Source organism: Malus sylvestris, chromosome 9 (assembly GCF_916048215.2).
Source record: "Malus sylvestris chromosome 9, drMalSylv7.2, whole genome shotgun sequence".
NCBI lineage: Eukaryota > Viridiplantae > Streptophyta > Magnoliopsida > Rosales > Rosaceae > Malus > Malus sylvestris.
In genome coordinates this window covers 13,665,188-13,721,834 of record NC_062268.1, presented here as the reverse complement: position 1 = coordinate 13,721,834, position 56,647 = coordinate 13,665,188, and the positions used below count along the sequence as shown (strand labels likewise).

The window sequence follows — 56,647 nt, the reverse complement described above, 5'->3', positions numbered from 1 at the left end:
TTAAGACATAGTATTCATCCTAAGTGAACTTGCACATATTAACCACAAGAAGCCTTCATCAATTTCAGGGACTGGCCTCCGACCAAAATTGCATCAAATTACTTTTCTAAGGATCCTAATGGTAGCTAAGCATTAAGAAAATTAGATAGTTTAAACCGATGATTAATAATTCAAAATCTACATGCATTATATCATAAGCAAATTGAAAAGAAACTACATATTCTTGCTAAGACTTGTGGCCTCACCCTAGCAAACGGAAATTAGTTATTAACAATCATAAACAAAATATTATTAAAAACAAGGATAGAAAACACCTTAAAAATAAACTTCAAAGCTCTCTAAAGTGTGCGTGCGCTGGGTCTTTATTTCATCGCCACGGTCAAACGGCTTGGTAAAAAAATCTGAAACTTTGGTAAAATCATTTTGAAAGACTCACGAACATCCTCCAATTGGAATCAATCCGTTTGATCACTTTTTGCTCCAGAGGAAATCGAATGTCCTACATTGGAAATACATAACAAAGTATCAAAATTCTACCAAAATAACCAATAAACTATAACTAAGATTATGGTAAAATATATGGTATAATATGGACTCATCACCTCCAATCCAGTTTTCCATGCTCAAACCAAGCATGTTGAACTTGATTATCATTATATTCGAAAGTTGGTGCTGGCTAATCTACTCAAAGTCCAATATGTGTGCACTCAGGACCAATTAGCAGATATTCATACTAAATCCTTGTCTAAATCCAGGTTCTTGTACTTGCAATCCAAGCTTTCTCTTACACCCTTGGATGCATCCAAGTTCAGCTTGTAAAGAGTCAAGTATTGAGTCATCAAGTTAGTTAAATGTTTGTTATAATTCTTTTGTAAATTGGTAGATTAGTCAAGGCATAATTGTAATTGTAAGAGTAGTATAATGCCTATGTATATACTGAAGCACCATTGTAATTTTATGAACATTGAATGAAATGAAAGAGGTATATTCAGAAACTGTGTATCCTTAGATTCTACAATACAAATAATGCACGAGACTTAAGAAGTTTATGGTAGTGGGTGTTGTGACTGTTGTTATTGCTTGAGGATTCTCCACCGCCCCGTCATCTGGTTTTTCTTCAAGGAGGGGCTTTTTGGTGCACGCCGGCTTCTCAGAGTCACTACAATCAGTAGCCTTTATGCTGCAGTGATGAGGTGCTGATGAGTCAGAGTCACTGCAATCAGTAGCTTTATGCTTCAGTGACGAGGTGCTGTTGAGTCAGACTCACCCGGTTGTGTGGGTGATGCATCAGGCCACCTGCTGATAATGAAGGCTATTGTTCCTGTTGGAAAACTAGGAGTATATAATATTAACAAGTATCCCAGATTACATATATTCAACTATGTGCAATACCTGGAGCAGCCATGCTTTTGATTGGAAATGCAATTCTTCTACTTGTTTAAGACCTTATGTCCAAAGGTGATAGAACCCTTTATTTACAGAACACATCTTCACAAGCAGGGAATTGGATTATATATAGACACAGGCCTCATCTAATTTCCATCTATCATGGAAATCAGTTACTTGCAGTTGCCGGCAGTTTTCACCGAGTAATGGATAAGCAGTTATCATTTGCTGCATGCTATCCACGTATCCTTGCCTATAGGAAGCAGTTTTTCCACGTATGCAACTTACATCAGATTGTATTGTTACCAAACACATTTCATCCTTCACTAAATGATAGTTTAGTCCAATTAAGTTTCTAACATTCTCCCACTTGGACGTAAACTAATCATTTAATCGAAATGTTATCACAATTACAATATTGACTCCTTAGAGATCACATCCAGTTACACGTAACTTGCTTCTCCACATCTACCAGTATCAGTTCAAATGTCGAACTCTAGAAAACCATGTGCAGCTCATTGGCACATGCACTCTAAAATCACTGTCATTTGAATCTAATCTGTATGATGTCAAACTTTCAATGAACTTAACATTCATTTTTCTATGAATTAATTCAATCAACTTTATGGATCATCTTTGGATAATCACAGTTCCTTTACTGAATTGAAAATCATATACCACTTTGTGTTATATAAGCTATATAACTCAGAATAATCATAAAGATACAGCACATGCATATTTATTACTGCAACTCAGTCTTAAACCATCACTTCTTAATTGTAATGGCATACTGATAATCATGCAAATACATATAAATAAGCATATATACAAGCAATTCATATAAGAGTTTCTTACTCCCACATTTCAGCAGATTCCAGAGATTCGTGCACACCCATCTTCATGACATGTTCTTTGAATACTCCCACTGCTAAGGGTTTTGTCAATGGATCAGCTATCATAGAATTTGTCTCAATATGCTCGATCACAACCTCACCCTTTCTCACATGTTCTTTGACTGACAAATATTTGATGTCCATCAGTCTTGTAGCTTCTGACTTCTTATTATTTTTAGAGAAGAAAACAGCTGCCTTATTGTCACAATACAACACCAGTGGCCTTGAAATTGAATCCACAATTCCCATGAACTTAATCAAATTCTTCAACCATAATCCCCTCTTTGTGGCTTCAAAACAAGCTATAAATTCAGCTTCCATAGTTGATGTAGCCAAGGCCTTTTGTTTTGCACTTCTCCACGATACTGCAGCTCCAGCCAGGAAATACAAATATCCACTGGTTGATCTTCTATCATCTGTACAACCCGCAAAATCTGCATCAGTGTAGCCAAACAGTTCCAAGTTCTCCACTTTCTTATATACCAGCATGAATGACTTAGTCCTCTGCAAGTATCTTAATACTTTCTTCGCTGCAACCCAGTGTTGTTCACCTGGATTAGATTGATACCTTCCCAACACACTTATGGCAAAAGCCAAATCTGGTCTCGTACAAACCTGTGCATACATTAAACTCCCAACCAATGATGCATAAGGTTTGTTAATCATGTTTTGTTTTTCTAAGTCATTTCTCGGGCACTGGGACTTATTCAATCTATCTCCCTTTCCCATTGGCACTTCTCCATTTGAACAACTTTGCATATTAAACCGATGCAATACCTTCTCTATATATGATCTTTGTGAGAGTCCTAACAAACTATTTGATCTGTCTCTAATTATCTCAATCCCCAACACATATGACGCATTTCCCATATCTTTCATCTCAAAGATATTGGACAACAATTTCTTAGTTTCATGTAAGAGGTTGATATCGTTGCTAGCTAATAAAATATCATCCACATACAAAACAAGAAATACGAATTTTGAACCACATACCTTGAGATATATGCAATCATCTATTTTATTCTCATTGAAGCCAAGAGACGTGATTTTCTCATCAAATTTCATAAACCATTGCCTGGAAGCTTGTTTCAAACCATATATTGACTTTCTCAACTTGCATACCATATTTTCTTCTCCTTGCTTAATGAAACCAGCTGGTTGTTCCATGAAAATATCTTCCTCCAAATCACCATTCAAGAAGGCTGTCTTTACATCCATCTGATGAAGTTCCAGGTCATAATGAGCCACCAGTGCAAGAATTACCCGAAGTGAGTCCTTTGTTGAAACTGGTGAAAAGGTTTCTGTATAATCTACCCCTTCAGTTTGTGTGTAACCCTTTGCTACCAACCTCGCCTTATGTCTTTCAACCTTTCCTCGTGAGTCTTTCTTTGTTTTAAAAACCCACTTATTTCCAATTGGTTTAATATTGGCTGGTGCAGGAACTAAAATCCATACGTGATTTGTTTGCATGGATCTCAATTCTTCATGCATTGCTTCCAACCATTTATCAGATTGCGAGCTGTCCATCGCTTCTTGGTAAGTGGCTGGATCATCAGACACACCCTCATTCATTTCAACCTCATGATAATACACCAAATAGTCATCAGGGATGGCTGACCTTCTGACTCTTGGTGGCAATACCCTTCTATCATTTATCACCCTCTGCATTGAAGAACTCACTGGTACTTGAGATGAAGAAGCCACATTTATTGGACCAACATAAGAATTCAATGGCACACCATTTGTATTTGTTTCGATTATTTCAACTTGATCATTAAGATCTTCAAGTTGAAAATCTATTGTGGGAGGTTGCTGCAACTCCATTGAACCTTCAAATTTTTGATCTTCACGAACACTTCTTTGCTTTTCAAAGTCAAAGGATGGCAATGTCTGTGAACTGCTCGATGCTTCCCCATTCTCAACAAACTTGGCACTGTTGGATTCAAAAATTCTGTTCGAAAGGTTTGGTGCATAGAATCTATAGCCTTTAGATTTATCAGGAAATCCTACAAAATGACAAGAAATTGTTCTAGGATCCAATTTCTTCTCATTAGGATTATACATCCTTGCCTCTGCACTGCAGCCCCATATATGTAGATGATTCAAACTCGGCTTCCTACCAGTCCACATCTCGAAAGGAGTCTTGCAAACTGATTTACTAGGAACACGATTTAAAATATAGTTTGCCATTTTTAAAGCTTCTCCCCACAAGTGTTGTGGAAGTGTTGAACAACTCATCATACTTCTCACCATATCCATCAGTGTCCTATTCCTTCTCTCAGCCACACCATTTTGTTGTGGTGTGCCTGGAGTAGTGTACTGAGCCTGAATCCCACACTCTTCCAAGTATTGCGCTAAAGGTCCTTTGGATTGACCCTTCTCTGTGTACCTGCCATAGTATTCCCCTCCCCTATCTGACCTTAGGATCTTTATGGACATTTCTTGTTGTTTTTCAACTTCGGTTTTGAACACTTTAAAACAATTTAATACAGAAGACTTATCCGAGATTAAATAGAGATATGAAAATCTAGAAAAATCATCCGTAAAAGTCACGAAATACACATTTCCACAAAGTGTTTTGGTTGGAAAAGGTCCACAGACATCTGAATGAATAATCTCTAACAACTTTAGACTTCTAGTTGAAGTTTTCTTCTTAGTAATTATTAATTTTCCCTTAAAACACTCAATACAATTTGATAAGTCAGAGAAGTCTAAAGTGGGTAGGATATTATCCTTGACCAAGCGATCCATTCTAGTTTTTGAAATGTGTCCCAATCTTTTATGCCAAAGCATAGAAGATTTTTCATTTAAAAACATTCTTTTACTTGAACCCATTGAATCAACATTAAGGCAAGCAAAATCATTCACCACTGAACACAACAACTGCCACAGGTCATTGACTAGAAAACAAACTCCAAGAACGTCTTTTGGATTATTTTTCAAGTAAATTCTGACACTTTCATTGTCTCCATTGAAAGCCAAACCAGACTTTACAAGTTTTGAAACAGAAACTAAATTCCTTCTAAGTGAAGATACATAGAGTACATCAACTAATTCTAAAATAAAACCGCTAGATAATTCCAGCTTGAGGTTGCCTACTGCTTCCACAGCCACTTTATTGCCATTGCCAACGAAAACTTGAAAAACTTCACTTCTTGTAGTTGCGACTCCTCTTGTGAAACCCTGCAAAGAATTGGTGATATGAACCGAACACCCAGTGTCAAACCACCAAGTATTTGGAGGGACTTCAACAAGATTAGTTTCAAAACAAACAAAATTTTTAACAAAAATACCTTTCTTAATTTTCCAGTTCTTGAGTTTCTCACAATTCTTCCTTATGTGTCCAGTGTTCTTGCAAAAATAGCATTTTATGTTGTCCATAATTTCCTTATGATCCTTCGGTCCCTTAGAGGAAGAAGCAGCTATAGCAGCTCCTAGAGAAGAGTCTAGTTTAGAAGCCTTACCAGAATGAAACATTGGCCTCTTCCCTTTGTTGGCGTGCACCAAGTTCACAGCACCAAAGTTAATGTTTCTTTTGAGCCTGCCTTCCTCCTGAGCACATATGGAAATTAGTTCATCCAGTGACCATTTTTCCTTCTGTGTGTTGTAAGTGATCTTCAGTTGATCAAAGGATTGAGGTAAAGAAGTCAATGCCATATGAACAACAAAAGCATCATCAACCGGGACCTCCAAGTCCTTCAATTTTGTTGCAGTGTCAACAAGCTTTAGTATGTGCTCCCTTACACCTTTGCCTTCATCAAACTTCAAACTGGTCAGCGTCGTCATCAATTCACCCATCTCGGCTTTCTCGGACTCTTTGAACTTTGCTCCAATTGAATCCAGAAAGTCCTTAGCTTTGTCACATGCAGGTATCCCACCTCTCACAGTCTCACTCATAGTTCTTTTCATCACCATGAGCGACATCCGGTTGGCTTTCTGCCACTTTTCATGCTTTAAACGTTGCTCAGCAGTCGAAGCGTCTGTCAGCGGTGCAGGTTCATCCTCTCTCAGTGCTAAATCAAGATCCATCAGACCCAGCAAAATCTCAATGTCTTGTTTCCACCTTTTGAAGTTTCCTCCATTGAGAGGCTCGATCGATGAAAGGCTAAGTGCAGATGATGTTGCTGGAGCAGCCAAATAAAACATTAAACACAATTTTAATTTCATGCATCACTTACAAATGTTTATATATCCCCTTTAGGTTAGAGATATAAACACCCCTTCAAAGTCATCATGTACATTCTGACCACTTCAATCATCTTTTATCACAAATATATCAAGTCTTTGGACAAGATAATTACAAGATTATACAAGGACTGATTCATTGAAAACTTATGCATTTTATATATTCTTTCCTTTGGAAAAGAGTATGAACATGCAATGAATCTTTAAACCCTCCTTTGCTAGAATACACATCCAAATCATTCACTTTGGTGAATTCAAATAGTATCGTAAGTGCTGCATGACATTAAAAAACTTCTGAGGCAAGATTCCCTCATGTATTTTATTGAAAGTATCGGTGCGGTGCGGTCATGTGTTGTCGGATGGAAGAATGGAAAACATGAATGCATTGAAAGTATCGGTTCGGTGCTGTCATGTACTGAAGACATATGCAATTCGACACATACATTCGAATCTGGAATTTGTTAATTTGGCTCTGATACCAAATGTTGGAAAACTAGGAGTATATAATATTAACAAGTATCCCAGATTACATATATTCAACTATGTGCAATACCTGGACCAGCCATGCTTTTGATTGGAAATGCAATTCTTCTACTTGTTTAAGACCTTATGTCCAAAGGTGATAGAACCCTTTATTTACAGAACACATCTTCACAAGCAGGGAATTGGATTATATATAGACACAGGCCTCATCTAATTTCCATCTATCATGGAAATCAGTTACTTGCAGTTGCCGGCAGTTTTCACCGAGTAATGGATAAGCAGTTATCATTTGCTGCATGCTATCCACGTATCCTTGCCTATAGGAAGCAGTTTTTCCACGTATGCAACTTACATCAGATTGTATTGTTACCAAACACATTTTATCCTTCACTAAATGATAGTTTAGTCCAATTAAGTTTCTAACAGTTCCGACTCATGAATGTAATTGGTCCTCGGAGATGACAAGGCTTGTGGAGAAAGTAAGATACTGCCGGCCTTCTATTGTTCCTTCAAGATCTTCTGCAAGTATTTCTCGTGATCATGTATGTTTTTTCGTGATCATGTTTATTTTTTGCTCTCATGCATTAACGAGGAGGAATGAACTCCCTTCTGTTGTGCTAGGATAGCACCAAACCAATTGGAACTAACTCAATATAACTCACAGGAAATATATCAAATGGAATGCAAGAACAAAATATAAAAGACACCAAGATTTTAACGAGGTTCCTCAACAATCAGTGTAACTGGAGTACGTTCTCGGAGCAATAGGAGCTCACCCAATAATCCACTATCAACCAAATGGGAGTTTACAAAGTGTTGGCAATCTCACAACCCAAAACCCCAATACACCCAATAACTCTCACTCACCAAAGAAAAAAATAGAGAAAGAAATATTGTGAATAATTTCCTCTTTATACAAAGCTCAAAACTAATACAACAAATACAACTTTGATGGAGTGATAGCTAACCAATGAAAGGAGCAACAACTCCTCCTTCTCTGAAATGGGGCTGCGGCAGTGGCTCTTTTTCTTCTGTGTGCTGCTCTCTGTTTTCTGCTGCAACTCAGACAAAATGGGCAGCAGTTGCTGCCAATTAAAAACCCTACTAGCCACATCACATGGCTTCCGCATGGGTTAATTAAAAGGCCCACTTAATGGGCTATTGGGTCAAGAAGTGGCCCACTACAATTTGGCCACCAATTCAACAATCTTCACCTTTGCCAAATTCCGAAAGCGCAATGATTAGCCAAACAAACATAATCAACAATCAACACAAACCACTCCCGAAAGTAGCAAGAGAACAACTCATGCCGAGCCAAAATGCTCCAAAGCTCCTACTGTTCAACATCTTCTTTATATAGGCAAAATGTGAGCCAAGTTCAAGCAATGAACAAACTTGGCTACACCAACAACTTTCGTAAACATATAAGCGGGGTTGTCTTTAGTTGAAATCTTCTGGAGAATGATATCCCCTTCACCAACAACTTCACAAACAAAGTGATAACGCACATCTATGTGCTTAGTCCTCGCATGATGAACCTGATACTTAGCTAAATAAATAGCACTCTGACTATCACAATGCAACTCCACCTGCTTCTGATCAACCCCTAAATCTCTAATCAGTCTATGTATCCAAATGTCCTCCTTTATAGCTTCAGCAATTGCCATATATTCAGCCTCTGTGGTAGACAAGGCAACAGATGACTGCAAAATGAACCTCCAACAAACTGGCCCTTTAGCCATAGTAAACACATAGCCTGTAGTAGACTTCCTTTTATCCAAATCACCTGCATAGGAGGACATCCTATTCTTAAGGAGCACCCACACCTATTTCTCCAACACTCCAAAGCAAATTCGTGAGCAGGGTCTCAACATTTTATGCAACAAATGGATTTTTAATCAAATAGCTGATTGTCAGAATGATTGAACTAAAAAGTTGATTTTCTCTTCCTCTTATTACTACTTTCTGTCAAGAGACAAATCAGGCAATATTAATTCAATTGCTAATTTTAGCTACAAAAAGTTCAGAAGTTCTATACATGATACAAACAATGGAATTGAGACTAGAGGAATGGTGTTGATGAAGCAGTTATAACTGAGGATTTTCGACTGCACCCTCATCTGGTTTCTCTTCAAGACGGGGCCTTTTGGTGCCCGCCGACAGCTCAGAGTCACTACAGTCAGTAGCTTTATGCTTCAGTGATAGACGCGATGATGAGTCAGACTCAGCCAGTTGTGGGGGTGATACACAGGATGATGAAGAAGGCTGTTGCTCGGACACTTGAATGGAATTTGTTGTGAGAGATGACAAAACTTGCGGAGAAAGTAAAGCACTGCCGGCTTTCTGTTGATTCTCCAAGATCTTCTGCAAGTATTTTGCGTGATCCTCTATGCGTAGCTGAAGGGCCCTCTGAACCTATGTTTACGATGCAGGATATACAAGATCAAAACCGAAACTTTTTTAAATGACTCAAGGTCTGACCTACGTATACCATGAAACAGATATGCAGCCAGAAGAAAAAAAGGATACATCAACTGTGATCAACTTCAAATGAACTCTCACCTCAAGCTGCTCATGCAGTTGCTTTTGAACTTCCATTTGCAGGCGCAGAGCCTCCGTGATGGGAATGCTCCTGAGACAAGAAAGATGAAGTTTCACAGAACAAAATAATATCCAAACATCTGTTGAGAAAACTAGATATATATGAGAAGCAATACTGACCCTTTTCTACGTCCATCACTTTCGTTAATGGTTGAAGTAGCTTTCTTTTCTTCAGAGTTAGAGGCCTTCTTATCTAAGGAGTGAAGAGAAAAGTGCAGGTCAACAATTTGTATGAACATTCAGCTACATGCATTATCGGAAATCAGATCTGATCTTCTATTTAGCTGAAAAACCATCCTGTCAAACTATCTAGTGACATTTGATAAACATGATCAATCGACACCCCAAACTGAAACTACCAACCAATATCACATTCTAACTCGCTGAAGCCAAGGTAAACCTAAAACTAAGCCCTTCGAGAAACAAAGATTTCAAACCAATTACTGCATAATCATATTGGGGCCCGGTTAGTTCAGTTCTCATGTTGCAGCCAACTAGCAAATAAATTTTACTTCTAAAACACAGCTCAATTGCTGAGATTACGACTTGACAAAAGCTATGATTTGCTTTCGAAATCTGTTCCTTACCTTCCTTTTTCTCTGGCATGTACCTGGCAAGCCGGTATTTCTGCAGATAATTAGAAATTAACAATATACTGTCAAATAGCTAAAATAAGTACAACATTTTACTCTTACATCACCAAAAACTTAAAGACGAGTACCTGTAAGTGACTTTTCACATGATAAATGGTTAAGCCCTCAACATTCATAGCCTTTAATACACCTTTCGGAGTGGCCTCTGCATTTTAAATTACACTAGTGAGTGCTCCATAAAAATCGAAATAATGTTGGTAACTTCTGTAACCGAGAAATTTGTAATTTGATTAATAGAGTAACATATACAACTAGGGCTCCCATTGAAATGGAACGAAACCCGAGTTGAAAGTAGAATAGATGGTGCAGTACTTACTTTCAGCCCCATCAAGCCTGTTAACAGCCTCTATAAAACGCTCATGGAGCTCAGGTGTCCATCGCATTCTTGGCCTATGTGCAGAGGCTGGCCCAGGAGAGGGGTGACTTGAAAGAGCATCAACGAGTGGTGCTGTCACGCAAGAACCCTTACTACATGTCAGTCCTATAGCTGTGTTTGGTGAGGCTTGAGGAATCTCATATATTTCCTATAAAAACAACATAATGGAAGGCAAAAGTACTAGTAAATATATGACAAGATAAATATTAAATATCACCAAGAAATTCGAAACTGATTAAAAAACAAGCCATTTATAGTTCATCCATATCCAAAACTTATGTGATTAAAACTACAAGCCAGTAATATCTCTAAGTTTTTAGCAAATCCTATTTGATCAAAATGTAACTAAAGATGACTACATTTTACTTACATCAAGCCCGGGATTTTCTCCATTGTCCGTGATAGCTATGTCAAGTTGATCTGACAAAAATTGTAACTCTAATTGTTCTGTAAGTGCTAGAGCGTCAGTTCCACAACTAATATCATGGAAGCTTCCATGAGAGGCATCTCCATGCAAATTAAGAAAGTCTTTCATGAGATCCTCGGATTGTTCGTCATCATATTGATTGCTCGTATCCTCACTAAAAAGCAATGGTGATTTTGAATCAACAGCAGAATTGGACTGGCCGTATGTTGGAGGATGTGGAAGAAATGGAAATTTCCCAAGCTGCCGAGAGGTTTCAGAGCTCGATGAAGAAGACTGATACAAACTGGTACAGAAAACAGAAGAACGTGAAAATGGGCTCTTGGAATGTTGAACAGGAGATCCTCGCATATTAGTAGGAGAGCCAAGAGATTCTGCCCGTTTGAAAGGAGACACTCGTGGAGATGAACATTTACTGGCCGTGAAACTCCTGCCTTCTGATTCACTACCCAAAAAATCATGTATCGGGGAAGGAGAAGTACAGTATGATGATGTGACTCCTTTGGTAGTCTCACTTTGTGGTACAGAGATGACACCATGGTGACTCATGATTGCAGATGGAAGCCCAACCTTCATCAATCTATCAAATATGCGGTGCAATATGCCGACTTCTATTGGTGGAAATCTCTATATCTAGATTGAGAATAGATACACTGAATTAGAATTAAAGCTTCAACTTGATTAGCAAGATTGAGATATGGTAAGCAAAGGGTTTTAAGTTCAAATTCCACCCTAGGAGCCAGCAGAACCAAGAATCTACATTTCCACAAATAAGAAGTTTTCTTCAACTCAATCTACAGGGTAATAAAGTACTCCCACACCAGATGCTAGTTTCACTAATAAAAGAATCACGAACGAGTGATTGGGGTACATTTAATTGTATGGAGAAACTAGACCACCAACACGGACACGAAAGGAACTAGCTCAAATCTAAAGCACCAGTAAGTTGTATAAATAGAGCATGGTCTTCTCAGTTGGAAGACCATCTTCTAAGGTAGAAGATCTGCAGGAAAGATCACCAAAACAGGTGATCAGCATTATGGCATGGCATCTAATAACAAGACGAAAAAGATGACAAAAACATACAATCATTTTGGTCACTGATGGCACACTAACCTAACAAAATCAGAAAACCGTTCACGAACACCCTTGCAAATGCAATTTTTTTGTTTTTATAGCATCTGATAGGTAATGCACCAAGTATAGAGCAGAAAACTAATTGCGTATTGATCACCACATCTGAGTTAAATTTTCCTAAAATACCAGTTAAAGACTCCCGTTTACAATGTTCCTTGATTCAAATAGTTCTTAAAGATTATATCCCCCATTTCTCACTCGCAATTTAAACATTTCAAAATATTCGTGCCATCCCTCCACATGATTCTTAAGGGCACACAACTATCAAATTAAATTAACTTTGTGCCTCTTACTAATGGCCCTCTGCCATATCAAACCCTTATGTTGTTCCCTCCTTATTTGCAGAATTTAACCAAAAACTTTTGTTGCAATACCATAAGGACAAAAAAATTGCATTCATTTCGTTACTTCAATTAAAAAATTATGCCGTAGAGTTCATTTAAGCCTCAGTTAGAATTTCTCTAACCTTGGCCGAAGATTCAAACAACGACTTAAACCAGCAAAAATTCAAAACAGCACATGGAATCCTCGACCGGGGATCACTAATATCTTATGAAAAAATGTTTAGCCTTGGTCACTTGTAGAAGGTTAAAACTGTCAAATAGGATGAATACCCTTTTTCCCTAAACGAATAGGATCAACCATTAAAGATTGAACTCAACAGCCTATCCACAATCCATAGGATGATTCAGATTTACCCAACTATCAAGTCAGAATGCGAAAGTTTTCGCTCTAATTCATACTTTTTTGAAGATCTTAAAACTGAGTTTTCATCATGAAAAAAAAAAACTATGAAAAAATTTTCAAAAATCAGAAGAAATTAAAACATTATAGCATGGCAATAGGCTGTCAGTAATTTGAAAATATTCTCTCATATACTAATTAAACAGAAAGCCATATGACTCACCAGAGAAAAAGAAGAACAGTCACTGATTCGGAGAAAAGCGAGCAACTTGATGAAAATTTTCCAAATTTACAAAAACCCAACTTAGAAAAGATTCACACAAAGAAAATCTTACAGAAAATAAAAAAAAAAAAAAAAAAAAGCAGATAAATACAGATATAAACAAACAGATACATACATAGACATAGGAAACAGAAAAGAGATAAAGTTAGCACAACCAAGAGAGAGAGAGATTGATTGGATAAGAATATATACGGACCTGCGGGAGGGGAGAGATCTTTGTACTTCCAAAGTTTCTGAAACAGAGCAAATGAAATGCTGACTCACAGAGACACACATATAAATGTCTCACAATGTAAAACCAACAACGTTAACTTGTAAAGAAACTTGGGTTTTGAAACCTTTCTCTCTCTCTCTCTCTCTCTCTCTAAATTAAAAGATGAAAGCTTTAAGCTTGCAGTTGGCTGAAAAAAAATAATGTCCTCAATTGCTGTTTGCTGTTTGGGTTCGGCTGCGTAAATGATTGAGTTCGACCATGTGAGGACAAGATGGTGAACTTGGTCACGCGCTTTTTGAGGGGGAGGGCAGTCCACGCGCCAATTGGAGGTCGTACAAATTTACAAATTAGTTTCTCACAATTAACAAGGGATAAGGATTGTCTGCCCTCCTAGTTGTGGTGTCCTTCCATGCCCTCTTATTTTGTGCGGTCACGGTTAAGCCACGTCAATATTTTATATTAATTTTTTAATGAGATAATAAGACAAAAAATAATAAAAATATAAAATATTGACGTGGCTTAACCGTGACCGCACAAAATAGGAGGGCATGGAAGGACACCACAACTAGGAGGGTAGACAATCCTTGTCCATTAGCAAGTGGTTGTCTGTTCCTTGTTGCAATTTGATGTAGTCACCTTTGATTTATTCCATTTTTGTAATTATCACAGCAGCACTAATAAATCTAAATATGTGATATCCGAGCACTCTTTTTTTACTTTTTGGGTATCTTTTTTAATTTTTGTCCGATCAAATAAGTTGAAGAAAATCAAAAAGATATAAATTAACAAAATTTCTATACAAAGTAAAAATAAGTATATAAATAGCATATCGGTAAATTTAATACGACAATCATAATCCTAATGGAAGACATGATTAATCATTTCCATCAACTTTTTAAAACTCTTTCCTTTCTTTGACAAATTTTTGCAACCTGCTTTACATAAACTCCTTTAAATTAGTCCTATCTTATTGGCAATGCACACCAGACTTCTCTCCGACATATCCTGTCATTGTTTGGTGTTTGTCTTCAGTATTTTAGCCTACCAAGTAGATCGACACTTCTACTTTTTAAATAATATTCATCATTCAATTTTTAGAGCTAATTTTCACCGTTAACTTGTTCGAACTACTCAATAGCTAGTTTGGGACTATTCAAGAAAAATTGATCTTTTTTAAATCAAAGACATTGCGGAGAAATCAAACTCAAGATTTCACATATATCCTATATATAATTTCTTTGGGAAAACTATTGAAACACTTAATATATATATATATATATATGTCGAAAGATAATTCAAATTTGAAATTGGTGGATGCGTCTGCTGTTGTGTACGTGTGTATGCATGCATTAGTTTTTGGTTCTCAAATCATGCAAAAGAAATATCTACGAATATAGATGAGTTGAGTTGAGGTGATCGGGGGTAGTTGTTTGAGTCCAAAGCTGGCCAAAGACTTCAACATTCCTTTGCTCTTATCAGCTTACAATAAAAGGGGGTTTGCACATGTAACACTTTCAACATAATTAGATCAGCCTACTTTTTCTAGGCGGGGCAATGGAATTTTGACACATAAGTTAGTTAGTATAGGTATTATTCTGGGGTGCGTAATTGGGATTAATAATATATTTGTGTGAGTCAAAAATTTTGTACACTTGAGCAATTTATTTACGGGTAGAGATGCATTCTGACAATTATTATTTACTAAGTTTATAATTGTCTTTGCCCAATTGACAGAGTAATTATTGCCTTAATGGGGTGGAAGTGCTTTAATAGGGATGAATTCATCTTACCCTTGTGGATAGATTTTCAAACAACTTAAAACTGCCCTCGTTTAACAAAAGTATCTCTTAACAAAATTCAGAACAGGACTACATTTCAAAGAAATAAATCTGTAAGTAAAACCAAGGATTATTACAATCTAAATAATTAAAAACAAAAAACAAAAGAAAAGGAAATAAGAGTCACATTCCATAAAATTATCGTAAACAATGGATTGTTCTGGTGGTTATATGATCTTATCTACGTTTCGAGATTAAATTTTCCTCACCCTTTAGTGTACATTTGTGTTGAAGATCACTAAAATAAGCTAAAAATAAGAAAAAAAGATAAATTATATAACTCTTCCGTTTGGTTCATGAAGAATAAAATATAACCTGGAAAACGAAAAGAAATACTTGTGTGATCGAGCTTGAAAATACCCCTGTCGATCTCTCATTCCATTTCTATTAGCATCTAAAAGAAACCTTCACCTAAAGATTCCATAAAAATGTTACCCACTAGATCCTCTAAGCCAATTAGACGGCAAATTTAAAAATAATTGTAGTTTGAACTTAACAAGAAGATCAATTAATTAATCAGTGATACAATTAAAGATTAGGAAGTGGGGCTTCTCATACGCACCTTGGTCTACTAGCTATTTCAATCATTCTCTCACCTTTTATATTATCATCAAAAAATTGTGTCCATTAGTTTTTATTTCGGTTTAAAAGTGATATTTTATCTTAAACTACGCTAAAGAAAACAGAAAGAAATGACTTAAAATGCAGTGAATTAAATAAATACGTCCTAAATATCAGGAGAATCAACCACGTGCTCACTCACAATCTGCAACTGCTTTTTTTTTTTTTAGGATTTTATTGTCTTTAATATGCATATATATGCACTAGCCTCAGACAGTTTATTTGAGAAAATATATGTATAGCCACCAAGGAAGAAAATATCGGTAATATCGGTAATATCGGAAATATCGGTAGTCCGAAAACACGGAAATATCGATGGAAATATCGGGATAATATCGATATCGATAAATATTACATGGAAACCACGGAAATTGTAAGAAAAACTTGGAAATTTTTATTGAAACTTTGTAGGATGTTTATTTAGTCAATTATCTATTAGTTTATCACAAAAAATTGGAAGGAAATACATTGCATGATGGATTTAAAATTATCAAGTTGATTATATAGCGAGCTGACAAACATTGTAAGTGCAGAAAATATGTAGTAATTGTAAAAGTGGTCTGAAAAGAATACAAATTATAATTGTAAAAATGGTCTGAAATTATCAAAATAATTGTAAAACTTGTCGGGAATACTGAGTGAGTCATGTGTCATCCTGACAGGAGGAACCCACACACACACACACAACGCACGCAACCACACACGCACACAACGCACGCACACAAACATCACACACGCAGACACGACCTCAGTCTCTCTCTCTCTCTCTATCCTTCTCGATCTCTCTTCTCCCTTCTCCCACACACACACACACACACACACACACACAGATCTCTGATCTCTCTTCTCCCTTCTCCGATCTCTCTTCTCCCTTCTCTCCCACACACACACACACAGATCTCGATCTCTCTTCTCCCTTCTCCGATCTCTTTTCTCCCTTCTCCCACGCACACACACACACAGAGATCTCTCGATCTCTCTTCTCCCTTCCCCTACACACACACCACGGCCTTCTGCTCCTCAGTCCGACAATCTCGAATCCCTCTTCCTTTTCAGAAACCAGCTTTCTGGGTGTCGCCGCCGTTGATCGTGGCTCTGGCGAAGTCGGAGTTGGCTCAGTCGTCTGTGGTGGTGCGCCGCTGAGCAAGGAGTTGGCTCAGTCATCTGGTTCGTCTTTGACTCGAAGAAAACAAGTTTTCAAGTGAGATTCCATTGAAACCCTAAACCCTAAACCGACATCACATATGTTGAATCATTTATTACCTCTTGCATGCGTGAAATTTGAAGTTTATATGTGAAATTGAAGTTAAAAATCGTGTTTTTGCAAGGTTTTTGGGACGAAATCGGCTCGGGAATAGGCATACCATCTCCGACGTTCGGCTCGGAGTCCAATTGCACCGTTCAAAAAAATATCGCGATATTTTGACGAAAACCATTCGGATACCTATTTAAATATCCATTGCGCGAAAAACCGATAATATCGGCGATATTTCGCCGATATTATCGGCATTTTCTTCCATGATAGCCACAAAAGAATCACACCGAAAATCGAGGCAAGTTATAATTTTTCAAGTTGACTATGTAGTAATAGCGTCAACAAAGTCCTATTTAGCAAGAGATTTTTCAATGTGATTGGAACATCGAATAGTACTTCACGTGTCATTACACGAATAGTGAGATATGTGTGTTAAAAAGTTAATAACATAAAAAATAATATTTCTCAGCACTTATATAAAACCACATGTTGTACCACTCGTGTTCCGGTCACAATAAAAAATTTCTCCTATTTAGCCACTCTGTCTCTTATGAATTGGTTCTTTTGTATCATGCATGCGTAACCGAACAAAGTGCATAATTTTTGTACTTCACGTATTACTTTTTGTCACAGCCCGTTCCAAATTATTATATTCGTGGCTGTGAATGGACGAAATTGCCCTTAAGAAATACTAAATTTGTGAAGCTCAGGTTGCTAATTATCTAGGTTCCTAAGTTTGAAAATAAAATGGAATTTAATAAGGATGGAACTTAGATTTTTAGGTTAAAATGTTAAAGTTTGGTGTTTGGAGATTGGAATAAGGACCACGTGGGATCCCCACATCCCTCAAAACCCTCCTCATTTCCCGTTCACTGTCTTTCTCTCTCCTCCTTCACGATTTCTCACTCTCTCTGTCTCTCTCCTTCGAACTCACACGGACCACCACCAAAACCACCCTAAATCTATACCAACGTCAAGTTTGAGACAACCATTGGAATCCTGAGGACTTCACGATCACGTTGGTATCCATTTCAGGTAAGTTTTACTTCGGAAAACCTAGATTCTAAACTCCCCATGAAAGTGTACTGTTCATGAGCTTTGAATTGGTTGATTTTTAGGACAATCCAAGCTCATAGTGAGCTTAGTGAGGTCCCAAGGAAGCTCGGAGTGCTTCGTTGGAAGTTTTTGGACGTAAGAACACGGAGATTGACAAGTTCAAAGTTTGGCCGGAGCTTTCGAGGAATTTTCCGGCGAATATCCGGCGAGTTAGGAGTCGAGGTAGGTATCAATCTCTTCGTCTCATCAAGTACTACAACTTTCCTTTTTGTTTCACTCAATTTCGTTGAGTATTGAAGAAGTTATACTCATTTGAAAAATACCCAGTTTCCGGCGACCTCCGAAGCTTTCGAGGAATTTTCCGGCCAAAATACGGCGAAATAGGTGTTGTACAAGGTACCATTATATTTGTCTCTTCAAGGGCTACAACTTTAGTTTTTGAATCACTTGATTTCGTTGAGAAATGACAAAGTTATGGCAATTTGAAAAACTGCCCGGAAAACGGCCGCCGGAAAAACCAGTCCGGCGACCCAAGGAAGAAGAAGGTGCTACAGTAAAAATAAAAAATAAAAATAAAATTATTTTAAAAATATGTCGACGTCCGTGACGTCGAGTAGATCACTGTGGTATATTCATATACCTAAATTGAACACCGTATGAGAAAGTTATTGAGGATTGTTGGTTAGGTGTTCAAATAACGTTTTATAGTTTTCACATTAGGTGAAAATGTGAATTGATGATCCGACCGTTGGATCATCACCAAACTTTGATACGTTGTAATACGTAATATTTGAGGATTATTGGAACTTACGGATTGGGAATCCGAGTTACGGATCTTCCGGAATTGGAATTGTAAGTCCATAATATAAAATGTTAACCGTCACTTAGTTTTGGAAATTGACGGAAATCCAACCGTTGGATGGTAATGAAATTTTAGGATGTTGTCCTAGAGGTATAATGTGGACCTCTGGAAGTTATGGATTTAAAATCTGAGTGGCAGATCTTCCGGATCGATCAACGTAGTGACGTATTTTATATAAGTTATGTATTCTATCGATATGAATTCTGAGCCTGGATTTGATTACTATTCTAGGCGGCGATCGTCATGACGCCTTGATGTGTGGTGCTAGGGAGTTGTTGGACGAACTCCAGGTGAGTGGACAGTTTTGTTTTCCGTATATATATATATACTTGACGTTTCCCAGAAATTGAATTGAAATGAAAATATGTTTAAAATGAAATGCATATGAGTTATGTGGAAAAACGGGAAGTGAAATACCATGCATAGAATTGATATGAAAAGTATATAGAAATGTGAGTTGAAATGCCATGCATGAATTAATATATGATGCATATGTATGAATTGGTGCGGTGGACGCACAGGTAAGAATTGATTTATGATGCATATGTATGAATTGGTGCGGTGGACGCACAGGTAAGAATTGATTTATGATGCATATGTATGAATTGGTGCGGTGGACGCACAGGTAAGAATTAATATATGATGCATATGTATGAATTGGTGCGTCATATGTATGAATTGGTGCGGTGGACGCACAGGTAAGAATTGATTTATGATGCATATGTATGAAATGGTGCGGTGGACGCACAGATGAGTATTTAATTACTGTTATGATGATGATGATATATATTGAGCTCAAATCCTGCACCATGGTTTAGTGCTTATAGTATTCACCGCATCGCACGCTCGCCTTGGATCCAAGTAGATGCTAGTCGTACAGTCCACGCGGAGTGGGTACGACAGACCAGTCGCGAGAGTGTTAGTGAGATTCCGACTGGTGGGTGACCTTAGATTATGTGCACAGATGATTTATGAGAAGCACTAGAGCGTAACTTGTGTGCAGAAGGCCGGACGGGTCACAGAGGTGACTCCGGTAGAGTGATAATGATAGATTTTGAGCTCTAGGTTCAACCGTATAGGGCTATTAGAGGGCCTACGGTTGATTACTTTCTTGCACCTGATATGATTATGTTGATGCATTCATACCTTATTACTGTTGAGATGATGTGGCATGGCATAATTAATATGAGAAATGTTGAGATGACATGGCATGGCATGATTGATAAAGAGATAATGTTGAGATAGTAAAAATGAAGTTTTGAGAATATATATGTATATTTATATTTTACATTTCTGGGAAAGTATACAGGTTTTACGGAGAGGGGTTACAACGTTTTGAGAAATGTTTGGATTTGGAAAAGAATTGTTTTACTGACCCACTCAATTTTGGTTTTGCGCCCCTCCAGGTTCAGGAATCACAAAGGTGTGGTGACTACGAGGAATACAGCGGGGTTCTGACAGATTGGACAAAATTAGGACTCACCTTCGGGTGTATCAACTTATAAATTGTATAATTAAAGCTTCCGTACTGTGCAAATGGTTACGTCACTCTCACGTGACGGCCAGCATGCCCTCCTTCGGGACGGGGTGTGTCAGTTGGTATCAGAGCATGGTTGCAATCTTGGACATCTTGAGAAGTTTATAGTAAATTCTGTCAGAACTACACCGCCTCATAGCAAACCACGTAGTTAGAGGAATTTAGTCTCCCTGATTTAGCGGTTTGGGGGAAACTATTATTATGGTGATTCAGTATATTATCAAAATGGACATTTTAAGACGGGTTATGAGTTGAATTTGAATCACCTTATGAAATGATGAACCTGAGGGAGCGGAGTGACGGTTTAACCAATTGGAAAAGATGTTTCAGAATATGCAAGTTAAAGGAAATTTCCTTCTGACAGGTGGGTCGAGACGACTACCTGGTTTTGGGTATGAATTTGCATCCTGGTGGAAACAGGAATGTTAATTGTTGTCACCAGAGGAATCAGCCGATTTAAAATTTTTTAAGGAAAAGTTTATCCCTCCGGCATTTATTGATGGTAGTAAACAAGAGTTTACAAATATGAGACAAGGAAGGTGATGATCGAGGGATATTGTAGAAAGTTTTCAGACTTGCCTCGTTCCATCCAGATATTGTTGTTAATTTGGTGGAGGTGTTATGTTGTTTTAAGCTGGGTGGCAAAAAGGGAAGTGGTATTTTGGGTGACCACTATCCATTGTAGTTCTTATCAGGAGTATGCTAGATGTTGTTGAGCCTTGAGGACTCTGAGAACATGAGCAACGAGAATAAAGAAGAATAAGAAAAGAATGGGAATTAAAAGAAGACAATAAAGTTAATGATTCGTCATATCAAGAATATCGAAGGATTCAGAGCTTCGAAAGAAGTGAAGCTAGAGTTAATTCTTCCAGCTGAGGTTTTAATGTCGCTGGTCAGAGTAAAAGTGATGGATATACTGGTAATCCCAGATATTTGAGACAAGGTGTCTCGAGTAAAGGAAATGTACCTTGTGCAGCAGGTACAAAATTAACACTTTGGGAAATGTGAAATTAATGAATGTGTTTATGTGAACAAAAGGGACACAGAGTTGTGAATCGTCCCTAGAATCAGTTGTACTCAACAATTTTCCATGATATCATAGTGTCGATTCAGCAGAGTTATGGACTTAGTAGTTTGGTCGGATTGACCGTGAGTACAAAGAGATTTGATGAGTTATATGTTCAGCCGTACGGACCATGAGAAATGGATTTGACTGACACATGAGAAATTGGTGAGTTATAGGCTCGGCCGTGCCAACCACGCGGAGTGGATCCGGCCGACGTATTATTGAGATAAGAGTTGAATCAGCCGTATTGGTCATTCTAGTTGACTTCGGCTGATATATTTCTTATTATGTATGTTATTACCTAGAGAGTAGTAAATAAATGTAGTTGAGACGAGTGTATGTATTTTGCATTGAGTAACAAAATAGTAATGTTATATCTTTGAGAGTGGTTGCCTACTTATCGAGACAACGATGATTTATCAGTATTGCGGGCTGCAGACCGTAATATTAATAACTCATTCGTGGATTCGTTAAGCAAGCAACCCGGTAGATTATTTTATGTTAGTATTGTACTTATTTGGAATGCTTAATAATAATAGAATATATATTGTATCAGTTAATTCTGTTCCATTAGATTGGTTGGTTATAATTGTGACAAGACGAAATGTTATGGGAAACCAGTACTTTCCATCGATCTGGATGAACAGAGATTACTTTTGTAAGTATGCAAAATGGATTGAGTCAGGCTGTTATTTATGCTGTGAGAGCAAAGAGATTGTTTTCGAAAGGCTGTCAAAAATACTTAGCTCATGTGGTGCTAAATGATGTTGTTTGGAGTAGTGTGAATAATGTCGAAAGAGTTAGACTTTTCTTGATGTCTTCTCTGAAAGTATACCTGGATTGTCTTCAGGCAGAGATATGAGGTTCATTATTGATTTGTTGCCAGGTATAAATTTATATTGGAGATTGGTTCAGGATGAGTTAAGGGAATTGGAAATTCAGTTGAGAGAATTGGTTGATAAAAGTTTTATTCAACCTAGTACAACACTGTTGAGGAGCACCAGTTTGTTGGTGAGAAAGAAAATGGACTTTAAAGACTATTCCTTGATTATAGATAATGGAGTCGGGTAACGATTGAGAACCGTTATCCATGGTGATGTACTGATGTTTATTTAACCAGCTCAAAAGTAATTGCGAAGATTCAAAGATTGAATTGAGATCTGGTTACTACCAATTGAATATTATAAGTGACGTTGATCATAAGATGGTTTTCTGGACTTGTTATAGTTTTTATGAAGTTTGGTGATGCTATATGGATACTCATGCTGTTTTATGAGTTATTGGATGAAGTATTCCAATAATGCCTTGATAAATTGATATCATTTCCATTGAAGATATTCTGGCATATTCTGAGCCAGAGCAGAGTATGTAAACGTATTAAGTCATTGAAGCAAAGATTGAGAGAACGTTAGTTGTATGCTAAGTTTAGCAAAAGCTAAAGTTAAATGGATCAAGTGGCATTCTAAAATTTGTTATGTCTGCTTAAGGTATTCAAGTGAATCCTTAAAGGATTGCAGGAATTGAGAAATTGGAACAACCACAAGCCATAATTGAGATTCGGAAATTCTTAACTTATCAGGCTATTTTGGATGGTTGTGAAAGAATTTTTAGTCATTGTTTTGTCATTGATGAGACTGTTGAGAAAGGAGGTTATGTATGAGTGGGAAGGAAATTGTGAGCAAAGGATTCAACAACTGAAGTATTTCCTCACTCATGCACGTATTTTAATATTCCCAGAAGATAGCGATAATTATCGGTATATGGTGATGTTACATTAAATGTTCTTGGATATGTACTAATGCAAATGTTAGGGTGATTGCATACGTTTCACGACAAATGGAATCTCATGAGATGAATTACCCTACTAGTGATTTGGAAGTCACGATTATCATCCTTGCTGTGAAGTTATGGAGACATTATATGTTGATAAGAATGCAAGATTTTACAAATCAAAAGAGTCTCCAATATTTGTTTACTCGAAAGGATTTTGATATGAGGCAACAAAGGTGGATTGAATTACTTAGTGATTATGATTGTACGATCAGGGTGATCGTGAATTGTTGTAGCTGAAGCACTTGATGAGAAGACTGCAGTAAGAATTAATATCTGGTACGCTTGCCAAGATTATCTTCTTGTGGATTGGAAATCAACTAAAGTAAAGTTAAGAATGAAAGATCGAGAAGAAGTTATACTTGCTAAGTTTCAAGTTAGGCCTTTTGGTAAGGTCGTACTCGAGACTCAAATGGTATGTGGATACAAGAAAACAAAAAGTATGTGCCTAATGCTGAGGATTTGAAGCAAGCAAATATTGGACGAAGTTCACTGTTCAACTTCTGCAATATTCCGAAAGTAATAAGGTTTATCATACCATTCGACATTTTTATTGGTCAGCAGATTGAGGCAGAAAGAAATAAACCTTTGGATTGAGACAGCTATTTTCTGTTTCGAAACGGAAATGGAAAGAGAATTGGATTACGGAACTGCTAAGTTTCTTAAGTATGTTGGTTGCGCAGTTTCCGAAGTGAAGCCATAAGGTTCATGAAGTGTGTCATGTGTGTGTTTTGTTGACTTGTGAATGGAATATTTCTGGGTAGAGAAAGATTCGATCGAGAAAGAGTTTTAGTAGACCCTGAGACTATGGATGAGTCTCCTCAAAGTATTCAGGTGATTAAGTTAACCTAAAAGTAACCAGGAATGACAAAAGACATCAACAGATGGATATGCCACTAATCGAGTATATAAGGTAAATGGTTTTATATTTTAGAAGTGTTCACCTTAGAAAAGTAGAATTTGGATTGGAAAAAGAAGGTCCTGAGAGTTAAGATAGAGTAAATGGTAAAAGTTTTGTGAAGGAATCATTCAGCGGAAGAAAATTACGTGGGAGAAAAAGAATCGGATGAAAAAAAAACTTACCGAGGTTGGTATAAGTGTTGATGAATTGGTTGGTTGCTGGAATTTCGGGGACGAAATTCTATAAGGAGGAAAGATTGTCACAGCCCGTTCCAAATTATTATATTCGTGGCTGTGAATGGACGAAATTGCCCTTAAGAAATACTAAATTTGTGAAGCTCAGGTTGCTAATTATCTAGGTTCCTAAGTTTGAAAATAAAATGGAATTTAATAAGGATGGAACTTAGATTTTTAGGTTAAAATGTTAAAGTTTGGTGTTTGGAGATTGGAATAAGGACCACGTGGGATCCCCACATCCCTCAAAACCCTCCTCATTTCCCGTTCACTGTCTTTCTCTCTCCTCCTTCACGATTTCTCACTATCTCTGTCTCTCTCCTTCGAACTCACACGGACCACCACCAAAACCACCCTAAATCTATACCAACGTCAAGTTTGAGACCACCATTGGAATCCTGAGGACTTCACGATCACGTTGGTATCCATTTCAGGTAAGTTTTACTTCGGAAAACCTAGATTCTAAACTCCCCATGAAAGTGTACTGTTCATGAGCTTTGAATTGGTTGATTTTTAGGACAATCCAAGCTCATAGTGAGCTTAGTGAGGTCCCAAGGAAGCTCGGAGTGCTTCGTTGGAAGTTTTTGGACGTAAGAACACGGAGATTGACAAGTTCAAAGTTTGGCCGGAGCTTTCGAGGAATTTTCCGGCGAATATCCGGCGAGTTAGGAGTCGAGGTAGGTATCAATCTCTTCGTCTCATCAAGTACTACAACTTTCCTTTTTGTTTCACTCAATTTCGTTGAGTATTGAAGAAGTTATACTCATTTGAAAAATACCCAGTTTCCGGCGACCTCCGAAGCTTTCGAGGAATTTTCCGGCCAAAATACGGCGAAATAGGTGTTGTACAAGGTACCATTCTATTTGTCTCTTCAAGGGCTACAACTTTAGTTTTTGAATCACTTGATTTCGTTGAGAAATGACAAAGTTATGGCAATTTGAAAAACTGCCCGGAAAACGGCCGCCGGAAAAACCAGTCCGGCGACCCAAGGAAGAAGAAGGTGCTACAGTAAAAATAAAAAATAAAAATAAAATTATTTTAAAAATATGTCGACGTCCGTGACGTCGAGTAGATCACTGTGGTATATTCATATACCTAAATTGAACACCGTATGAGAAAGTTATTGAGGATTGTTGGTTAGGTGTTCAAATAACGTTTTATAGTTTTCACATTAGGTGAAAATGTGAATTGATGATCCGACCGTTGGATCATCACCAAACTTTGATACGTTGTAATACGTAATATTTGAGGATTATTGGAACTTACAGATTGGGAATCCGAGTTACGGATCTTCCGGAATTGGAATTGTAAGTCCATAATATAAAATGTTAACCGTCACTTAGTTTTGGAAATTGACGGAAATCCAACCGTTGGATGGTAATGAAATTTTAGGATGTTGTCCTAGAGGTATAATGTGGACCTCTGGAAGTTATGGATTTAAAATCTGAGTGGCAGATCTTCCGGATCGATCAACGTAGTGACGTATTTTATATAAGTTATGTATTCTATCGATATGAATTCTGAGCCTGGATTTGATTACTATTCTAGGCAGCGATCGTCATGACGCCTTGATGTGTGGTGCTAGGGAGTTGTTGGACGAACTCCAGGTGAGTGGACAGTTTTGTTTTCCGTATATATATATATACTTGACGTTTCCCAGAAATTGAATTGAAATGAAAATATGTTTAAAATGAAATGCATATGAGTTATGTGGAAAAACGGGAAGTGAAATACCATGCATAGAATTGATATGAAAAGTATATAGAAATGTGAGTTGAAATGCCATGCATGAATTAATATATGATGCATATGTATGAATTGGTGCGGTGGACGCACAGGTAAGAATTGATTTATGATGCATATGTATGAATTGGTGCGGTGGACGCACAGGTAAGAATTAATATATGATGCATATGTATGAATTGGTGCGTCATATGTATGAATTGGTGCGGTGGACGCACAGGTAAGAATTGATTTATGATGCATATGTATGAAATGGTGCGGTGGACGCACAGATGAGTATTTAATTACTGTTATGATGATGATGATATATATTGAGCTCTAGGTTCAACCGTATAGGGCTATTAGAGGGCCTACGGTTGATTACTTTCTTGCACCTGATATGATTATGTTGATGCATTCATACCTTATTACTGTTGAGATGATGTGGCATGGCATAATTAATATGAGAAATGTTGAGATGACATGGCATGGCATGATTGATAAAGAGATAATGTTGAGATAGTAAAAATGAAGTTTTGAGAATATATATGTATATTTATATTTTACATTTCTGGGAAAGTATACAGGTTTTACGGAGAGGGGTTACAACGTTTTGAGAAATGTTTGGATTTGGAAAAGAATTGTTTTACTGACCCACTCAATTTTGGTTTTGCGCCCCTCCAGGTTCAGGAATCACAAAGGTGTGGTGACTACGAGGAATACAGCGGGGTTCTGACAGATTGGACAAAATTAGGACTCACCTTCGGGTGTATCAACTTATAAATTGTATAATTAAAGCTTCCGTACTGTGCAAATGGTTACGTCACTCTCACGTGACGGCCAGCATGCCCTCCTTCGGGACGGGGTGTGTCACTTTTAGCATCAGGAAATTTTTAAATAAAAGTATAGGGAGGTTAAAATATACCAAATGATCATTACTTTGTGTTTGTTCAAATGCCAAATTTGATATCGTGTGGCCCAATCAATGTGTAATTTACTATGGGATGTGCTATCCACACACCCCTTTTTACTTTTCCCACACCTCTTGTTAATTTTTGTCCTTTGATCTTCTTCAATTCATCCGATCCAATGGCCGAAAATTAAAAAGGTGTGAGAGAAGTAAAAAAGGATGTGTGGATATCACATTCCTTTATTATTAGCTCTATGTTTCTGACTAATAAAAATAAGCGCACACAAAAGCAGAAGACTCCACATATGTTTTTGGCAGTATCTTCTACCCTTGACCAAAAAACAGAGACTGTATCTTCTACCTGACGTAGCCAACGTTAATTGATTTGTTGTTAATGATTAAATTCATACATAGTACTTTAAGATTTTTGTTCTGCAACTAGTTTTTATTTTATACCATGGATTCTAATGACCCTTGCTTACGTAAACATATTTTATTGTAATTAGCTGTGCTTCTGATCCTTATCAAAATAACGTTAATTTCATGTTCGGAAAATATCTATACCCGAGATCTTGTGTTTGAAAGTTATATTCATTCTTAATATAATTAATTTGTGTAGAAGTAAAAGCAAAACATTTTGTATTTAGGGTTTCTGGCATATGAGGCTATGAGCAGTACAAAAACATGCATCAGTGCTAATTTTTGTATTTAGTGTTTCTTATTTAAATAGGTGGTGCTGCATATAATAAATTCGTGCATCAAATAATGTGATACCAATTAATTTTATACTTTACTTAAATTTGAAATTTGATTAATAATTGTATAAAAATTTAGAGTTTTTATCACAAATGATTCCTAGAATTGACTTAACTTCTCATTTTGATCCCTCAATTTCAAAGTCAATAAATGTCATCCCTAAAATAAGTTATCGCAAATCAATTTAGTCATTATGTTACTATTCCGTCAATTATTCCATTAATGTTGCACAGAAGGATCCAATTGATTTGCGACGACCAATTTCAAGAGGCGGCATGAAATTGAGGGACTAAAATGAGGAGTTAGGTCATTCCAGGAACCATTTGTGATAAAAATCCTATAAATTTATATGGTGCAAAATGTGTCACATCATTTAGTGCACAAATCAAATACACAGATTTAGTGTGTAGCACCCCCTATTTATTTAATAACTCTTGAGTAATCGTTAATACTTGATTGATTAATTATAGGGAACTTTAACGAAAAGCACCCGGTACTGTTCACTTTAACGAAAAACCATATTTTTACACTAAAAAGTCAATCCTGGTACTATTCACTTTACCCTTTATTTTGTCCTTATCATTAAAACTCAAAATTTTCAAACCCTTTTCATTAGTTTTTCTTTAATTATAAGCACAAATGATCAATTGGTTCGAAGGAAGCTTTGGTTTTTCGCCATCAATCAACATGCATGTTCTCTACGCAAGTTGCATAATGCTTGATCTTTTATAGTTTGGTTTGTTATTGCAGACATTAATTCCTATACCATCAAGTAATCTAATATGATCCAATCTAATCCCTAATTTAATCAAGATACAGATTACACTCTACCACTTCAACAATTAATGGCCAAAATCTCTATTCTCAACAAGTGCCATATTTTTAAACAACAATTAGTCCCTTTCTCTTTAAGACTTTATCTACTATAATATGAGTACAATTTGATTTTTTTTTAAGAGACAAAACATAATCATGTTTTAAGTTTAAACCAATCTTATCTGGTGTAATGTCTGTATTTTCATAAAATGATTCAGTTTCAATAATAATAATGAAAAATAAAAAAGATGTGTTGATCGTTCAAAGAGTTTTATAACACCAAAGGAGACAATTCACATCAATTTCTCCAAAACTATTGTTTTAGTCATAACCATTTACGGCAGATTAATGCCTAATCCATCACTTGAAGATTGTCCAATGTGTCAGAAATACGGGACAATACGGCATATGTTATTATAACAAAAAGCATACGTGCTCGTGTTTCAAACACACTGAAAAACATCTTCATAATTTGATTCAATCTGTATGATGTTTCTACAAGAAGAGTGGCAAGTGACAAGCTGCTCACTGTCAACCTGCCAACCAATAAAAAACCACCAAAAAATTACACAAGTTACATGATCACTGGTTGATTTAGATTCCACTTTCAGATGATTGGCTCCCTCCCCAACATTCTGTAATTAGTGGTCTAATAACCAAATGCATGAATAGACATGAGATTTTGGCTGTTGCAATTATTTTAGTTTTACGTCACTGATAGTCCCACTATGTGCTGCACTCGGTGGTACTAGCGTTATGGATTGTCAAACATCACCAAACTACAAAATTCCCTCAACTTGTATAATAAACCGTGTATGTGATGCAGGACGGTTGAATTTTGACAATTTTAATTAAGTCATTTAAACATCGATGTATTGGTTATTGAAAAAAAAAAAACCTAAAAATTGATTTAGAGTGTATTGTCAATTTCAATGATATTTCTCTCGATTTGATGTAAAAAACCGACATTCTCTAGATCGAAAAGAATGATTTGAGAAGTGCTAATAGCACTCTTTGTACATATAAATGACCGATACGAGTCGTGTATGTGACATTGCGTCCCAAACGAAAATCAGTATTACTTGCGAGTTGAGATATTCTTTGTCTTGTACTCTCCTGGCATCATTAACCTTGAACCAATGCCATGGGTATTGCAAATTGAGAGAGCTACTACATCCACTAGATTTGGGAATAGTGAAAGAACAAAAGGTTAGGGGGATGAGGAAGTTCGTATAGCTTGATAATAGTGTTGCCTCATGGAGCTTGGGATTGGCCATTCATCTCAATTATAAATAGGGAGTTTTAACAAAATACTCCCGGTACTGTTCACTTTTAACGAAAAATCACATTTATAACTTTTCCTGATACTATTCACTATACATTTAAAAATAGCTTTTCATTAAAAATGAAGTTTTTTTGGACTTTTCGTTAGTTTTCCTTTATAAATAAGGAAAAATAATTAAAATGGTTTGAAAACTTTAAGTTTTAATCAAAAGGACAAAAAAATGTTGTAAGTGAATAGTATCAGGAATGAATTTTTAAAGTAAAAATATCATTTTTATTAAAAATAAATAATACCAGATGTGTTTCGTTAAAACTTCTTTATAAATAGAACCAGTAGGTCCTTTTCTCCTAACTTTTTCTGTGGTTGGATGTGTGGTCACTCAGATGGGTATCAGTCTATAACTTTTTTCTGGTATTGCTTTGCTTCCCGGGTTCATAGACCTACGTTTAGGCAGACCAAATATCTTTGGGCCTAGATGGGCACAAAGTTGATTACTGATTTAAGAAGCAAACATGATATTTTTTGTTGAAATAATTTACAGAACAACGATCCAAAACCAACACAGATTGATAACATATCAAATCCGCTTGTTCAATTTTTCTTGAGTACCTATAGGCACTCAAGCCAACATGTATTAGATTGTTGAATTTAATTATGCTTAAGTTACTGGGGACCGTTAAATAAAAAATAACGGTCAAATACGTGTAAGCAATGAGTACCTATAAGTGCTCAAATAAAATCACTATTTGTTGAGTTGCGCTTCCAAATTTGATCATTGGAGAAAAGGAAGGATGGGAAGTGTAACAGAAATTGTCCAAGTGGAGAGTGAGCTGCGATTTCAATTAGTTCAGAAGAGTTGTAACCAAACAGAACAATAATATTGCAGGCATATCAAACACATATTAGTCGTCAAGATAATACTACAGGCATAGATGTTGGCTTTACTATACGTGTGTATTTGATGTAGAAAGGTGCACCACAAGATTGGTGTGTACTAATATACACAATCAAGGGTGTGATAAGAGGTAATGCTTTTAACATATGGTTATAATCTTTCCATAAGTGACGTGTCTTGTCATGAAATGATAAGACAATTCAGAAAAGTCTCACAACTCTCTAGAAGGGTATGATGAAGTCTATAAAAGGATGATTCATTTCTCTAGACAAATCTTCCAACGTAAAATCAATTCTCTTATTCCCTTTGGTGCCATTTCTCCTTTAGCACTACCGCAGTCATCAATCGTCTAACGACATTACAGTTCAATCCTCGAGATACTGTGATTTCCTACAAGAAACACAAGAAGGGCATATCCCCTAATGAACCCCAAGGTGAACGACACAATAACAAGCCAAATAGTGAATCACTTTAGTACTCTCCTTAAAAATTTGATAAATCTTTACCCATATGGAGGATAACAAAGCTTGACAGTTCAGCTAAGAAAACCGAAAGTCTCCAAGGCAATGATGTCATTAAATTTAAAACACGAATTGAATTTTATTTTTATTTTTTTATGCATAAGCATTAGCTGTATGTATGGATCATCACATTTTACACAAACAAAACTTAATAAAAAATTTGCATATGTGAATTAAACCAGTCAATTAGATTTTGTTTTTGAATTGTTGGCCTAATCATTCTCTTTTAGCCTTTAACTGTAACAAACAAGTGATTAAAAGAAAGAAAAATTAGGTTTCAATCCTTGATGACAACATTTTCTTGACTGAAACCTTGTGCCTTCCAAAGTTTTTATTAAAGTCCTTTCACTTATTTCCACATCATCATTTTGTATTACTTTATTATAAATAAGAATTCAATCGAGTGTTTAACAGTTTAACATTAAAATAATGCAAAAGACAAAAAGGGTCATATCATAGGTCGGAGAGAGAGAGAGAGGTGAGTTAGAATGTTAGATGGAAGCGGGAAGCCGAACAAGTCACCAAACTCCCACAACACCAGAAAATCAATATCCTTTTGTCATTCTTCCTGTCTATTTTTCGTTCTGCACAATTTCCCAATTCATTAAGTTCTCAGAATTTCACACAAAAATGAAAACTTGAGGGAATCTAGAATTTGAGCTGATTATTCAGAACAGAACTGGAAGATCTTTCTTTCAACATTGCAGGTTAGTTTTTAATTTTCCAAGTTTTCCTTTACATATGCTTTTGTTTAATATTGTTTCCATATTTTTTGGGATTATTTGGAGAAAGTTAAGAGTTAGAGTGGACCTGCAGAAACTTGTCTAAGATAAAAAATTCAATTGGATAATTTTAATTCCTTATTTTTATGGCTCAGAGACTTCAATTGGGTGGAATGAATAGATTTTCTGTGTTCCCGGATAAGTGGTTATATTCGCAATGAGAGAGACTAACATGCATCCGGGATGTCAAGTTGGCTGTATCTCAAACCTATCACGTGTCGTCATGTATTTTAACATTCTCACACGTCATCCCATGATTGGTTTGGGATATCGCCACTTTAGCTTCCTAGTGGCATATAAGTTCTTCTCCTTCACAGTCGGTTTTTCCATGTGAACATTGTTTATGAGTAGTGCCTGCAACTATTTATGGTTTATGAATAAGTTACTTCGAAGTTGTAAAATTTCTGGTAGTCGTTCGTAGAAAAATATCGTTTCTGATATGACCGTATGGCACGAGGAATTATGTGTGTAATCTGATCAGGTGAAATAGTTTTGTCGTCTCAAACCTGTAGATGGCAGATGGAAGCCCGAAGTACACTGTTGACGAGGCTCTTGTGGCCATGGGGTTTGGAAAGTTCCAAATTCTTGTGCTTGCATATGCCGGCATGGGTTGGGTCTCAGAAGCCATGGAGATGATGCTACTCTCTTTTGTTGGACCAGCGGTTCAGTCTGCTTGGGGTCTTTCGTCTGAACAAGAAAGTTTAATAACCAGTGTGGTTTTTGTTGGAACGCTAGTCGGAGCTTACTCGTGGGGCATAGTTTCTGACAAATATGGACGTAGGTGGGCACTTTCTTGTTTCCTTTTTTTTTCTTCTCTTTGGCTAATTCAGATAGTCTGGATCATGTATAAATACATTGTGCAAGAATGATGACAAATTTTTTTTTTTGTAACTCGGACTTTTGTACAATCTTTTCTTATGATTCTTTCCTCTAAATATTCTGACGGATGTACATCATTGAGATGCCTTGTACTGCGCACGCACAACCTGCATCTTTTAGTAGTGAAAGCAATGCTATTTCTCTGGTGCCTGCACATTTTATCAACTGTAGTTTTCTTTCTCTATCTTCATTGATGCAGATTTGGCTCTTTTTGCCTTTCCAATGTTTGAATGCACCTAATTTCCAAGTTTAACAATTGTACTGGTTCTTTTTTTTTTCTTTTTGTTAAACTTCTATTCCTCTAGGAAAGGATTCCTCATTACAGCCATAGTTACTTCTGGAGCTGGTTTTCTGAGTGCTCTTTCCCCCAATTATACATCCTTGCTCGTCCTTCGTTGCATAGTTGGTGTTGGTTTGGGAGGTGGCCCTGTACTCTCATCCTGGTTTCTGGAGTTCATTCCTGCTCCTAACAGAGGTACCTGGATGGTTATTTTTTCAGCTTTTTGGACTGTTGGAACAATTCTTGAGGCTTCACTTGCATGGGTATGTTTTTGAGTACTTTCTTCGTAATCGTTTAAGTTTTCTAGATTTGAATCCGCCCCTTTCGATTTTTCGTTTTTGTATATTTCATTATTTTGTCAGTGTTTCATCCCTACATATTGGAAGTCATGGAATTTTGGCATCAATACTGCCTAATTTTTAGCAGTCGTGTCAACTGGATACGATGAACACAAAAAACATTAGGAGTCACTTCCTTATTCACCTTACATATTCGACTGCAGATAATTTTAATTTTTCCTTGTTTTGCGTTTGTAGTGCTGCATGTGTAATGAGAATATAAGGTTGGTACCTTCATATACTTATGTTGTGTTCTTTGCAGCTTGTCATGCCAAACTTTGGTTGGAGGTGGCTACTTGCCTTGTCTTCACTCCCTTCATCGCTTCTCCTCATATTCTATTGGGTTGCACCTGAATCACCGAGATATTTGTGCTTAAAAGGTAGAACAACTGAGGCAATCAATATTTTGGAGAAAGTAGCAAGAATGAATGGAACGAAACTCCCTTCGGGGAATCTTGTTTCTGATTTGAAAATTGAGTTACCTGAAAATAGTACTCCATCAGAAGCTACGCGTTTGATCTCACCGACAGATAAAGAAGATCCAACTCCTAAGGAGATGGATTCTAATGTGGGGGGCATCTCTTCACTGTTAACGCTTCTTTCCCCAAAATTGATCAGATCAACCCTGCTCTTATGGGTAGTATTCTTTGGGAATGCTTTTTCATATTACGGCCTGGTGCTTCTGACAACTGAGTTGAGCAGCAGACACAGTACATGTACACCGGGTCCAATACAGTCAGATAAAGCGATGGATACTAGCTATAGAGATGTTTTCATCACTAGTATTGCAGGTACATTTATCTGCATATTTCAGTATTTTTTGTTTAATAATTGAAAGTGTTTTTGTAGTTCTAGAAATTGGTTGACTCACATTTAACTTTGTTTGGAAATGAAGAGTTCCCTGGGCTCCTCATATCTGCTGCTACGGTCGATAAACTGGGTCGTAAGCTTTCAATGTCATCCATGTTCTTCCTATGCTGCATTTTTCTACTCCCCTTGGTAGTCCATCAGTCTCAGGGCTTGACCACTATCCTTCTGTTTGGAGCTCGCATATGCATCACAGGGTCCTTCACGATAATCTACATATATGCCCCAGAGGTAATTTGTTAATGCATTCATCATTTCAAGAGGACACAAACACGAAAATTGATTCTTAAGCCCGCAACTAGTCCATGCTTTCGTTCAATGCATATTGTCTGGGATTTTTATTATTCAAATGAACTTGGATTTTGTTTGACATCCAGCACATACACGGAACCTCTATATTCTTCATCACATTCATAAATGTTAATACAAAATGATCTCATTGTTTATCATATGAAAGAACTCCGCGTCTAAGAAATCATTTTGTGAAGAACCTTGTTTGAATATTCACATTCTGAGTCTTCTGGTTGTATGAATTTTTGTCCATGAAAATCATTTAGAACTTATGCCGGGGTTTTGATCTTTATTTATTTGGTTTGAACTCTAGATATACCCAACCTCAGTCCGAACAACTGGTGTTGGAATCGCAAGTGCAATGGGAAGGATAGGTGGAATGATATGCCCTCTTGTGGCAGTAGGTTTGGTGCATGGATGCCATCAAACAGCTTCCATTCTGCTGTTTGAGATTATAATTTTTCTTTCGGGGATATGCGTGTTGCTCTTCCCGTTTGAAACCAAGGGCCTTGAATTGAGCGATACTATATCGGATTCAAAGACTCAAAGGCAGTAAATGCATTTGTAAGAACATACCGCATACAGTAGATGTTTTACAGTGTCGATTTGATAGACACGAAAGAAGAAATTAGGCAAGGATTCTTTCATTCCCAAATGCAGCTTGTGAATAATTTAGCAGCAGCAGTTGTAACTTTTTCTTTCCTTGAAGCAAACTGTGTTCCTTAAACATCTTAAAGTGAGTATATTGCATTTCTAATTTAAAAACTGAAAGGTTGGGCAGAAAATGTCGAACTCTTGGACCAATGATACAATGCCATGTGCGGAAGTAAAAATAAATGAGATTGTATGATTGGTTCGGGACACTACCATGGCATCTAGAGGGTGTAGGCAAGTCAACTTGTCATATGAGATTCTGAGAAGGCTTAAGTCTGTCTATTGAGGCATTTTTCTCACAACTTTTGATATCTGAATCACTTATGAAATATCACAACAATCTTCAATGCCGCACAATTTGATGGAGAATTAGTTTTACAGACTCAAGAAGTTGAAACATGAGAGATGTTACCACACAACCGGGGCATGTATCATCTTTTTCTCTCTCTCTCTCTCTCTCTCTCATATATCCGGTTGTGTTCAAGAATCTCCTCGAGAGGAGATTCTCTCATGTCCTCCATTTCACCTTGTGTTAGTCATTATTGGATAGTGAGACCTCGTTTGATAGAGAGGATTTGCTTGGGTAGAACTATTCACTACATTGAAGACATTTTAAAGGAGGAAATAGATGACAATTGTATGATTTTGTCAAGTGGAAGGTTACTCATGAAGAAACCTACCCAATAAGAAAGTTGTCATCTATTTACTCCTTTAAAATGTCTTCAATATAGTGAATAGTCTTACTCAAGCCAAATTCTCTCTAACAAACGATGTACGTTATAAACACTCAGCGAGTAACTCTTCAACGATAATGCCATATGGACTAAATATCGGTTTCAAGAGAGAAAGAGAGACCTGCAGGAGTACCCATTTTTTGTCTTTGGTTGCATCAATTGAAGATTGTGAGTAAGAGAAGGGAAATAGAGCATTTTACAGGGGAGTAGGATTCTCTCCCCTCTTTTATTTCCTTCCCTTTCCTTCTCTCCTATTTGAACGGTCACGATTAAGTCATATTAATATCTTATATTAATTTTTTATAACAAGAGAAAGACAAAACAAGAGAATATGAGAGGAGGGGATGGAAAGAGAAGGGGAAAGAATCCTAATCCTTTTACAGCAACATGGTTAACACAGCTTTGTGGGATCTCATGTGTACTTGCTACACTGCTACCAAATCATAAGGGCCGCTTGGGAACAATCAATACATTTGGAAGAATGCCTCATATGGTTTTTTTGTTTTTTTTTCCTTCTACGTAACTTAATTGTTGAACTCATCGAAATCAAATAACAATGTCTTAATGATTAAATACTTACGACATGGTAATCCATTATCAACCACATATTGAAGAACTGATCATTTTGACCAACTTTTTCTTGAAAAATGGAATGATTAGATCAAAAAAATAAATAACAATAGCTCAATTGATTAAAACTATATTTTGATTACTCAACGACGACATACCAATAAACATTCAAATTCATCTTTAATAATATTTAATTCTCGACACAAAAAAAATAAAAAAATAAAAACATCGACGACATACCAATAAAAATTTGACACAATCGACTTCATCATTTCAATAATTGAGAATTGAAAAGTATTCGCTTCAATTAATGTCCTAAAACTATATTTGAACATATTTTTGAATGACCAAACAGCCCTAGAGAAGTAAAGTGAGTCAGTCCTCACAGTGTGCAGGATAACATGTGCACATTTCTCTTTCTGGGCACCTCACTCTTCCTTTGGCTTTCCCCACAATTTTACCATTTCAGTGACTTCCACGCCCGCATTTTCCTTCTTTTTTTTTTTTCCTCCAATTTTACCAATAAATAAATAAAACTAAAATCCAATAAAAAAGCAAAAAACCATAGCGAGAAACTTCTTGTATCTGCAGGATAAACATGGCGTACGTTATAAAACAAATATAATTTTACTTTTTAATAAAATAAAATAATCATAATATTGTTATTATGTCTTGTAACTAGATGAGAGAGAGGTAAAAAATATATACATATATAGATGTATATAGGTAGATACTGTACCTCCTGCTTGGATTCTCGTGCGTGGTGCTGTCTCCTTGAAAATTGAAGATCTTTGCTTGAGATTCATGGCGGCAAACCAACCGCAGGCTCCAGATCGTACTTCCGGTACGTCAATCCCAACAATCCCATATCATAAATAATCTACCTTTTTATTCTCTTTGCTTAATTCTGCCTCTTGAATTTCGATCATGTTATTGTTTTTTTTTTTTTTTTTTTAATCTGGGTTGTTTTTGTTGATCATTTCCTCAGATGGGTTTGTTTGTTTTTCTTTGATTTGTATGTAAAGTCAATGAATTGGTGTGTTTTTTGGTATTTCTGTTGGGGATTTCGAGTTTTAGTGATTTTTGCCGTGGGAATTTTGGCATCTGTGATTGGCTTGGTTTTTAGAACTGTGTCCTGATCTGGCTTTGCTGGTAGGCTGAGGAGTGTCTGGGATTGGAGATCTAGTAGTATCTGTGTATTGTCATGACAGAATTGTTGTAAGCATTGATTGTTCATATTCTGTTTTCGTGTTTCGATTTTTGTGTTTGAGGTCATTTATTGATGATGTGTTGGATCGTGTGAATGTGTTGCATCGAGTTCAGTCATAGTTTAGTCCGAATACTGTACGGAATCACGGATCAATTTATTCATGCATATATGCAGTGAAGATACAGTTTTAGTGATCATTTTTGGGTTATAGGAATCATTTTGATATTCATTTCTGAAGTTGCTGTCAACAAAAAGTATACTAGGGACTGTACAGTGGTTGTGCAATCAAATTTATATATCATGTGTATAAAGTATAAACTACTTTCAGACTCGGGTTTTGTGAAGAAGCCTCTCTTTGATATGGCAAAAATGTACCTTTTCTGAACAAAAGTTAAATAGGTAATAGGGCATCACGCTTCTGCTAATCCTACCGTGTGGTTTCATTTCTCGTCATTGTAGTCTTTATATGTGTATCGCCATGGTCTGGTTTACTGGGGACTGCGGTGAGGCAGATTGAAAAGAAAAGCCGTTGTTCCTAATAGTAGGAGGTGGATGAATTTGAAAAGTTCAAGATTTTTATAAGATGAAAGAAAATGAGTCCTTTTAGTCCAAATTTTTTTGCTTATTTTTCTTTTCATTATAAAATTCATGAAAATTTTATTTTTAGTTCTTTTTGCAATTTGGGTTATCGCTAGAAGCTCTCTTGAAATAATTACAGCTGGACATCGTGCTTCATTGTGTATCCAAAAACATTTCCTGTTCCATGAATTTCATTGTTTATAGTTTGAGCAATTAGGATCATATCTATGGCAGCTTTTGTGAAGTTGGGATCTTTATCTCTGTTTTTGTTTTTGACTTTTTTCAATACGAGTGGGTAGCTCAAAATTTCGTGTTTTTTATTTGAACCTAATGATGTGGACATGATTATGAAATATATTCATGTACTTCTATTTATCATGTGTGGGTAGGTGTGCACGCGTGGATATGTGCGCACATATTCATAGCTTCAAGTTTTCCTATCCCCGAATTTTGCTTTGGTTGGTCAATAATTTGTACTCCCTATGTTTCTAAGACTCTACTAAGTCACTGAGCATACTGATCATGGATGCAGAAGAGAAACCTGCTGAACCAGATAGCATGAAGGAGCAGGTAGTTGTGAGTCCAACACGATACTCTTCTGATCCATTGCCAGTTCTTTGTAATTTAAATTCAATTCTTTCTCTTTACTCCCTCGTGCATGACAACTTTCGTTTGTTTATCTGTTATCAGCCCCATGTCTCAAAAAATGAGAGGTCAGTTTCTCCTAATCCTTCTCCAGATGCTGCCACCATAGGTCTTCCAAGGGAGGCAGCAGGTCAATCAGGTCCTTTTGGTTCAGGTGGAGATCATACTGTTTTCCCACCTAATGTTTATGCCCCTCAGGCCCAGCCCTTCTACTATAGAGGTTAGTCTTTTATTCATCTGGGTCGGGATGCGCTGCCATGGAATGAGCTGTTCACAGCTGGGTTGAGTCTGAAAATACGCTTCACTGTTTGTTGGCCTTTTCAACATTACAGTGGAATACCTCCATCAGGAAGGATTTTTTTTTTCCCTTTTTTGTGTTTAGTAATCCAATCAAAATGTGGCTTCAGTTGTGAGGTTGGAATATAAATTCCAAATTTTATACATTTGTAGCTGACCTAGTATTCTTTTTCTTTGGTCGGTACTCGATACTGTCTTGGAGGCTTGTATTCATAAATGGATTTTTAACTATAGTTCTAGAGAGGGATAGTTTTTGACATGTCATATAAGGAAAAATAAATTGTAAAGTAGTCCTTTGTAGTCTTTAGTTATGTTTTTTGTTGCTTCCATAGAATGTAAGTATAGATACAATGTTATCATCTGTGATGTAGGTTATGAAAATGGAACTGGTGAGTGGGACGAATATTCTCCATACATCAACACCGAAGGATTGGAGATTAATTCTCCTGTGAGTGTATCTTTATGCATCATCATTCATATATATACGTTTCTTTCTTTCAGGTTAACTAATTGTAATTTTCGTGTATTTTCAATCTTGATTAGGGTGTCTACAATGAGAATCCTTCTTTAGTCTTTCATTCTGGATATGGCTACAATCCACAAATGCCATATGGGCCTTACTCCCCGGTTACAACACCAATGCCATCCGTAGGTGGAGATGCCCAGTTATATTCCCCCCAGCAATACCCATTTTCGGGACCGCCTTATTATCAGCAGCTTGGTCCTCCTAGCATGCAATATATTACCTCACCTACTACAGTTTCACAACCAGAGCTCACCACCTTAGTTAATATCGACCAACAAGGTGACAATATGCTTTTTGGACCAAGGCCTGGTTATCATCCTCCAGTGGGATCTTTTGGTAGAGGCAATTTTCCTGGAAATCCTGGTAGTCATGGTTTTCATGACTTGCAGCAAGGATTTGATGGATTTAGATCTGGAGGTCTTTTGTCAGACTGGCCAAAACCCTCAGACAGGCACAGGTCTCCCTTATCGCCATCAGTGTCTCCACAGCCAATTGGCCCACTGGGCTCATATGGGCAGAATGTTGGCATGGTATGTTCTCGTACCTGTGCATGTCTTTAATTATGATCTTTTGAAATCTCATTGGTTATTTTTTCTCTTCAATCCTGTTTCAACAATGTTTTTGAAACTGATTTCTGGTTTCTTCTCTTCCATCAAATCTTGGAGGAAGGAACTTGCATATATTTTGCAGAAAATGTTATATTACGTACTTTTGCTCAAAATATTATTTCCACTTTGTCATATGGAAGTCAAAGTTTTCAGGAAATATATATTCTACTCTCTCCTTCCCTCTCTCACCTCCCGCTTTCCTTTTAACAGTTTCTTCAAGCTGCTTTTGACTGGTACTGTAACATGTGCTACCTTGTTCACCCCTGTTCTTAAGTTGTTTACTCTCTGCTTCTCCTTGCATCAAGATTTTTTATTTTTGTAAATCATGTTTATTAAATATTAGTCTTTGCAATGCACCATAATTAGAATCTTTGCCGTTGGTATTTCTATGTATTGCAAGGAAAACTGATTGCAGCAGCGCAATGTTTATTAGTAAAATACTGGACACAATGACTCAAAGTCCATCATAGGATTCAATGTTATCCAAATCAAGACATTTTAATTTATTTCAATGGCAATGAAGAATGCTGTATAGTTTGTTGAGCTGGTTAAATATCTATATTAAGGAATCATTGGGTTTAGTAACTATGGGTATCTACCAATATTGGAGTTCAGGTGTAGATCATTAGGTTACTGTCATCTTCCATTTTTGGTGTAATGCAACTTTGGCTTATCTTTTATGAATCACTATCTTGGAAATGATGCCAGCCTATATATCGTGGGACGTGAGTTGATTGTCATTTACACCATCATCTGGAACTTGCTGAATTTAATTAGACTCATGGATTCTAGTATTAATGAATAGTCGTTTTTCCACAGGCTTCTCAACAACAAAGGTCTATGTATGGGTTTGGATCTGGTTCAAACTCTTATAACAGAGGCTACATGCCCAGTGGTTATAATCAGGGATCTGGCCTTGGAAGTGCATCGTTTTCTAGCTTTGGAGCTAACAATCGTGGCTTTCTATCATTAGAAAATAGCAAGCGGCATGTGAGGGGCAGCGGTCCTATATGCAGTTGCAATGCCCCCCTTGATATTCTTTGTGAGCAGAATCGGGGCCCGAGGGCCTCAAAGCCAAAGAGTCAAATCATGGCTGATAGCTCTGTGGAGAACACCAAACATAATGCTTCTACAAACAAGGTCCTTGATGAATCAATCAACAGGCCTGATTTTGTAACAGAGTACAAAGATGCTAAGTTCTTCATTATCAAGTCATACAGTGAAGATAATGTTCACAAGAGCATCAAATATGGTGTCTGGGCCAGCACGCCAAACGGTAACAAAAAGTTGGATGCTGCATATCGTGAAGCTAAGGAGATGCATGATAGCTGCCCAATTTTTCTCTTCTTTTCGGTAATTATACAATCTTTTCTTCAAATAAGATCTTTTTGGTGATGTTCACAAGATAAGTAACATATGCTACATGATTTCTTCCTTTTCCGTTTCTTATTCTTTCTGTTTCATCCTTGATGCCCAGTTTTCCCTTACATTGCTGTACTTCATAATACCAGGTGAATGCTAGTGCTCAGTTCTGTGGGGTGGCTGAAATGATTGGACCTGTTGATTTTGACAAGAGTCTGGATTACTGGCAGCAAGACAAATGGAGTGGCCAGTTCCCTGTGAAGTGGCATATGATTAAAGATGTCCCCAATAGTCAGTTTCGTCACATCATTCTTGAAAATAATGACAACAAGCCTGTAACTAACAGCCGAGATACTCAAGAGGTGACAATTTGGGAACAAGACTTTTTATAATATAGGAAATATATTGCATCCTGTTCGTAAAAACAATATCCATTACCAGGGGAAAGCTAAATATTTAGTTTTTGTTAGAATACTTATAGTAGCTTGACTGAGCTTCTGTCTGTTATTGATCTTTCTGTCATTGCCTGCTTATGGACTATAACTAATTAGGTAGATGTGATCTTTATTGCGGAAGGTCTTTGTTTTTTCTGATGCTCATAATGCCTCCTAAAATACTGTTAGATGCACCACCGATGCTTTTTGTGTAATTTCTTGGTGTTGAGTCTGAATTTTCATCTTGTTTCCACTTATTTTCCTTACTTAATATGAATCATTTGTAGGCTTTGTCCTCCTGTTTCCCCTTTTGTTCTGTTTTACTTGTTCTATGTTAAGGAGATGACCATACGGAAGTTATTCGAGTGCTTAGCATGTGATCTATGTTATTCATTTGAGTTTGATGGAAAACAAAATTTTAAGATATAGATTAGAAATCGTGAAGCACGTTGTATTTTGGCTAGTCTTTGTACTTATGCTTACAAGCCCTGGTTTTGCTCCCATGTGTGCAGGTGAAATTGGAGCAGGGAATTGAGATGTTGAATATCTTCAAGAATTATGAAACAGAGATGTCGATTCTAGATGACTTTGAATTTTATGAAGACCGGCAGAAAGCAATGCAAGAGCGGAAGGCCAGACAGCAAGCCAGCCTGATTGCTGTCGGTGTGGCTGGAGAAAATGAGCACAAAAATACTGTTCAAATTCCCAGTGATTACATCAAGCACATGTCCAAGAGTTTTGCTCAAGTTGTCCGCTTGGATGAGGGCAGTAAAGAAGCTAATACCCTTTCTGAAAGAGCTAGTCCTGCTTCTGACGGCTCCATTGGTGCCAGAGTAAAACTTGAAGATGCGATGCCAGCTTCCGTGCCTTCTGTTCAGACCGGTTAGGATGACATTGATGCTCTCGGTTTGTATGTGACAGAAACTTCAATGCTACTTTCAGTTTTTTTATTAACTTGTGATTAGGTTGCCTGATGTCTCGATGTATTCATAAAGAGCGCATCAGTATCTGAATGAAAAAAGGCTTTTGTTTTTACCAGTTCTACGAAGCTGATGACGGGCTTCATGTATCATATGCGTCCTGGGTGCTGCTTTCCGATTGTAGTCAGTAGTTTCATAAGGTTTTGAGTGAGAGTAGTTCTCTTGAAGATATTGGTTCGTGTTTTTTGCCTTTGTATTGTTTCCCAGTTTCGCAGACAGTTCAATAAAAAGTATGCAGCAAAAAGACCTTGAGGGAAAAACCTCCTATATTATATGTTTATTCACAATTTGATTCTTTGATTATTTTCATCACTAGCACCCTTCTAAATACTTGACTAACAGGAAATTCTATGATGCACCCGGTGTGCGCGGTGTATTAGACGGCTGGATTTGCATGGCTAGATTTTAACTGTTCAAACACGGGTACATCATTCCATACACTGTTTTACCTTAGAAAACCCTTGACTAACAAGCAATGTCACAGCTTTTGTTCCTTGAAGTGAGCCCTTGAGCATAATATCGGTTCCCAAAATAGATAACATGATGCGTTTCGTGATCATGCTTTTTGTTTGAGATGTGTGCTAGTGAGTCTCCGTAGGTGGATGTTAATCGTTGATATTTTGTTAGTTAATTATCCATCACCGGTTGAAAGTTACTCACGCACTCGTGCTCACTTTTGTAAGAATGAGATTCTTTTCTTTTCATCTTTTTAAGTTTTTTGATCAATTATTGATTATAAATAAATAAATTGGTTGCCAACTTGTCATTTATAAGATTTGAACCTAATACCTTTCACTTAAAAGTGAGGAGAAATTCCACTAGATAGTATTACTAGATTGACAAAGTGAACTAATATATAGCTAGTCTTCTTGTGCTAGCGAATACATGTGAATATATGTATCTCATACAATCATCATCTGACTATAGAGATGATGATTGTATTAAATAAATACTAGCATATGGGCACACACAAAGTGTGTGAGAAAATTTTTTATTTTTGTTTTTGAAATAGAAGGAGAGATGAAAAGAGTGATAGAGAATGGGGGAGTGGAAATTTTTATTTTTTTATATTTAATTAGAGACAAATTAGGATTACATGTAGGTGATGCTTTGAAAAAAACAAACAACAAAATTTGGTTATGTGAAATTACATTTCTGCCCCATATTTCTTATTCATATTCTGTTTTAATTAGAGGGTTAAACTGGTAATTTCATAGAATTTTGGTTGACTGAGTGTTTTATTAATTAGTAGAGATAAGTGTTATAGCCGATGTGAATTGTATTAAATAAATGAGTGTTATAGCCGATGTGAATTGATCAAAAATAAATAAATTGGATGCGAACTCGCTATTCTTAAGATTCGAACTTAAAACCTTTCACTTATAAGTGAGAATGAATTCCACTAGACTGTATTACTAAATCACAATGTGAATTAATATATAACTACCCTTCTTGCATGCTATCTCGGTATCTCCATCACGAAGGCCTTTTTAGGGGTGGTTTGGGAGTGAGGTGCTTAAAAAAAAAAAGCACCCATGAAAAAAAGCTGTAAGGGTTTTAGGTGTTTGGTAAACTGAAAAAAAAAAGGGCTTATTTTGGAAGCTGTTATGAGAATAAGCTGAAATCAAAGGAAAAAGCTGAAGCTGCTATTTGCAGCTTTGGAAAACTGGCTTTTTTTTCAAAGCACACGGAGTTACAGTGCTCCTTTAATGAAAAGACCCACTATTAGACTGCTTTTTTTTTTTCCAAAAGCACTTTTACAAAAAAAGTTTACCAAACACTCTGCTGATTTATTTCACAGCCGCTTATTCTCACAGCACAGCCGCTTATTCTCACAACATCTTTTTTTCAAAGTACAGCAATACCAAACCAGCCTTTAATCAAGTCTGCTATGCTCGACTTGCAATTTTTTTTAATGCATGTGCATCAATGAATTTTATGTTTCCTTATTTGCAAGATATATGTGTCTCCACAACCGCTTGTTGCTTTATAGACATAGATTTTGAACCAAGTCCCTCCTCCTTTTTCATACGCGAAAAGACAAAAAGAAAAAAATTTAAGAGGAGAGAAGGGGAGTGAACGATAGGAAGAAAGATAGAGAGATGAAGGGGATTTAGAGGAGAAAGATAGTAGAGGATGAAGACAGAAGGTTTCATGTGGGATTTTTTATTTTTTATTTTTTAATTTAATCACTTTGCATAATTATTATATTTAAGTGTAACATAGATTATTTAAGCTGATAGATTAATTTATATAAGAATAATTTGAAAGCTCATATGTAAAAAGACCTCATAAATTTTTGAAATGAGGGCCTTAAGGGATCAGTTCCGCCTTAGCAACGCCTTCTTTGAAGAGAAGTTTATATTCCAAACTTTTGTTCTTTTGTGTAAATATTTAACTTTATCTTTTAAAATCCATGTTTATCTTCCTATCTTATACATGAGAGCGATGACATGGAATCCCATCTACATTTGTGGCTTCCAAAAAGGGGTTTGGATCCCATCAATATTCAAATTGTGAGGATCATAGGAATTCTCATATCTTAATAATTTATCGTGAATTGTGCGGTCATAAATTATTTGACTTTTTTTATTTAAAATTAAACACGAATAGTATCTGACGAAAAATAACCACACGATGTACGATGAACGGTTAGGATGTAAGGATCCCTAAAATCCATGCAAAGTGAATCAGGAGAAGATCATCTTCCTCTGAAAAGAGGTCTAAATTTGGGTTGTCACATCAAGCTTTGGGGTCCTTTGTGGTTGAACACCAATCTCTTGTGAATTACCTAAATACTTCATAAGAGCTAAAACTTTAACTTGCTAAGAAAGAAAGATTATCTTGAATGTTGAATGTCAATAATCTTTCAAGGGCACTGTCAAGAAAGTGACATATAATGTTAAGTATTATTCTCTTTGTTCACATCTCTTAAGTTAAGGACTATGCATTAAAATTTGCATTACAATCAATTATTTCATATTGGAACAATTATGTATTAGATTAATCTCCACCTAAACAACCAGTATCGAATTGCTCATTCAATATCATATCACTCTCATACCTGAACAACCAGTATCATTTCGATTTGGGTGGTGCTATTTATTCATCTCTTTTTACCTCTTACACACTTTTGTTAATTTTTATCTATAATCTTATTCAATTCATTTGACCTGACGACATGAAATTATAAAAGATATGTAAAAAGTAAAAATAAGTATGTGGATCATACCACCCTTCCCAATTTACCATTCATTCATGATTTCCCTAATAAAAAAGAAAACAAAGGATTTGACAAAAAAAAGAAGAAAAGAAAAAAGAAAACAAAGGATGGCAATGGGAATGGAATTGAGATGTGAGGAAAGGGTAGACCGTTCATTTCGGACCTAGCTTCTCTGCCTTCCCACTTCCCATACACTTTCATTTTTTCCTATTTGTGCGGTCACGGTTAAGCCACGTCAATATTTTATATTACTATTGTTTTTTGTTTTATTATCTCTATAAAAAAAATTAATATAAAATGTTGACATGGGTTAACCATGACCGCACAAAATAGAAGGGGATGAGAGTGTATGGAAAATGAGAGGGCAGAGAAGCCGGGTCCATTTATTTCAATACACTACCATTGTTTGGTCAACAAAGAGTGCCACGTGTCAAACAATACTGAACCCAAAGTCCATCATGAAAAGACCGATAAATTTTTCAGTGTGATTGTAACATTAAATGATACACTACATGTCATTATATTAATGATGAAATATGTGTTAAAAAGTTAATAGTTTAAAAAAATATAATTTCCTACCATATATGTAAAAATATGTGGAGTACTACCATGTTTCCGCCATAATGGAAAATTTCTCCAAAAGACGATATTATCCCCCCTCCTTGGGTGACTTCTGTGCCTTGAGGCTTGAGTTGTTCGCAAAGCACAACGAACCAGGGCGTGCATAGCGACGCCGAAGCTCCTTGTGACTGTATCACTATGCGATTAGCGAACCGGAGATCAATCGCAAATCGATGGAGATGGTGAAATTCGCGGATTCAGGCAGATTTCACGGCCTATTCCTCGGTTCGTCGGAGGAATTTTGGCGCGAAAACATTCATGGCGGTTTCGCCACTCTCGTCGCTGTGCTCTTCGTCTTGGCTTGCCACTGTGCCAAGAGGTTTTTCTTTCGGAAATCCTCTGCCTCCAGTGCTTCTCCGGTTCTATCGGATTCTGATCCCCCCACTTCTGGCTCTCGAAGTCCGCAGCTCAGGTGATTTTCCTCCTGGGGTTTGCCTGTGTTCAGTTGGGTTCGTCTCGTCTTGTTTTTTTTCTGATTTGGTGATTTCTGGTTTTAAATCTAAGATTTTGCGGATTGGGTTTTGTACTCTTGGTTTTTGAGTTGGGTTTTATCTCTATTCAATTGGGTTTCGGTTAATTTTTCTATTCGATCCATTTAAGTTATATGATAATTGGGTTTTGATCGAATGGATGGTTTTTCTTCATTTTCTCAATGTGTATATGTCAAATTTCATTGGGTTTCTTGTTCTTCTCCAATTTTGTTTAAAAACTAGTAGAACTTTGGGGTGATTGGTAATTGAGATTTTAGAAATCAAATTTTGTGGGATCAAGTTATGATTGTGTTACTTAAGTGTTCGTTCTGTTTACTTCTGCAGCACCTCAGAACTGGTGACAGATGCAGATTTGAAGTTTCTGATTGATAACTTGGAGGAGAAGACAGGCGAAAATGTGAAATGGGAAAATGTCATAGACAAAAGAAATGATATTCTATCTTACTATGCTAAGTGCTGCAAGCCTAAGGTCATTCATCTTGTCTTAGTCTTTGAATTGATTATGATATGCTAACTTATCCTTTCTGTACCCCAAAATTACCAGTGGCGTTTATTCTTGTTCTAGAATCCGTTGGTCACATGAAATACTTGATTCCTTGTTTAACTCTACTGGTTTTAGTAAATAAAGGCTATGGAATTGAGTTTATGTATCTATTTTATTGCATTCAGGATGGTCCTTTGACATACTTGAGTGTGACGATATTTGAGAATTGCTCTCCTGAGAAGCTGAGAGACTTCTACATGGACAATGATTACAGAAAACAATGGGACAAGATGCTGATTCAGCATGAGCAGTTACAGATGGACAAAAACCATGGGGTTGAAGTTGGTCGGACAATAAAAAAGTTTCCACTGTTGACAGCTAGAGAATATGTATTAGCTTGGAGATTGTGGGAGGGGAAAGATAAAACCTTTTATTGTTTTATCAAGGTAACTGCTACCTGAAAATTATTCATAAGTAAATTACATCTGGGCAGTTTTGAGTTGTGTGAAGTTTAGATTTTCCATGTGCAGGTGGTCCAAATGTTATCTAATGAGTTGATATATCATATATGCAGTGATGCACGTAATATCTTTTGCATTTCTTTCTCCATCTCTCGCTTTCTCTAGTATAATTCCCTTTTATTTTTTTACAATTAAGTTTTTCCTTTTGGTTCTCTTCGTCCTGTTAGCACTTATCTGCCTCTCTTTATAAATTACCTGATATGCTTTCCAATAATGGGTGATGACAGGAATGTGAACATTCTTTGGCACCACTCCAGAAGAAGTATGTGCGTGTTCATACCTTCAGATCTGGTTGGCGAATCCGAAAAGGCAAGATGCCAATGAGTCCAACTTTGTTGTTTATTTTGTATCTACCATTTCAATAAAAGGAAATTTCCTTTGTCTTTATGTTTAATTTCAATTAATCATTTTATCCCACTTTGAGCTGCTTTCATAATTATTCAGAAACTCGTACCGTGAACTATAAGGCCTATTTCAAATAGCACATATGCTTAACTAAGCTCTATACTACTGAACATAACACAGTAATTTCTGATCAATAGTTTTCCACTTTTCCTTAATGTACTTGTGGTGGATAAAGAAATGAGTTTTCTTCTTCTTAGGCGCTAGTTGCACATATCAGGCAAAACACAAAAGCACCACTTAGACTTCAAAGATTTCTTTGGCTGAAATTCTGGCAGACTGAATTTTATGAAACAGAAACTGTTTATAATTTTCCGATTTTAATCATCTGTTACAGTGCCTGGTACTAATGCTTGTGAGATCAAGATGTTTCACCAAGAAGATGCTGGTTTAAATGTGGAGATGGCAAAATTGGCCTTTTCTAGGGGCATATGGAGCTATGTGTGCAAGATGGGCAGCGCACTTAACAGATATTCGACAATCAACTCTCATCAATCAAGTTCTGCTGCTTCTGCTGTCACGTTAATTAAAAGGGTCAGGACAACTTTCTTCGATGGAGTTGTATTGTTTAAATTTTAGTCTCCTAAATTTTAATATACATTGGTTGTCTTGGACTCATGCTACATTTAAGGCATTTCTTGATGGAGCTTTATCCAACTTATCAGGGTACTTGGCTGGTTTCTCATGTATTAATTTCTTTAGAGAGTTAGTTGAGGTAGATGAATTCTCTTGGTCTTATATAGTAAACTTCCACTTGATGCTTAGTTGTCTAAGCACCGGTCTGTCTCAAGTAACTTGGGCTTTGTCTGGGATTCATGTTTTGTATATCTTGTCAGTATTGTGCTGCTTGGTAAGGGTTTCGTGTTTTTTGACTTAAAGGTTCTGACCAACATTGAATGCTGATAATAATTGGTTTGTTTCACCTAGACAAGGTTATTTTACATCCGGAGCATATATTGCTACATGTTTGTAGCATTGTGCAGCCTAGATGAAAATTTGAATGTTTGCCTTAACTCAACTACTCCGCTCATGCTTGTCTCTGGTGCTTTATAGTGGTGAAACAAATAGTGACCGTACCGGGCTTTTCCTGCCCCTATCAGTAACTAGGAGTCTAAGGAAGTCTCTGAAGGATGTCTATAGTTTACTATTCATGCTCGTTTCTTTTAATTTTAGAGATGCAAAATATCTGATCTTTCTACATATTTGTAATCTGCATGCTGTTGGTACTGATTGTAATTCTCCTCCACACAGGTTCCTCCTGGATTAGAAGCCACGGATGAAATGACCTCTCAAGCAACCTCAGTAGCAACATCTGTTTGCAGACCAACCACGGGCGAGGGAAGGAAATTGTCAAGAACACCTTCAACGAAATTGTTGGCCAATGGCCTGCTGCTTCTTGGGGGAGTGGTCTGCCTGTCTCGTGGTCACTCTAGCCTGGGCGCTAAGGTTGCCATGGCTTACATCTTAACGAAGTGGAGTAAGCGTGGCGCTTCATCAAGTCAAAGAAGTGAAATTTCTGGTGCATGACCTTGTTGGCATCACAAATAATTTTGGACGGCGGAGTACAGTTTTCTTATCTAGACCATTGATGGGCCATCTACCATGGAAACCAACTACTACGCTCTACTTGTGCAAAAATGAGAAACGGAAGAAGGGTGGAGGGTAGTTCCTTAATTGTTCATCATGCCTTCCATATCGTATAAATATCTGCCTACCCCTTTACCATATTTATATCCTGATGGCTAGCAATTGGATTGCACAATGATCAATGGGAAAGGCCTATTGGTTCTGAATCTCCGATGCAACTTTTTCGTTGTCGTCCCAGCAACTGGTCATTCTATGACCTCTTGCGGGATACAGAGTATAACGTTGTGTGGCTGCAGTCGGGCAGAAGATGTCACTGCTCTTGTATGATAACTCAGATCTATCTGCAATAAATAAACTCAAGCTGCTTTTGAAGTTCTCGGAACCGTTGGAAAGGTTAAGGTGTTTGTGCTTTGATGATTAAATTTGTATGGGAGTGTTATACTTACATCCTTCATTTTCCGCATCAGTTATGACCCTGAGGATATGTGTTGGCTTCTTGGTGTATTACGCTCATCCACCCCAATTTCTTTTACGCATTATTTATACATCTATTCTGGAAAATTTATCTTTGGAAATAATAATGCAAGGGATCTTCACAAATAAGCCGCCAACGCGAAACTATATTTCACAGTAAAAACACTCATTGTCTTCTAAGTGAAGGACCTGTCGATCGAGCGTTAGGGTTAATTACACTAACACCTCTTGAGGTTTATCGTGTTTTTATAAATTCTCTTCACATTTGAAACATTGCACTAACATCCTCTGAGGTTCTGATTCATTTTCATATAAACCCTTAGGGTTGAAATCACCTTAAAATATTTTTTTAAAGACAAATTTACCCTCGTTATTAATTACTTAAGAGTAAGAAGCTTTCAAAAATAAATATAATAAAAACTCCAAACTTTTTTATTCTATTGTTTTGTCAAAGGGAAATTTTATTTAAATCTATTTAACCTCTTTTTACACCCAACTTAAATTTTAAATGGTAATTGTCTATTTTACCCTATTACATAATTACTATTAAGTACAAATGAAGTTAATAATAAAACTCATATTTATCAATAAACTCAAACACTATAATTAAATCCTACGATCACTCGTTCATTCTGACTAAAACTCTAATAGCTTTCATAGAGAAAAATAAGTTTTTTTATTGATGGATTATGATTTTGAAGTTTTGAATCCTCAAACAAGGTATGACTCAATTTATGAATTTTTTGTTCATTTGATTTCAATTTTTTAGAGTGTAGAAGTTACTTTACTGTAATTTTTTTCAACAAATACAACGAAAGCATCCTACCTTCCGGCTAAAAGAAACAACAACGACAGAATATGTTTTACTCCTTAGATTTTGTTGATAGCCCTTGGCTTAATCGCCATGACACAAACAGCAGCTAAAAATCAAATGGTCTATGCTTAAAATTTGAAAGCTACGCTCACCTTTGAATGGCCTTTCGATGCAGTTTCCTTTGCTCTCAAAAAGTGGGGTTAAAACATTTGAAGGAGAAGAATGACGTGTCATAACATTCCCTGATATTCCTGGTGGGGCTAAAACATTTGAATTGGTTGCCGAGGTCTGAAGGAGGAGGAAGTAGCGGTGGTGATGACATGAAGCCATTGATCACAGGTTCCGACATCAGCAGTGGCAACGAGAACGAATCGACCAAACAAAAATTTAGTACTACAATCATTGGGGACCCCAAGGACACTGGTTTAAGATTAGTACTATAATCATTGCCTTGACGCCGATTGAGCCCGGGAAGGTACTTTTTTGCAGAAAAAGTGATTGAGGCTGCAATGATCTCCTGTTTGATGCCACGAGATTCCATGACCGAAATCAGCCTCTGGTAGAGAGGCAAGCTTAAGGTTGATGCATCCTCGTACCACCAATCTGAACTTGATTTCTTTGGTCTGGCCCCCGTACTTATTCCATTCCACAGGACACTCCCACCAGGACTTTGCATGGGGCCGCCATGCTCCTTGACAGGCCACCCAAACGAATTAGGATCAGTGGATGCTTTTGTGGCAAGTGACTCCATGCGCCTTTTTGGAATGTTGAGTTCTTCAGCATGAGGGAGAATGTCATCACAAGTTTGAAGTGCCTTTAGAGAGTCCTTCCAATTTCGAAGAACTACTTCATTGAGAAAGGCTTCGCTTTGTGTGATTAAGTTGTCCTCACCGTACTCTTCAGTCCACCGTACCGGGGATCTCAACCTAACCGAATTTTACGCTGAGCTTCCTCCCATCAAATTTAGCTTCTAAAAATCAAATGGGTGTAAAAATAAATCTACATATTGAATTTGGTTTATGGGAATATATTAGGTATTAAATTTAGGTTTAAAGAGATATTAATAGTTTAGTTAAAAATTAAATGGGTACAAAGAGTAAGTTGGGTGTAGAAATAAGTTAAATAGATTTAAATAAAATTTCCCTTTGTCAAAACTCAAAAGTGTAACCTAAACCATGCTCCGCTAACCCAGAGATCAGAGTCAGAGCCATGGCCAATTGGCTCGCAGGATCACCAAGGCTGGGGAAGAATCCACCCCAACCACCGAAGCTCCGAGGTGAGATCCGGATTTTTCTTGGCGTATATGCGTTTGGTTCTTGTTTTAAGGTTTGTGTCAAGGAGGATATATTATTTGTAATTCTGCATACTAACCAAAACTGTTGAAGCTTAACTGCAGTTAAACCCAAAGATTTCGAGTTTGAGGAAACATATTATAACAAAAATTGCTGTTTTTTGTCACTCTGCGAGAGTTACCCTTTAGATAATTACATCGATATTTTCACATTAAGAGGAGGGAAAATTCAGCTAAGCCACACAATAGGCAGCTTAATTTGGTATCGAATTCGCCATCTACGAGATTCAAACCTAAAGCCTTTCACTTCCAAGTAAAGAGGAATATCACGAGACCCTTGTATCCTGCTCCCTTAATTTGACTGGTTAATTACCTGAGTAAGTATATCTAGTATTAATGAATTTATGTGTATTTTTTGATCCGCAAACAAACAGATGAGAAGAAAGAAAGAAAAGCTGTTGAATCTTTGAGTCGATCCCAACTTGAGGATGATACTCATACTTCAAAGAAGAAACGTTACTGCGAGTCTAAGAAATGTCATTTCAGAAAGAGCCAGTTTTATTATATTTAGTTTTAAAAGGCTTTTTTGTTTTTTGTTTGTTACAGTAAATATTAATGAGGATAAATTTGTCTTTAAAAAAATATTTTAAAGTGATCTCAGCCCTAAAGGAGTTATGTGAAAGTGATTTAGAACATCGATCAGAGGATGTTAGTGTAATGTTTCAAACGTAAAAGGTTTTTGTGAAAACACAATAAACCTCAGGAGGTGTTAGTATAATTAACCCCTGAGCGTTATTGCACCCGACATTAGACGTTGATAAGTAATTTTTTTTCCTTAATTAATGTTAAAATTACTAGTGTCAATTTTTTTAGGTTGGCCCAGTTTTCTCCATTTGGGATAAATTCTACTCGAATAGTCGAATTTCAAACAATTAGAAAGAAGGGAAGGGGAAAATAAACTCAAGTCCAAGACCCTGAAATGGGGTAAAAAAATATTCTTAATACCTAAGTCTTTTAGATTTAGGTGTTTGCGCATGTTTTAGTCATGTAAACAACTAAACACTTGTCAGTTGGGTGCGAGATGATAATTGTCTTGCATACGAGTGTATACATGATTTACTTTGTCCAGAAAAAAACATTTGGATATATTGGTTGCATACATATTTACAAAATGAAATGTATATATATTTATATATCTGTTTGGGCCCAAAATAATAGTTTGGGCCGAGGGAAAGACCACTCTCAGCCCAGGAGGCCGGGCGGCAAAAGGACCATGGATCGGTCAACCCGTGGGAATCCAAACCTAGGGCGGTTAGGACGAATCCTAGTGCAATGGGGAGTCTCGACGGGATCGGATATCCAGGAAACTAATCCAGCTTCGCTAAGGACTAGGTTCATAGTCCTAGTGGATGTAGGACTGGTCGAGGCGATCCGGAGGGGGAAACCTAGTCCGAGTAGGATTTAAACTCGGACTCAAGGTTCAGTACTATAAATAGGGGATGCTGTGCATCAGGACGAACCACACAAAAATCAACACAAAATTGCCCTGCGCAAACTCTCACAACTTGAGATCTTTTTCTTTTCCTTTTTCGCTGACACATCTTCCGTTGGCATCAACAGCACTGTGGAAGCAACCGGTGGTATCTTAAGTCGGCATAGATAGCTCTGTCACCGTAGAGTCGGTCAGTCTCGCAGTATCTTCCGTTGGCATCAACAGCACTGCGGCGAGGACGGTCGGTTACCTATCCAAGTCTCGGTCGAGAGGGGTTTTCGGATCCTTATTGGTCGAGGTCATCTCATTAGCCTTCTCGGCGAGGTGAGGTGTCACAGTTATTATTCGGCACATTGCAAGCCGAATACGGTTCGTGAACTTTGTAAGAAATAACAGCCTTGTCTTCAGGCTCGAGAACCCAAGAGGCCGAGACGTGTTCCTTTCTCGGCCGCAATCGCAAGACGCAGAAGTCAGTAGCGCGACTCAACACAGCATCATCAAATTTACTCCTCGGCCGAGCCTCGGCCGACGAGTTGGCACGCCCCGCAATCACCGAAGGACGTAGTTAGCTTAGAATATACTCGGCCTGCGCGCCACGTAGGCTTTGTAGTTTCTAGGGTCAACATTTTGGCACGCCCAGTGGGACCCAGTGCTAAACTACGAAGTTCATGCCAATTGAAACACGATCGGTAAAAAAGAAAACAGCTATGGGAAAGTCGACAGCCGATTTACCGAGTCAGAGCATAGGACAGAGTGTGCCACAGGCGCAGAATCCCCTTAGCATTGGTACACCTGAGTCCACGAGCGCGACTCGCCGAGAGAGAGAACTTAATCTCGGCGGTCAACTCCGTGGTTTAGAGATCCCTAACAGAAACACATGCGTTCTCAATGAAGGGATAATAGAGGAATGTGACGAGGATGGTGGTGAAGGATCAGACCCACCAACAAGGTCGTTTCTCCGAAAGCGACTGGACGAGCAGTCTCGGTCAGTCGAGCAGACGTTCAGTCGAGGCATTGACAAGCTGCATGACACGATACTCAGTGCCAATGATCGGCAAACCAAGCTGCTCGAAATGCTGGTTAGTCAAGTTGGTGGCAACAGGCCTTTCGATCTTCGCCAACCTTGTTTACCAGGAAACAACCCGGCACCGATTGTACCGGCCGGGCCTATTCCTGCCCTGCCCAAACCAATTAACTTGGAGAAAGGAGGAGGGTCGAATAGTAGGTCAGACGGGACCGACCAGAGGGTCGAAGTAACACCTGTTGATATGACCGAAGTTCAGCGGATGATTGACTCGGCCATGAAGAAAGGGCCGAAGTTTCCTAAGTTTATTCATCCGTACCCAGCTTACGTGGAATCGTTTGGGTACCCGACGGGTTTCAAGATCCCAGATTTTAGTCTTTTTGCTGGTGAATCGTCTTTATCTTCGTTGGAGCACGTGGCTCGTTTCACTGCGCAATGCGGAGATGTCAATAGTGACTTTCATAAGTTACGGCTATTCAACTTCTCATTGACCGGCTCAGCATTTGCTTGGTACATTAATCTACCCCCCAATTCCGTCCAGAACTGGGAAGAGTTGGTCGAGAAGTTCCATGAGTAGTTTTATCGACCAGGGATGGAGATGTCAGTTTCTTCCTTAGCAAGGATGGCTCAGGCATCTGATGAATCACCAATGGACTATCTCACTAGGTTCAAATCGGCCCGGAATTGGTGCCGAGTGCCCTTACCCGAAGTCGAATTTGTCAGGCTTGCATTGAACGGCCTCGACGTCGAATACAAAAAGAAAT

General features: G+C 37.2%; 3 protein-coding genes, 2 long non-coding RNA genes and 1 pseudogene across 12 annotated transcripts; 5 read left to right on the top strand and 1 right to left on the bottom strand.

Moving 5' to 3' along the window:
• Window positions 1-8,869: 8,869 nt before the first annotated feature.
• LOC126583260 (myb family transcription factor PHL6-like) lies at window positions 8,870-13,538 on the bottom strand (annotated as a pseudogene).
• Window positions 13,539-17,663: 4,125 nt separating this feature from the next.
• Window positions 17,664-27,121, top strand: LOC126583808 (uncharacterized). The gene is made up of 3 exons (XR_007609832.1): window positions 17,664-18,485; window positions 19,183-19,241; window positions 26,925-27,121. It is a non-coding gene; the product is annotated as an uncharacterized LOC126583808 (long non-coding RNA).
• Window positions 19,256-25,315, top strand: LOC126583807 (uncharacterized). The gene is made up of 3 exons (XR_007609831.1): window positions 19,256-19,576; window positions 19,650-25,195; window positions 25,301-25,315. It is a non-coding gene; the product is annotated as an uncharacterized LOC126583807 (long non-coding RNA).
• Window positions 27,122-31,912: 4,791 nt separating the features above from the next.
• Window positions 31,913-35,625, top strand: LOC126582032 (organic cation/carnitine transporter 7-like). Of its 4 annotated transcripts, none has more exons than XM_050246000.1 (6): window positions 31,913-32,130; window positions 32,696-32,986; window positions 33,390-33,627; window positions 33,965-34,493; window positions 34,598-34,800; window positions 35,174-35,625. In XM_050246000.1, exons 2-6 carry the CDS (start codon window positions 32,718-32,720, stop codon window positions 35,414-35,416), a joined length of 1,482 nt encoding a protein of 493 aa, XP_050101957.1. In that variant the 5' UTR covers window positions 31,913-32,130; window positions 32,696-32,717; the 3' UTR covers window positions 35,417-35,625. The 4 variants fall into 4 exon arrangements, with proteins under 4 accessions (XP_050101957.1, XP_050101958.1, XP_050101956.1 ...); XM_050246001.1 differs by having other exon boundaries at window positions 32,687-32,986; XM_050245999.1 differs by having other exon boundaries at window positions 31,914-32,130; window positions 32,718-32,986.
• Window positions 35,626-37,402: 1,777 nt separating this feature from the next.
• LOC126582030 (YTH domain-containing protein ECT4-like) lies at window positions 37,403-43,746 on the top strand. Of its 5 annotated transcripts, none has more exons than XM_050245994.1 (8): window positions 37,403-37,662; window positions 39,101-39,183; window positions 39,298-39,472; window positions 39,921-39,997; window positions 40,093-40,605; window positions 41,503-42,036; window positions 42,195-42,407; window positions 42,992-43,746. In XM_050245994.1, the coding sequence occupies exons 1-8, from the start codon at window positions 37,623-37,625 to the stop codon at window positions 43,364-43,366; spliced, it is 2,010 nt and encodes a 669-aa protein (XP_050101951.1). In that variant the 5' UTR covers window positions 37,403-37,622; the 3' UTR covers window positions 43,367-43,746. The 5 variants fall into 5 exon arrangements, with proteins under 5 accessions (XP_050101951.1, XP_050101952.1, XP_050101953.1 ...); XM_050245995.1 differs by having other exon boundaries at window positions 37,404-37,662; window positions 39,101-39,177; XM_050245996.1 differs by having other exon boundaries at window positions 37,405-37,662; window positions 39,140-39,183.
• Window positions 43,747-47,356: 3,610 nt separating this feature from the next.
• Window positions 47,357-51,160, top strand: LOC126582805 (uncharacterized). The gene is made up of 6 exons (XM_050247010.1): window positions 47,357-47,715; window positions 48,119-48,263; window positions 48,464-48,724; window positions 49,027-49,108; window positions 49,539-49,735; window positions 50,453-51,160. The coding sequence occupies exons 1-6, from the start codon at window positions 47,477-47,479 to the stop codon at window positions 50,726-50,728; spliced, it is 1,200 nt and encodes a 399-aa protein (XP_050102967.1). The 5' UTR covers window positions 47,357-47,476; the 3' UTR covers window positions 50,729-51,160.
• The last annotated feature ends 5,487 nt before the right edge of the window (window positions 51,161-56,647 follow it).

Coding starts and splice junctions, on each gene's coding strand:
- LOC126582032 (XM_050246000.1), top strand. CDS start 32,718: ATGGCAGATGGAAGCCCGAAGTACACTGTTGACGAGGCTCTTGTGGCC. Junction 34,494..34,597: donor TTTCATCACTAGTATTGCAG/GTACATTTATCT, acceptor TTGGAAATGAAG/AGTTCCCTGGGCTCCTCATA. Junction 34,801..35,173: donor TCTACATATATGCCCCAGAG/GTAATTTGTTAA, acceptor TTTGAACTCTAG/ATATACCCAACCTCAGTCCG.
- LOC126582805 (XM_050247010.1), top strand. CDS start 47,477: ATGGAGATGGTGAAATTCGCGGATTCAGGCAGATTTCACGGCCTATTC. Junction 47,716..48,118: donor TCTCGAAGTCCGCAGCTCAG/GTGATTTTCCTC, acceptor TTACTTCTGCAG/CACCTCAGAACTGGTGACAG. Junction 49,109..49,538: donor TGGTTGGCGAATCCGAAAAG/GCAAGATGCCAA, acceptor CATCTGTTACAG/TGCCTGGTACTAATGCTTGT.
- LOC126582030 (XM_050245994.1), top strand. CDS start 37,623: ATGGCGGCAAACCAACCGCAGGCTCCAGATCGTACTTCCG. Junction 39,184..39,297: donor GCATGAAGGAGCAGGTAGTT/GTGAGTCCAACA, acceptor ATCTGTTATCAG/CCCCATGTCTCAAAAAATGA. Junction 40,606..41,502: donor ATGGGCAGAATGTTGGCATG/GTATGTTCTCGT, acceptor GTTTTTCCACAG/GCTTCTCAACAACAAAGGTC.